The 72,089-nt window shown below is 43.2% G+C and overlaps 4 protein-coding genes and 1 pseudogene across 4 annotated transcripts; all 5 read left to right on the top strand.

The window, feature by feature from the left end:
• Window positions 1-982: 982 nt before the first annotated feature.
• LOC130877886 (olfactory receptor 2T29-like) lies at window positions 983-1,945 on the top strand. Its single transcript, XM_057775525.1, has one exon. The coding sequence runs from the start codon at window positions 983-985 to the stop codon at window positions 1,943-1,945; it is 963 nt and encodes a 320-aa protein (XP_057631508.1).
• A 21,630-nt stretch (window positions 1,946-23,575) lies between these two features.
• On the top strand, window positions 23,576-24,550 carry LOC130877004 (olfactory receptor 2T29-like; annotated as a pseudogene).
• Window positions 24,551-36,475: 11,925 nt separating this feature from the next.
• Window positions 36,476-37,438, top strand: LOC130877003 (olfactory receptor 2T27-like). The gene has a single exon (XM_057773925.1). It carries the CDS (start codon window positions 36,476-36,478, stop codon window positions 37,436-37,438), a length of 963 nt encoding a protein of 320 aa, XP_057629908.1.
• Window positions 37,439-50,135: 12,697 nt separating this feature from the next.
• Window positions 50,136-51,080, top strand: LOC130878609 (olfactory receptor 2T2-like). The gene has a single exon (XM_057776643.1). The coding sequence runs from the start codon at window positions 50,145-50,147 to the stop codon at window positions 51,078-51,080; it is 936 nt and encodes a 311-aa protein (XP_057632626.1). The 5' UTR covers window positions 50,136-50,144.
• Window positions 51,081-66,036: 14,956 nt separating this feature from the next.
• On the top strand, window positions 66,037-66,984 carry LOC130878265 (olfactory receptor 2Z1-like). The gene has a single exon (XM_057776131.1). It carries the CDS (start codon window positions 66,037-66,039, stop codon window positions 66,982-66,984), a length of 948 nt encoding a protein of 315 aa, XP_057632114.1.
• Window positions 66,985-72,089: the final 5,105 nt, after the last annotated feature.

Genomic DNA, 72,089 nt, shown 5'->3' with positions numbered 1-72,089 from the left:
CTATGGCCACACCCTGGCCTGGTAACCAGCAGTGACTGAGGCTGAGGCTTAAAGACAATAATGGAACTTGTAAGATGATGAACTTGGAGAAGCAGAGGTCAGAGAAAGGTGAGATTTCCCATCATCTCAGTCTAAGCAACGCTAGATGTTCTTTCTTTTTTAAAATAGTTTTTATTTGTATTTTATAAACATTAGTGTTCTGCCTATATGCAGTAAGTCTGTGTGAGAGTGTCAGATCCCCTGGAACAACAATTATAGACAGTTGTGAACTACTGTGTGGGTGCTGAGACTTGAACCCAGGTCCTCTGAAAGAATAGCTAGCTCTCTCAACCACTGAACCATCCCTCCAGCCCAGCAAGTATGTTCTTTGTATTGTTGTATCTATATTTTCATAGGACTATGTTTATATGAATGTATATTTAAATAACATTTACATATCACAACAAGCATGTAAGATTTACCAAAATCAATTTTAAATGGACTGTTGGAGTTTTTCAATTAAGATTTCTTATATTATTTTTAAAAACATATTCTTTAATGAATATGAAAGTGGAGACTGTATCTCATAATGTGTTAATATTAAAGCTAATCTAAAATTGTTCTTGAAAATAACCTTATTCATTAATATTCTTAATAATGTGTTTGCTTATTTTCATTTGACTATCATTGGTTTTTGTTTCTTTGTTTTGGTCAGTGATTCACTGTTTTTGTTACTAGTAAAACAAATTATCCTGCAAAATCAAGAACGTTTTGACAGAGGACACTAGTTTTCACCAGGAAAGACCATGACCATGAACTGCAGTAACTCTAGTCTGAGTTGTGATGGCTCTAACCACAGATGTGAATCCTTACTTCTTTAAATTGCTTATTATAGATAGATTATATACAATCACAGGGAATTTTCTCAGTCCAGTCTAGGCTGTGCACACATCAGCAGGCAGCAACTAACCCCAAATCATTCCTGGTTGCCAAAGAGATACCCATGAACATCATCACCTGGATGAACAACTACACTGGACAGTCAGATTTCACCCTGGTGGGATTCTTCAGTCAATCCAAACACCCGACTCTGCTTGCTGTGGTCATATTTGTGATTTTCCTGATGGCGCTGTCTGGCAATTCCCTCCTGATTCTTTTGGTACTCTCTGACACCCACCTCCACACACCCATGTACTTTCTCATCAGTCAGTTGTCCCTCATGGACATGATGTACATTTCTGTCACTGTGCCCAAGATGCTCATGGACCAGGTTCTGGGAAGTCACACGATCTCAGCTGCCGCTTGTGGGATGCAGATGTTCCTGTATCTGACACTAGGAGGTTCCGAATATTTCCTTCTGGCTGCGATGTCTTATGACCGCTATGTGGCCATCTGCCATCCACTCCGTTATCCTGTCCTCATGAACCGCAGGGTGTGTCTCCTCCTGATGTCTGCTTGCTGGTCCCTGGGATCCTTAGATGGCTTCATGCTTACCCCTGTCACCATGACTTTCCCATTCTGTGGATCCCGGGAGATCCATCACTTCTTCTGTGAGGTCCCCGCTGTGACAAAGCTCTCCTGCTCAGACACCTGGCTCTATGAGACCCTCATGTACCTGTGCTGTGTGCTCATGCTTCTCATCCCTGTGACAGTCATCTCAAGCTCCTACTCCTTCATCCTCCTCACAGTTCTCAGGATGAACTCGGCAGAGGGCAGGAAGAAGGCCCTCGCCACCTGCTCCTCCCACATGACCGTGGTCATCCTCTTCTATGGTGCTGCTGTCTATACCTACATGCTCCCTGCCTCCTTCCACACCCCAGAGAAGGACATGGTGGTGTCTGTGTTTTACACGATACTCACCCCTCTGTTGAACCCACTGATCTACAGTCTTAGGAATAAGAATGTCACAGAGGCTCTGAAGAAGTTGTTGGGTGTTAAACCCCTCTTTCAAGAAACAGTAAAGTAATTTGAAATGAATAGTTTCTTTCCTTTGTCTTCACACATCTGTTTTCCAGGTCTCATGCTGATGTTATCCTCACCCATCATGTCTCATTGCCCAGTCATCCCTTGGAAGAATTACTTCTCTATATGAAAATTTCCTCATTGATATCTTTCTTGTATATCCAAAATCTTTATTTGTATTCTATCAATATTACATTTTTTGAAGTTGATAATGACTGTTTAATTTAGTTGGGCAATAGTCTTACTAAAAATTATGCCATATTGAGAAATTAATGATCATGAGGTGTTCAACTGATAAAAGACAGAGTGAATTAGAAAAAAAAGGTGGCTAACAAAGTCAACAAGATGTAAATGGAGATACATTGCATTTTGAATTAATTTTGTGTGTTTTCTTGATAATTTATGTATGTTTGAAAATAAATAAAAGTAAAAAGCAAAATATAATGTTATCCTTTCATCTCCTTTTTTATGATGTAATAAAAATAATGTCTAAAGAAATTTAAATCTAGGTAGTACAAGTATTCAGGAGGGTTTTAAATGTTTGGCACAGCTCTGTATTTACACATAGATGCACTTATGTATTTCTCAAAACCAAACACAGCTCTCACTTGAAGAAAATGAGGTACAGCTTATTCTGGATCCTAATGTGAGTGATCATGGCCCAGAAACATGGACTCAGGTGGACATGTTCTAAAGTTTTATGGAAGGCTACAAAGCGCAAACAAGCCATAAGTCATCAGAGGTTAAAGTGGGAAAATCTCTGCCATGGTTCTCAGATGTTTTCAGGTGACGTGGAAAGTTTTTGGTTTGAGGGTGCAATAATTTTGATAAGTCAGTACATTGCATAAGGTTTCACATGATAGGCACAGACAGGATGCTGGCTCAGAGACTAAAGCTGGCAATGAATGACTCCTAAGGGCCCAATGACAGGCAGGATCATTTGACTTTGTGTCTTAAGGTTCTAACTCTCATTCAGAACTCCATGGGAGTTCTAACCAGTTGGCCCATCTTGCAGAATTTTTCTTGGTTGGTTGGTTGATTGTTTTCTAATTGTTTGTTTTTTTACTTTGTTGTTGTTGTTTGGGGAGGGGTTTTTAATATTTAACAGGCATATGGCTTTGTCCTCTGCGAACTTCAATGTTGTGTACAGCAGGTGCCACATTCCATGCAAAAAGAGTTCAAGTGCTATTTATGTCCCATGGTAGGAAGCTCATTCCTAGAATTCAGGACAATCAGGACGGCAGTCTTCAGGAGGGACAGGGAACTGGTGCTGCCATTCTGGTTTGGGACTGATTTGTTCCCATGCTCTGTACTGAACACAAAATTTACATGTGACACGTTCAGGAATGTTATCCCTGAAGTTAAATCTATCGAGAATGAAGTAAAGAATATAAAGGAACAAATGAGAGAAACAGGTTTCTTCATTGATAAAAACTAGAATCAATTTAAACCAGGCTACTTGTATGCTTCCTCTCTGCCCTTTAGTTATTTGTACTCTATGAATTGTTTTATTTGGTGATTAGAATATTTGAAATAATTTAATTGCAGAATAATAAATTAATCTGCTTTCATTTGGCCTGTCTGGTTTCATAGCTGCAATTTCATATTGAGTGGCTAGTTCTAACTTTAAGAAAGATTATTCTTCAGTTCCTAAACTTTGTAACTCTTATTTATAAGTCATATTTTGATTTGTTGTGTTTTGGCGGCATTACACCAGACTTTGGGGAAATAAATACAGTTCCACCTAGTAGAAAAATATCAGACAACAACATGGTATCATTTTGACATCTTTCCTAACAGAACTGTCCTTTCCCCATGTACCAAATATCAATGGGGATAAGGATGGGAAGAAGTCAAATTCATGAGAAGTGGGAAACCTAGAGATTACTGGAGACATTACTAAATCATTTATGTCACAATCATTTATGTCACCCACTGCGTGGACTCTCATCCACCAAGGCCCCTCTCCCGCAGAACCATTACATTGGTGCATGAGTCTCGGCAGACTCTCCTGGCAGTTCCTCCTGCCTGCTGGCAGTTTGAGGGCCACCAGAACCCTGTAATGTTCACCAACCTCTCTCATTTTTCCAACTAAAGGATTGCCAGAGCTCTTCTCTCAACACTGGCATACTCAGCAGTAGAAGCAGGCCCATACCCCATCTCTGGCAATGTTTCCATGACTATGGATTCCTCTATTAACGTGGTGTCTCACATTTTGTCTTTGCTCTAAAGACCCAGTACTGGGCAGCCACGGTGTCAGGCTTGAAGCCCTGGCCCCTGGCCTAGTGCTTAATGGACCACAAAAGCAGCCTGTGCCTCTCTTATCAGATCCTCCCTCCATCTCTGGGACTCTGGTGATTATGGACTTTGGATCTTCTCTTCCTCATTTTGCCCCCGCCCGCCCCCCCCCCCCGCACCAAAAACCACATGGCCACTTATCAGCACCCTTCATTCTGCCTGTGATCTGGCTGTTGAAAGTGTGTACTTCCGTCCTTTTTCCCTGTTCTCTTTACTTGTCTGTCTGCTTCTGGCCCCCTCCCCCTGTGATCTAGCCTTCCTGAGACTCCCTGTCTCCCTCCTACCACCACTGCCGCCCTCATCCCACCCACGGGGGAAGGGTCCCCCTTTCTACTCTGTTTCCCTTTTCCCAGCTCCCACCCATGAGGTGCCCACCACCTGTGCTGCGAATGCCTGACCACCCCACCCACAGTGATTCATATGTATGAAAGATATGTGTGAGTGGTGTGGCCACACGCGTCTGTTTCTGAACGTCCTGTCTGTGTGTGTGTCTTGTTAATTGGTACAACTGATCTAAAAAAAAAAAGCACTTGGTTTGTCACAGGCCTTCTTTGATTCTCTACTTCTTTTTTCTTTGCTTCAGCATCATGCTGTGTCTATGTATTCTCGCTCTTTAAATGTCCTGTCTGTTTGCTATAACATGCGATTCGGAGATGCAGAAGCCAGCTTCATCTTGCACAACACACACTGGTTCTCCCCTTCTTCTTATTTTACTCAAATCCTGTATAATACATATGTACGTGTGGGTATGCATGTGATTTATTTGGATTTAGTTCTCTAGGTGTGAATTAAGCTAGTTTTAACTGTGTCTATGCATGTCTACACACTTAAATTCAACTGTGCATATGTGTTCATATAATTATTGTCAAAATTGCTTTACACAGACCTAATGAGCTCTGTTCATTGTATCTCTTTCCAGACTAAGAAAACAAGTACCAAATATTTTAAACAGGTATGTACTTTTAGATAACGTTAAAAAATATATGGTTATATCTGTTATAATATACTATAAATGTAATTCAAGTCTGTTTTAAAATATATTCTATATACTAATAAAAATTTAATTTATTAAGATCTATTTCAGATTAACAAAAGCTAACTTAGAGACTTAGCCTACCCAGCCCTTCCTGTAAGCTGTTCTTCACTATTGTCCATGTTTAGTGTTAAGCTTCTATGGCAAAAGGGAACTTTTCCTTACTTCTTTGTCCTTTGCAAGCACAAATCTGACCTGCTAAGTTAAAAACCAGTTACAGCGAAGCTGGAAGACTCTGGGTAAAACATTCCCCCACAGCCTCTCAGCTTGGATCCAGCTCTCCAGGCAGATCCTGTACTACTGTCATTGTAGTCATAACTCAGATGTACCCAATAGACAGTCTTCAAGTGCTCAAAGAGTTAGAGAATACGGCGATTAAAATCTTTAATTAAAAAAGCTTCTTGCAATAGAGAGACAGGTCAGCTCCTGGTACCACCCCCGTTTCCTCCAAAGAAGACGATGGGCACAGAACAGCCTCCACCCAGAGCCTACTTCACAAGAGGCAATGCTAGCCCCGAACAACCCTACCTGTCATCTCCACTGCTACAAAGACCCTCTTCAGATCGTGGACGACAAGACACTGGGACTCAACTCCCTCGAGGTGCCTAGACAACAGGTAGGTTGGTCTTCCTACAAGTTCCTCATCCACAGGATGGATCTCCTGAAGCCTGACAGGCCTTGATCTAACAGCAGAAGACTGATGTTGCCCTCAGTGATCATGGAGGACCCTGGAGAGTGACTGCCATTTTTAAGCATTAACTCAGGTAAAATTTTTCTTCTCAAGATCTCCGATGGAGTTAGACGACTGTTAGCTTTCCTAGATTAACTGCAGGAACCAAGGCTTCAGCTGCCTTCTCAGTTCTCTGTGTAAAATCCGGGTCACGGGCCTCACTCTCCCAGAGTCAATACTGAGTCTAGACACAACTGACCTTGTCACCAGACTCAGAAAAGAGATAAACTCACAAAACAGATTTCAGTATAACTTCTTACCATTCCTTTGTTTAAGTAAAAGGTGATTTAAGATGCAAAGCTTAAGATGTGAGGATCTTGCATTGTACCTGTATTTACAGCTTATGGTCATTATCAGGAAAATGTAAGAAAAGAGGCCAGCATCAGGCCAGCCACTGCTGGAGGTTTTACATTCATTTGCACGTCTTAGTAGCTTCTCATTGAGGTGACGCTTGCACGGTCACCTGACGCCTGGTCAGGGGATAGACCAACTTGTCTAAATTTTGGTGTGAGCACCAATAGTATGGCTCTTGTCTGTTGCCTAATCTTGAATTTATTTCTGTGGTAAGTCCTAGCTGTTGAGTCTCCTAAGATGGGTCGAATTCAACTTGTCTTGAATCACAATTTCCCCTGCATATCACAATTTTCCTTTGTTATAAAGCCACTGATCTGTGCACAACCATAATTTTATGATGTTGTGGTTGTAAATATTAGAGTTGAGCCTTGTGTAATATTGGGTTGGAAGTGTCACCCCAGGCTGCCAAGCACTTGGACTCCAATTCCCAGCCTGCCAAGCACTGATCCCTACCACAGGGTATTTAGGCTTCTGCACCAGTAAAAGGAACACATGGTTTAAAGTTTGTGTGTGCTCTCACTCTGTCTTCCCCCTGCCATGCTCCCAGCCACCCAGGAGTGCTGTCTATTAAATGCGGGCATTTAATTTGACCTAATCTGGTTTAATTGGAGTTCTTTGCACTGGTGGGAAGGTCCGTCTTAAGATTTTTTTTAACACCTTGTACTCTACTTTTATTTAGCAATTACTTAGTTTGCCAGTAGCTGTTTGTTTATTTTTTTGAAGAAAATTGCTGATTATTTTGTCAGTGTTGTTTAAACTTGGGATGTCAGGATCCTCTTTGAGGGAACTCAGCCTAGCAGACTCATCCTTGCTCTGTTTTGTCTTGCATCAGTAATCTGCTACTATGTGATTTTGTTGCTGTGTGGTTTACTGTTGTATCATAGACATGGTGGTTCTGATGCAGTTACAGTTTCACTGTGGTAATAGTCAAGGACTCATAGAATTAAACAGGGCAAGGTGAGGGAGGGGAGTGTTTTTGCTCTTGGTGACTTGGATGTGAAACCTCTGCAGAGCATCCTGTGCACTGACATGGCTGGTCATTCTGTTGTATCATTGGGAGTGATGCCAGGAATTTTAATCAGCTTTTGTAAAGAGTATCCAGAAAAGTAGTAAAGTTATTTTCAGTGTGACATAGAAAACAATGTGAATATTTAAGCTCTGCGACCATAGTTAAAGGACCCGCCCAGCAGGTCCTATGTTACTCCAGGGTCTCGAAGAGGCACTATCTGAAAGACATGGTGGGAGAGAGAAACAGACGCCAAGCAGTATTCCTTGTCAAAGCTTCCTGTTTATTGAAGCAAGTGTGATGTCTTATATACTCCTCAGAGAGGAGCTCGGGCGGGGGGGGGGGGGACTGAGGAAGGGGGAAAGGGGGGAAGGAAAGGAGGGGCTCGGTAGCTAGGCAGCTAAGCGGGGCAGTTGCAAGGTCAGTGGCTAGAGCACCTGCTGTTAGTGATAAGCAGCAGACAAAGAAAACACTCTGAGGTGCCCCGTCTGGAGCTTGAATCTCCAAGGTCAACATACAATGTCTCAGTTAACTTTAGGTTTTTCTGTCTCAAGATTTCCAACTCAAGGCCCTGTGAGACGTGAGAATGGAGAAGCCTGAAATGGCTCCTGACAGTTAAACTTCACTAAGGATTTTTAGAAATGTGTTGGCTTTGTTTGTTTGTTTGTTTTTGTTTTGTTTTGTTTTTTAGGTATGGGAATAAAGGTAACTTTGTTGAATCTTACTGGTGCTAATGATGGACAGTTAAACAGATAGTGTGTGTGCTGTGGATCAGTACACTTAGTACTTCCAGAATTGACTTTGATATGTTATGTATTCACTTTTCACTCTGTAAATGCAATTCTTTACAATGACTATTTATTAAAAGGCAGTAAGTCATGATTTTTACAGGATCGTGTGAACTATCCCAAATCTGTAACCTCTGAATAAGATGCTAAACCCATAATGGGGGAAAATGTGTGAATCTTCTTAAGTTTCCTTTCCACTAAGGAAAACCCTCATAATTCATATTACCATGAATTTGCTTGAAACATCTTGTCTGTGTAACATACTTCGTCTGCATGGTCCCATTAGACTCTATCAAAGAAAAAAGACTCATGAATGGACATTCTATTGTGAGTCTTGTAAGTAACCATAAATAACCAAAATAGTATCAAACTTAGATGTGAATTGTCAGATGATACATTTTTGGTGAGTTTTTTAATACTTGAAAATATTAAAAAGATGTGAGGATCTAACAATGTAATAGGGTCTAAGAAGATGTTTTAAGGTGTGTAAATGCAAGTTATTAAAGTCTGAGGATAAAATGTTTAAGTGATGACAATGGCAAGTGATTTGAGATGTTTAAAAGATGAAAACATGTTCCAGATTTCTCTCTCTCATGCTATTATTATAGTAAGATTCCCAATGTCTTAACATTAATCAATAAAATTCTAATAAACTATTAATCTAGCTCTGGCAGAGTACTACCACTATCATTAAAGTCACAAGCTCAAGATTTTAAATTCCCTTTGGTTGTTTTCTAACTACAGACCAAAGATGCCTTTCTTTGTGCAAAGGCACGTCAGTTTTCTGGCAGGGGCATACTGCCATTTTTAATGTTTCTAAAACTTATGTTTTCACAAACTCTAAGAATTCTTGTAAGTTCCAGGAAGTCAACTTGGATTCACCTCAAACAGTTCAGATGTATCTCTCCCTCCCTAGCAGCCTAAGCCTCCCCATCTTTCCCTGGTCTTGACACCCCACCTCACCCCCTTCTTTCTCAATTATCAGGACCTAAGAGAATTTTTTTTCTTAAACTTAACCTTGTCCTCTGCTCTGCCAACATCTTGCCTGGTCCAAGAGGTGCCAGACGGTTCCACATAACCAGAAGAGCAGTGAAACAACCAGATATCCTAGGATGTGGCCAGCACCCAGCTTTCTCAGGTCCCCCAAAGACTGACATCCCAGATCAGTAGGAAATAGTCTCAAGAACTCAAAGTCCTCATTTTCCCAACCTGCCACAACTAACTCCTCACCTTTTTATTAAATAAAGAACGGAGGAATGTTAGCATCCAGATGAACCTAGTCCCACCCCTTGGGGACCTGATACCCTGAAGTACCCTGCCTCTTTAAAAAGGTGAATCTCCACCTACTTCTCTTCTTCCTCCTCCTCTTTTTCTCTGTCTCTCTCTCTCTGTCTCTCTATTTTTCTGATTTCAGCCCCTGATTTGTTAATTTCCCATTGTCTACTTCTTGTGGGTGAGTCTGTTTCTCTTTGTTTTAGGGCTTTCAGGAATGCTGTTAAGTCACTAGTGTGAAATTTTTCCACTTTCTTTAGGTAGGCACTCGGTGCTATGAACTTTACTCTTGGCACTGCTTTCATACTGTTCCATAGGTTTGGGTATGTTGTGCATTTATTTTTGTTGAATTCTAGGAAGGCTTTAATTTCTGTCTTTATTTCTTCTCTGACCCAGGAGTGATTCAGTTGAGCATTGTTCATTTTCCATGAGTTTGGAGGCTTTCTGCAATTAGTGTTGTTGCTGAATTTTAACTTTTTAAGCCATGGTAATCTGATAAAATACAGGAGGCTATTCCAATTTTTTGTATCTGTTGAGGTTTGCTTTGTGACTGAGTATGTGGTCAGTTTTAGAGAAGGTTCCATATACCTAAGAAGAAGGTATATTGTTTTGTGTTTGGATAAAATGTTCTATAGATGTCTGTTAATTCTATTTGAGTCATGACATCTGTTAGTTCTCTTATTTCTCTGTTAAATTTCTGTCTGGTTGACCTGTCCATTGGTGAGCGTCAAGTGTTGAAATCTCCTACTATTAGTGTGTGGGGTTTGATGTGTGGTTTAAGTTTTAGTAATGTTTCTTTTGCATACATGGGTGCTCTTCTATTAGGGGCATAGATGTTCAGGATTGAGACTGTATCTTGATGAGCATAAAGTGTCCTTCTGCATCTCTTCTGATTGATTTTAGTTTGAAATCAATTTTGTTAGATATTAGGAGAGCTATACCTGCTTGCTTCTGAGGTCCATTTGATTGGAAAACCTTTTCCCAACCCTTTAGTTTGAGGTAGTGTCTGTCTTTGAGGTTGAGGTGTGTTTCTTGTATTCAGGAGAAGACTGGATCCTGGTTTTATATCCATTGAGTCCATTGATATTAAGCAATATTAATGACCAATGATTGCTAATTCTGGGTATTTTTCAGTAGTAGTGTTTGTGTTTCCCTTCTTTAGGTTATGCTGGTGGGGGGGGGCTTATCTGGTGCCCGTGTTTTTGTGGGTGCAGTTAGCTTCCTTGGGTTTGGGTTTTCCTTCTAATACTTTATGTAAGGGTGGGTTTGTGGATACATATTGTTTAAATCTGTTTTTGTCATGGAATATTTTGTTTTATTCATCGATGGTGATTGAAAGCTTTGCTGGATATTGTAGTCTGGTCTTGCATCCATGGTCTTTTAGTGTCTGCAGCACATCTCTCCAGGACCTTCTGGCTTTCATGGTTTCCATTGAGAAGTTGGGTGTAATTCTGATAGGTTTACCTCATTGCCTTTTTTCCTTTGCAGCTCTTAATATTCTTTTTTTATTCTGTATGTTTTGTGTTTTGAATATTATATGGCAAGGGGATTTTTTCTGATTCAGTCTATTTGGTGTTCTGTGTGCTTCTTGTACCTTCATAGGGATATCCTTTTTTTTAGATTGGGAAAGTTTTCTTCTACGATTTTTTGAATATATTTTCTGTGCCTTTGAGCTGGAGTTCTTCTCCCTCTTTTATCCCCATTATTCTTAGGTTTGGTCTTTTCATGGTGTCTTGGACTTCCCTGATGTTTTGTGCTAAGATTTTGTTCTTAATCTGCTCTTGAAAATATCTACATGTGCTAACTTTGTGGACAAAAAGATGTCCCCAGCCCACATGTTATATAAAATTTAAAAATACCAGGCCAGACTGGTGCAACTGACCTTCTGGGTGTTGATGAACCCACTTGGAGTCTATTCCCATGTGGACAGAGGGATTAAATAGGCAGTACCTTTTACCCTGGTTTTTCAATGTTCTCTACATTCCATGGGGCTGTAGGACATCTTTAAAAATGTCCTGCAGACTCCCAAAGCTGCACAGGCTGTGGCCATTGCTCTTGGTTACCCCCTAGAACTTGATGGTAAGACCTTATTGCAGAAGACACCACATAGAGTGTTCACAGGTCATGGAGAAATTAAGTTAGTACTGACAGGAAGCGTCCCTCTGCTGGCTAGCTTCCACGGTTCCAGGAGCTGCCTTGTAGATGGCTGCTGACTCTTCTGCCCCCAAAGCCTACATGGCACTCATGGTACAAGGAAAGCCAGTTAAAAGGGAGGAAGGTGAGTATAACTTCGTTTCTCCATATCCTATAACCAGAATGTGTGGGGTATTAAGACTATCAATTTTGTCCAGGTAACTGTAATATAAATATCCACATTTTCCTTGAAGTCATTTGTACTTATAGATTGTTCAGTAATTCTCATGTCCCTATTTACAGTGAAACAAATGTTTAAACTGAATGCAGTCCTAAAGAACATGGCTTGTGATTGACAGTAGAGCACAGGAATGACATGATAGGAAGAGGACAAGATGGGAAATGAGGGATGGGACTCTAGGTCAGTCTGTTGGACACTAGTAAGGGGCAGTGTCTATGGCTAACAGCTGAACACCAAGGTTCAGAGTTCACACAGTGAAAACTAATGAAAGTTTGTATGAACACACAGACAGACATACACACACAAACATGAGAAAGAGAGAGAGACAGAGACAGAGACAAAGAGACAAGTGATAGAGACAGAGAGAGAAAACAAATTCTGAGAACTGCCCCAGGCTATGGCAATGCATTACCTGACTTATGTAACTCATGCTTGTTATTTATCTACAATGTTCAAATTTCAAATCATTGTTAATTCTGGTTACAATTACACTTTTACTCATCTCTTACTAATCTTGTGACTGACACTAGACAGTAATCTCCTGTCTTGTGATAGACAGAAAATTACAAAAAAAAAAAAAAAAAAAAAAAAAAAACCACACACGAGGAGGGGCTGGAGAACTCCACAGGAGTAGGACTGAGCCAACAGCCTGTGCCAGAGCAGGCCTGAGGCAGCAAACTCCACAGGAGCAGGTAGAGGGGAGCAACTGCTGAGGGAGTGGGCCAGAGTCAGAGGCCTTTGTGGATTCAGGAATGAGTCTGGGACCTACGAGGGTGTAGGCAGGAACCAGAGATCTCTGCAGGTCTAGGAGTGAGTCTGGGACCTCTGAGGGAGTAGACCTGAGCCAGGACCTCTGTGTGACCAACTCCAGGCCAGGGACTTATGCAGGAGCAGATCCAGACTGAGGACATTTACAGAAACAGTTCTGAGCAGGCAACCTAGGCCAGAGCAGGCCTGAGACAGTGAACTCCGTGGTAGCAGAGCAAACCCTGGGGACACTGAGAAACCTTCAGGAACACAGAGTGACCAACAGGGTGACTGGAACAGTGGCACTGACTGCACAATGGGAAGCAACCATCTGAGCCTTGGATTTACTAGTACTTGGAAAATTGATCACTAGAGTCACCCCAACTATACAAATTAGAGGCAAAGATGGGTAGGTAAGGTAAGAACACACACAACACAACAAAGAGCAACACAACACCTAGTAAAGCCTAAAGACCTTACAACAGCAAGACTTTAATAACTAAATATAGATGAAGAGAAGAAAATGACCTAAAAAAATAACTTCAGGAGAATGTTTGAGGGCCTTAAAGAAGAAATGAGAAATTCCCTCAATCAAATGGAGGAAAATACAAACAAAAATTGGAAGACATCAACAAATCCCTTAAAGAAAACCAAGAAAAAGCAAAGAAACATATGAAAGAATCTATTCAAGACCTGAAAACTGAAATAGAGACAATAAAGAAAACACAAGTCAAGGGAATTATAGAAACAGAAATCATGAGAAAACAATTGGGAACTGCAAATGCAAGCATAAACAGAAGAATATAAGAGATGGAAGAGAGAATCTCAAGTGCTGAAGATACAATAGAGGAAATAAACTCAACAGTCAAAGAAAACATTAAATCTAACAAAAACTTAACACAAAATATCCAGGAAATATGGGACACCGTGAAAAGACCAAACCTAAGAATAACAGGTATAGAGGAAGTTCAACTCAAAAACACAGAAAATATATTTAACAAAATCATAGAAGAAAACTTTCCCAACCTAAAGAAAGATATGCCTATGAAGATAAAAGAAACTTACAAAACACCAAATAGACTGGATCAAAAAAATAAGATCCCTCACCACATAATAATAAAAACACTAAACATATAGAATAAGAAAGTAATACTAAGAATTGCAAGGGAAAAAGGCAAATAACATATAAAGGTAGATCTATCAGAATTACTCTTGACTTCTTAATGGAGACAATGAAAACCAAAAAGCCATGGTCAAGCATTATGCAGACATTAAGAGACCACAGATGCCAGCCTAAACAACTACACCCAGGAAAACTTTGAATTAACATAGAAGGACAAAACAAAATATTTCAAGACAAAACCAGATTTAACCAATACCTAGCCACAAACCCAGCCCTTCAAAAAGTACTAGAAAAAACTCCAACCCAAGGAAGTTGGCCACATCAACAAAAACACTGACAATTGATGATCTCACAGCTGCAAATCACAAAGAAGGGAAAAACACACAAATTAACATCACCAAGAACAAAAACTAAATTAACAGGAGAGAGCAATCACTGGTCATTAATATTCTTTAATATAAATGGATTCAACTCACCTATAAAAAGACACAGGCTAACACACTGGATATGAAAACAGAATCTATCCTTCTGCTGCATGCAAGAAACACATCTCAACCTCAAAGATAGACATCACCTCAGAGTAAAGGATTGGGGAAAATATTCCAATCAAATGGACCTACGAAACAAGCTTGTGTAGCCATCCTAATATCTAACAAAATAGACTTAAAACCAGAATCAATCAAAAGAGACAAAGAAGGACATTTCATATTAGTCACAGGAAAAATTCATCAAGAGAAAATCTCAATACTGAATATCTATGCCCCAAATACAAGGGCACCCTCATATGTAAAAGAAACACTTCTAAATATTAAATCAACATTAAACCCCACACACAAATAGTGGGAGACTTCAACACTCCCCTCCCACCATTAGACAGGTCAGTCAAACAAAAAATGAACAGAGAAATAAGGGAACTAACAGATGTTATGACTCAAATAGACTTAACAGACATCTATAAAATATTCTGTCCAAACAGAAAAGAATATACCTTCTTCTCAGAACCTCATGAAACCTTCTCAAAAATTGACCAAATACTTGGTAACAAAACAAACCTCAACAGATACAAAAAATTGGAATAACCCCATGTATCTTATCAGATCACAATGGCTTAAAACTAGAATTAAACATCAACACTAATTCCAGAGAGCCCACAAACACATGGAAATTAAACAATGTTTACCTGAATCATCAATGGGTCAAGGGAGAAATTAAAGACTTTTAAATTCAATGAAAATGACCACACAATATACCCAGATTTATGGGACACAATGAAAGCAGAGTTTAGAAGAAAGTGCATAGCACTAGATACCTACATAAAAAGCTGGAGCCGGGCGGTGGTGGCGCACGCCTTTAATCCCAGCATTCAGGAGGCAGAGGCAGGTGGATCTCTGGGAGTTCAAGGTCTACAAGAGCCAGTTCCAGGACAGGCACCAAAGCTACAGAGAAACCCTGTCTCGAAAAACCAAAAAAAAAAAAAAAAAAAAAAAATCCCACATTAGTAAATTAACAAAACATTTGAAAACTTTAGAACAAAAGGAAGCAAACTCACCCAAGAGAACTAGATGGCAGGAAATAATCAAATTGAGAACTGAAATCAACAAAATAGAAACAAAGAAAAAAATAGAAAAAAATCAATGAGACAAAGAGTTGGTTTTTTATCCAAACCAACCAAAAGGCAAAGAGAGAATATCCAAATTAACAAAATCAGAAATGAAAAGGTGAACATACAACAGACATGGAAGAAATCCAGAGAATCATCAGGTCATATTTCAAAAAAACTTGTATTCAACAAAATTGGAAAACTTAAAGGAAATGGACAATTTTCTGAATAAATATCACTTACTAAAATTAAACCAAGACCAGGTAAGCAAATTAAATAGACCTATAACTGCTGAAGAAATAGAAAAATCATCAAAAGTCTCCCAACCAAAAAAAGCCCAGGACCAGATGGTTTCAGCTCAGAATTCTACAAGATTTTCAAGGAACTAACACCAATACTTCTCAAATTGTTCCACACAATAGAAACAGAAGGAACATTGCCAAACTCTTTTTATGAGGCTATAATTACCCTGATAACCAAACCACAAAAAGACATTACTAAGAAAGAGAATTACAGACCAATCTCACTCATGAACATTGATACAAAAATACTCAATAAAATACTGGCAAATTGAATCCAAGAACACATCAGAACCATCATCTACCATGATCAAATAGGCTTCATCCCAGAGATGCAGGGATGGTTCAATATATGAAAATCTGTTAATGTAATCCACCATATAAACAAACTGAAAAATGAAAACCACATGATCATCTCATTAGATGCCAAAAAAGTTTTTGACAAAATACAACACCCCTTTATGATAAAGGTCTTAGAGAGAGCAGGGATACAAGGAACATACCTAAACATAATAAAGGCAATATACAGTAAACCAACAGCCAACATCAAACTAAATGGAAAGAAACTCACAGCAATTCCACTGAAATCAGGAACAGGAAGGTTGCCCATTTTCTCCATACCTATTCAATATAGTTCTTGAGGTCCCAGCTAGAGCAATAAAACAACTGAAGGAGATCAAGGGAATACAAATCAGAAAGGAAGTCAAACTCTCACTATTTGCTGATGATATGACAGTTTACATAAGTGACCCCAAAAATTCTACTAAGGAACTTCTACAACTTATAAAAATTTTCAGTAATGTAGCCGAATACAAGATTAACTCAAAAAAAATCAGTATCCCTCCTTTACACTGAAGATAAATGTGCCAAGAAAGAAATCAGAGAAACATCACCCTTCACAATAGCCACAAATAGCATAAAATATCTCAGAGTAACTCTAACCAAACAACTGGAAGACTTGTATGACAGGAACTTTAAATCTTTGAAGAAATAAATTGAAGAGGACACCAGAAAGTGGAAAGATCTCCCCTGCTCTTAGGTGGGTAGAATTAACATAGTAAAAATGACAATCTTACCAAAAGCAATCTACACATTCAATGTAATGCCCATCAAAATCCTAGAAAAATTCTTCACAGACCTTGAAAGAACAGTACTCAACTGCATATGGAAAAAAAAAACTCAGGATAGTCAAAACAATCGTGTATAATAAAAGAACTTCTGGAGGCATCACAATCCCTGACCTCAAACTCTACTACAGAGCTACAGTACTGAAAATAGCCTGGTATTGGCATTAGAACAGACAGGAGGACCAATGGAACTGAATCAAAGACCCGAATATTAATCCACACTCCTTCGAAACCTGATTTTTGACAAAGAAGCAAAAAATATCCAATGGAAAATAAAAAGCATATTTAACAAATGGTGTGGACATAGCAGAATATCAACATGTAGAAGAATGAAAATAGATCCATATCTAACACCATCTACAAAAATCAAGTCCAAATGGATCAAAAACCTCAACATAAAGCCAGCCACACTGAACCTTATAGAATTGAAGTGGGAAGTTCACTTGAACTCACTGGCACATGAGACCACTTCCTAAATATAAACCCATTAGCACAGACACTAAGAAAAACAATTAACAAATGAGACCTCCTGAAAGTGAAAACCTTCTGTAAAGCAAAGGACATGGTCAACAAAACAAAATGGCAGCCTATAGAACGGAAACAATCTTCACCAACCCCACATCAGACAGATGTCTGATCTCCAAAATATACAAAGAACTCAAGAAATTGGTCATCAAAAGAACAAATAATTCAATAAAAAGAATGGAGTACAGATCTAAACAGAGAACTCTCAACAGGAATGTAAAATGGATGAAAGACATGTAAGGAAATGTTCAACATCCTTAGTCATCAGAGAAATGCAAATCAAAGCAACTCTGAGAGTCTGTCTTATACCTGTAAGAATGAACAAGATTGCCCCAACCCCGCCTGTTCCCTGCAAGCTTCTTGGAACCCTACTACACAGCTTGCTCCAATACTGAGGGGGACCTAAAAGACAACCATAGCAAGGATTGGACCAAGACGCCAAGACACTGTCGGCCTCATTTGAAGGAAAAGATAGGTGGGCACCAATGTAAGAATCATAAAAGGCAGCATGATAACACCAGAACCCAGTGGACATGCAACAGGAAGACTTGATCATCCTAACCCAGAAGATATAGAAGAAAACTACTTTAAATATAACTTTATGAAAATGATGGAGACCTTTAAAGAGGAAGTGAAAAACTTCCTTAAAGAAATGAAAGAGAGCACTCGGGAGCCTGGTCTACAAGAGCTAGTTCCAGGACAGGAACCAAAAACTACGGAGAAACCCTGTCTCAAAAATCCAAAAAAAAAAAAAAAAAAGAAAAGAAAAGAAAAGAAAGAAAGAAATGAAAGAGAAGACAAAAAGCTGGAAGAAATTAATAAATTCCTCAAAGAAAACCAAGAAAAGCAATCAAACAGGTGAAAGAAACAGGAAATTGGAAACAGACAAGATCACCTGACAAAATTTTGGAGTATGGAGATGGAGGTAGAAGGAAGGGGAGAAGAGGGGTTGAGGAGAACTTGAAGGAATGGGATAGTCAAGATGGGGGAAAGAAAGATATGAAAGCAAGGAAAGAGATATCCTGATTGAGGGAGCCATTATGGGGTTAGCAAGAAACCTGGCTCTAGAAAAATGCTCAGGAATCCACAAGGATGACCCCAGCTAAGACCCTAAGCAACAGAGGAGAGGGTACCTGATCTGGCCTTGTCCTGTAGTCAGACTGATGGTTATCTTAAATATCATCATAGAACCTTCATCCAACAAAAGATGGAAACAGAGTAAAGACCCACATTGGCTCACTGGACTGAGCTCCCAAGATCCAGTTGAGGAGTGGAAGGAGTGAGAGTATGAGCAAGGAAGTCAAGACCATGAGGGGGTTCATCCCACTGAGACAGTTTGCCTGAGGTAATGTAGCTCACCAACTCCAACTGGACTGGGAGTGAACAAGCATGTGAACACATTAGTCCCTTTGAATGTTGTTGACAATTGGGGCAGACTGAGGGGCCACTGATAGTAACACTGGGATTTGCATCTACTGCATTTTACTGGCTTCTTGGGATCCTATTCCCTTTGGATGTAAACCTTGACCAACCTAGATGTAGTAGGACTTTCTACAGGGTGAGATGCATTGCCCTCTCTTAAGATTGGAGGTTGTGGGGTGAGAGGGTGTGTGGAGGGAGTGTGAGGGGATTGGAAGGAGAGGAGGGAGTGGGAATTTGGCTTGGTATTTTTTAAAGGAAAAAAGAAAAACAAGAAAAAAAAACAAAACAAACAACAAAAAAAGAGTGGCCAAGATCAAAAACACTGATGACAATTTATGCTGGAGAGGTTGTGGGATAAAGGGAACATTCCTGCATTGCTGGTGGAAGTACAAGTTTGTACAACCCCCTTGGATATCAGTGTGGTCATTTCTCAGGAAATTAGGAAACAACCTTCCTCAAGACCCAGTAATTCCACTTTTGGATATATATCCAAAGGATGCCCAAACGTGCCACAAGGACATGTGCTCAACTATGTTCATAGCAGCATTACTTGTCATAGCTAGAACCTGAAAACAACCTAAATGCCCCTAAACCGAATAATGGATAAAGAAAATGTGGTACATTCACACAATGGAATACTACACAGCAGAAAAAAAAAATAATGCAGGTAAATGAATAGAGCTAGAAAGCATCATATTGAATGAGGTAACCCAGACCCAGAGAGACAATTATCATATGTACTCACTAATCAGTGGCTTTTAAACATAAAGCAAAGAAAGTCAGTTTACAAATCAGAATCCCAGAGAACCTAGACAACAATGAGGACCCTAAGAGAGACATACATGGATCTAATCTACATGAGACGTAGAAAAGGACAAGATCTCCTGAGTAAATTGGGAGCATTGGAACCATGGGAGAGAGTTGAAGGGGTGGGGAGAGGAAGGGAAGGGAGCAGAGAAAAAATGTTATTGCTCAATAAAATAGATAAATAAATAATTTTTTAAAAAGACACAAAGAGAAAAGCACGGCTGTGTAATGGAGATGTCTCTCAGCTTTTCTTTTTTTTTTTTAGATCTATTAATCACATCTTCAAAGTCTCCAAGGAACATTATTGAGAAAAACCTGCAATGCTGTCCCTTAATGAGCAGAGCCCAGCCAGGGATGACATCACTCCCCTGCGATTCTGTGTGCCCTTAACCAGTCACTGCCTCTTGGGCCATGTGGCCAAGGCTGCCAGCAGCACCTGGGTGAGTTGGAGCTGAGGGAGACCACAAGCACTCACTGCGCCCGACTCACATCTGAATCTTCTAGGAGCTCCTGACAATATTCCTTTGTGTTTCCCCTGTCTTTTTTCAATTTTCTGCAGAAAACAATATGCACTTTCTTCCAGAAACTTCAAGTACTATTTATTTAATGTAACAGACTTAGCATGTTTTATTTCCAGTTACTCAGAGGAACATGTATGCTGCCTTCTAACTAATCTTAGGGTGTTCACTAGCAGTCATGGGACTGCGAGCTTTCAGAGTGTCACAATGACACGAAGAATTACAAGCTCATCCCATGTTTTCTGTGGTTAAAGGGGCAGGGCATTGTCTAGACTGAACTGCAGACTACAGAGGGGAGTGGGTGTCTAAGAATACTGAGGCAGGGGCATGACTGGTGAGATGTGCATCTCTTGTTGGTTGTTTCATATTCGGTCCACACTCTGGAATCTGAGTTTCCCTGTGAAAACCAAGGAAATAAGGTAAGTACTCAGACTTCAGGGGAGATGTGCTGTAGGGCAGCTTCAGAACCGACTCTGATGCTGCTGGCTCCAGTATCCTGGAGTCACTCTACCAGTGCTGTGAGCAACCCCAGTGTGAGGCTGCATCAGGCTGTCCCCAGGAGATGCAAACTGGAGGGGCAGAACAGGACTTGAACAGGCTGCAATCACCATGTGTGCCCCAGGTACCGTGTTCCTAGTCCCCCTGGTGTCCTGGGTGTCTTGATGTCAGAAACCCCCATTTGACAGAGTACAGCACTGAGTTGACCAGCACAGCCCCTCAGCTGCTCATGACCTCCCTTCACCCCAGTGTTTAGGTTTCCATAGGTGGTGGCCGCTAACCTGGCCTCTGATCTTCCGCATCCACAAATAGAAACCATCAGTCTGGTGTCTCTACAGTGTTTTGGAATATTGAATGTGAGTTATTCTCCATCTGCAAAAGTAAGTTTGATATAAAGGAAATCTGTCTTTCTGTCTATCTTTGCATCTATTTGTCATCTATCTATGTTATCATTCCATCCATCTTCTGCAAGATGCCTTCAATTTGCCTGAAATTTTAAGCAAGGCATTGGGAATCTCCAGCTCTCTCAGCTTCATGAGGATCAGAGGCAGCCAGGGTTTTAAGCAGTCCAGTATCAGGATTAGCTTAGGGAAATCTCACAAAGGTGTAAACACCTCTGGAGTCGACAGATCTTTCTGAACTCCCCATGCCCTGTAACCACGACTAATTTAACATCAGGAAGGGGAGATAATTGTGTTTTGTTAATGAGAGCTACCAGAACTCAACATTTAAAGCTTCAGAAATCAAAAGGTTGAAAAGAACCTGGAGGGATGGCTCAGGTGTTAAGATCACTGTTGTTCCTGTGAAAAAATTCCCCGGTTCATCTCCCAGCATCCACATGGCAGCTCACAAACATCTGAAACCAGTTCTTGAGAATCTGACATCATCCTCTGACCTCTTTGGCAATATTGACACATGTAATGCACATATATACATACACACGCATTCATACATGCAGGCAAAAAGCCCACATACACACTAAAAATTAAAAACCTAATATTTTTTCACATTGAAAAATTCAATCTGTTTAGGACATTGGCTTTACCTGGCTTCAGAAATACTAGACATATTTTGTGCCTGATGTTTTGCAGTCATTTAAACATTTGACTTTATCATATTTTCATGCTGTCCAGCACAGACTGACAGGAGACTGCTTAAGTACCATCAAGTACAAAGTCTCCTTGACTTGTGTTCAGAGAACCAGGCTGTGAGCATTGAGGTAGTGACCGGGGAGCCTGGGTCAGAGCATCTCAGCATTGCTCAGTGTCTCTCGTCCACAAAGAGGATGGTTCTGCAAGCACAGCCTGGCCTGACCTGGTGAGCACAGTCACCTCTGAGGTCCTATAGAGTTAGAGCACGCGATGGGGCTTGTGAGGAGCTGAACTTGGAGAAGCTGAGAACTTAAACAGGTGAGTTTTTCTCCTGACTCTGCCAATTAGGGCTAAAGGTGTAAATATGTTATGTATTCTTGTGCAAAGTCCTAAGTTTATATGTGCTGGGTCTTAGCCCACCCGGATGAGGATGAACTGGGTCCCAGGAAAGGTAAATGCTCAGTTTGCCAGTTCCCCAGCCTGCTTGGACCCAGGAGACAGCCGGATGCAGTGGGGAGTTGAGTCAAGCAGGAACTCATTTATTTTTGCCCAGTAAACATCTTTTAAAACAAAAAACTGCAGGGTCATGGGAGGTGAAAAAGGAACCAGCCAATCATTTTAAAGGTCACCTTATCATGTGCTCAGGAACCCTGCTTTTACTCTATTATCAGGAGCTGTTCACCCGCTGACATCATCTTGCCTGGTTCTGGTGTCTAATCCGGTCTTGAGGTAAACAACTCAGAGTCTATCAGGCTGACTTTCGCACAGCGCCATCATGGCTGCCCATGTGCCCTACATATATGCATATTTAATATATTTAATGTTTTATACATTCATACCCAAGAAGCACACTTGTAAACATAGAAAATTTCATATCCAAACTTCTTTGGGTAGGCTTTATGCGCTATTCGTTTGAAGTTTACACCATATAATATTTTAAAAACCAAATTCTTAAATGTGTACACTATACTTAAACTGAAGATCAAAAGTAATGTTACCCATAGTACAATAATATAGCCCATCTCTAAGATGTTCTCCAGTATAGTTAGTTCTTAATACTGTGACTGTGTGTGTCTGCTCAACTCTTCCTTACTTTGGGATACTGAGAGAACTTTCCTTGTTTTGTTTTATTTTAACTTGGCCAAATCAGAAATCAAAGTTATCATCATCAACATCAGCACCACCACCATCATCAGTAGCATTATTTTAGGCAGCAGATGGAGGAACAATGGGTGAGTGATAGCTGGGCTGGGGAAGTATTTGGCTACTGAGTGGGCTCCTTGCCCCAAGCCTCTTAGGATTCTGAGCATTGGTCGTGTTTGTGTGCAGGTGAAGTTTCTTCAAGCTGCAGAGAAATTCTCAGAGGAGCCAGATCTTGGAGATCGAGGAGGTTCACCTGTTGAAATTTCCCCCCTTAAATTATACCCTTTAAAGGTGTTTTTATATGAAATACACTTCAGAGTTTTTAAGATTCCAATTGCATCCTTAACCCATGAGACAAGGCTCATTTTAAACTCAAAACTTTCAAAATAATTTTGATTTTACTTTTTTTGTTACTGAGTCACTACTAGTGTTAGCATGGGGCAGCATTATTCAAGTCTGTGGTACTGGACAGAATACGCTGTCAGGATTTAGGAAATTTCTTACCCTTAAACTTTGGAAGATTTTCTCTGAATATCCAAGATGTGAACCCTATGTTTTCAGCAAAAAAAAAAAAAAAAAACCTGAATGAACTATATGTAATATGCCATCCTCAAATCTCCAGGTAGGGACCTTCCCGTTAGCACAGTCAGGTGGATAGCACATCGCTGAGTGGGGTTTACAGTTGATCACAACCAGTTACAGATTGCTTTGTTCATTAATAGGTCAAACAGTGTGTGATTAATATAGTTTCTGTGTGATTATTCGGGTCTGGGCAGTCAGAAAATAAATGAGTAGTCTCTGCCTACAACTGTTTATTAGTTCATGAGGTCACATGATGACACTAACCCAAAAGCTTTCTTGGTTTCCTAGGAGACACCCATGAACATCATCTCCTAGATGAACAACTACACTGGACAGTCAGATTTCACCCTGGTGGGATTTTACAGTCAATTCAAACACCCAGTTCTACTTGCTGTGGTCATATTTGTGGTTTTCCTAATGACCTTGTCTGGCAATTCCCTCCTGATCCTTCTGATACTCTCTGACACCCGCCTCCACACACCCATGTACTTTTTCATCAGTCAGTTGTCCCTCATGGACATGACATACATTTCTGTCACTGTGCCCAAGATGCTCATGGACCAGGTCCTGGGAAGTCACACGATCTCAGCTGTTGCTTGTGGGATGCAGATGTTTCTATACCTGACATTAGGAGGTTCAGAATGTTTCCTTCTGGCTGCGATGTCTTATGACCGCTATGTGGCCATCTGCCATCCACTCCGTTATCCTGTCCTCATGAAACGCAGGGTGTGTCTCCTCTTGATGTCTGCTTGCTGGTCCCTGGGATCCTTAGATGGCTTCATTCTCACTCCTATCTCCATGACCTTCCCATTCTGTGGATCCAGGGAGATCCATCACTTCTTCTGTGAGGTCCCTGCTGTGATAAAACTCTTCTGCTCAGGTACCTGGCTCTATGAGACCCTCATGTACATTTGCTGTGTGCCCATGCTTCTCATCCCTGTGATAGTCATCTCAAGCTCCTACTCCTTCATTCTCCTCACAGTTCTCAGGATGAACTCGGCAGAGGGCAGGAAGAAGGCCCTCGCCACCTGCTCCTCCCACATGACCGTGGTCATCCTCTTCTATGGTGCTGCTGTCTATACCTACATGCTCCCTGCCTCCTTCCACACCCCAGAGAAGGACATGATGGTGTCTGTGTTTTACACGATACTCACCCCTCTGTTGAACCCACTGATCTACAGTCTTAGGAATAAGAATGTCACAGAGGCTCTGAAGAAATTATTGGGTATGAAACCCCTCTTTCATGACAGTAAAATAAGTAATTTAAAATGAATAGCTGCTTTCTTTTCCTTTATACATCTGCTCTTCCAGGACTCTTATGTTATTTATGTGATGCTCACAGACTTGACAATATGATGCTCTCATCAGGTACTTTTATTTTGTAGTAATGTTGACTTGGTGCCTTTTACTTTGTTGAAATGTTTCATCAGGAAGAGATGCTGACTCATTGAATTAGGTTTCCTATGTATAATGACACAATTGTATGAGTTTCATTCTTTTCTTTTTTATGTCTATAGAACAAACTGATATATATATATATTATATATATATAATAGCCAATATTCTGTTAGAAGGTATCATACATGTTTATCTTAGGGCAGTTTTATGGTTTTTGCTATGTGATTCCTTGCTGTATGTATCAGATATTACCAGCCTCTAGTGCAGGCTTGGCAAGTGTTCCCCTTCTGTAGCATTTGGAACACTGGAGAATTGTTATGACTTTTGTAACACTTGCTAGATTTCAGTAATGACACTATTTTCCTGTGCTTTAAAACAAAGATTTTATTTTTAGGTCATATGTGTGTCTGTGTGTATTTGTTTGTGTGTATATGAATGTGTGGTTTTGCTCCAGTGGGTTTCTGTGTTTGTGTGTATAAATATATGTGTCTGCTTGTTTCTGTGTGTTTGTGCTTGTGAGTGTTTGGACAAAAGCATCACCCCAGCTCCCTAACACCCTTTATACTAAGAGTCTAGAATATTATAGTCGGGGCCTCATCCCAGCCCTTGGCACCCATCTTTGGAATACTGGGCAGGAGCTCCATTTCAAGACCCCTCCCCTGGGTGTTGCCTTGGTCCAAACTCCACCACAGAGAAAGCCAGCCAAGTGATGACCCTTGCCAGGAAGGGTCAAGAAAGTCCACCAAACGGTAACTCCTCACCAGGAAAGGTCAAGATCACTCCCACAGGCTACTTAAACTGTACTCCAGAGAATGAACACGTGGTCTCTGGGTTTTGCTTGGTCTCCCCTTTTCTCTCTTTTCCCCTCTCCATACTTTCCCAGTGCCCCCCTGGGAGCATTGCATTAAACATGGGCATCTTTTATTTGGTCTAATTTGGTCTGATTGGAATTATTTGTGTCAGCACAGAGACTCGTCTAAAAAATATTCCTAACAGTGAGTGGGTCTCTCTGTGTGTATATATTTGCATGTCTGTGATGTGTGTCTGTATATGAGTGTGTGTATGTATGTGTTTCTGTGGGGATGTGTGTGTATGAGTGTGTACTCTGTGGGTATATGTGGGAGGTATAATTGTGTGTGTGGTTATATGCGTGGGGAGTATAATTGTGGGGGGTGTATGTGGGGAGGTATAATTGTGTGTGTGGGTATATGTGTGTGTCTGGGGTACAATTGTGTATGGGGGTATATGTGTGTGTCTGGGTTGTAATTGTGTGTGTATTTGCATGTGAGTGCAGTGTCAACAGTGGCCAGCAGAGGTCATCAGAGCCTCTGGAGCTTGATTTACAGGTGGTTGTGGGTTGGCCAACATGAGTGCTGGAAACTGAAATAATTGGTGAGATGGGTTTAATCCAGGCATCATAATGGGATCTGATCTTTTCCCATTCAGTGGCTCCCTGTGCTCCATTTGGAGAATGCAGTCCACTGTCACACATGGTGATACCATGAACAGGAGCACAAGTTTGCACCACCTCCTGCTTCCTAATTGTCGTGCCCATTCTTCCTGTTCTTTTTTCTTACTGTATTCTTTTGTGGTTATATGATTTTTCTCTGTTATTATTATTTAAATCTCCTTATTTTGGTTTTCAGTTTGTGTACAAGTTTTTACTTTGTGGTTATCATGTAACTAAGAAATAATCTTATAGTAAAACAATTATTTTAAAGACATAATAATTTTGGTGACAAAAACAAAAGAATAAAATTCAAGATGTCAAATTTTACCACTACATTTTAAATTTTGATACTACAATTTTTATCTTTTTACCTTTATTATGTGTTGAAAAATTTTGTAATTGTAACCTTTAAAGTACATTTATTGGAGGGGAGCACCACCTTTTTTTCCTCATTGTTTGCTGCTATCAGTGTGAGAAATGAGAACTCAGACCATAATGACAAGTAGTGGGGATTAAATAAATTCCTGGGTGTGTATAATGACTGAGATGGAGTCCAGAAGAAAGAGAAACCTGATCCTAACAGAAAAGATAACAAGATTAAGTGAGTCATCAAAAACCTCCTGTCAAAGGAGGCAGCTTCACAGATGAATAGGTATTTAGTGAGTACATATGTTTTAAATCATGTCCCCAACCATAAAATCATGTCATTGCTTCTTCATAACTGTAGTTTTGCTGTTGTTATGAATTGTAATGCAAATATCTGTGTTTTGGGGACAGTTTTATTTGACCTCTGTGACAGAGCCCTTGAACCTCCAAAGGGGGCACAACCCACAGGTTGAGAACCACTGATCTATATTTTCTACAAGAAAGATTTCAGTTTGCAGTCCAGGGCTGGAACCCGATGTGAGAAACTAGGATTCCCTTGAAGTGTCATCACAGCAAACCTGTGATGGACACCAGACCCCCAATATAGTGTGGATCACAGAAAGAGAGCTCAGATGCACACACAGGAGTTCAGCAAGCATTGCAGAGAGAGACACAGTTCTCAGAGGGTGGAAGGAAGACCAAGGGGATGCAGAATGGGGAAAGGAATGCAGGATGAGATGCTTTTGAGACCCACTAAGTGAAGGTCAGTATGGCCACTCTTGGGAGGTGGTTGAGAGTCATAATTACTTTGAGCTGGGTTCTTGAAATCAGTGATGAACTCCTTGAAGACATTAGAATATGAGACAGCATCCTGAGCAGAACACTGATAGCACAGGCATTAAGGTCAACCAACATTTTATAAATGGGACCTTATGAAACTGAAAAGTTTCTGTAAGGCAAAGAAAAAAAAACCACCATCAATAGGACAAAAGGGCAACATACAGAATGGGAAAATTGGGCTAAAATCCAAAATACATAAAGAACTCAAGAAACTAGACACCAACAACAAATAATCCATTTAAAAAGTGGAATGATCTAAACAGATTTCTCAAAAGTGGAATCTCAAATGAGTGAGAAACACTTAAAGAAATGTTCAGCTTCCTTAGCCATAGGGAAATGCAAATCAAAACTACTTTGAAGAGTCCATCTTATACCTGTCAGAATTGCTAAGATCATTAACACAAGTGATAGCTAATGCTGGCAGGAATGTGGAGCAAGGGGAACTCTCCTCCATTGCTGGTGGGAGTGCAAACATGTACAGCTACTATGTAAATCAATACAGTGGCTTCCAAAATCTTGGGAGCCAATCTACCTCAAGGCCCAGCTATAATACTATTGGGCATATACCCATAGACAATCCATCCTATGAGGACACTTGTTCAACTATATTCATAGTGACTTTATTCATAATTGCCAAAACCTGGAAACATACTAGATGTCCCTAATCCAAACAATGTGTGAAGCAAATATGATACATTTACACAATGAAGTATCATTTAGCAGTTTAAAAAAAAATGGCATCATGAAATTTGCAGGCAAATGGATGGAACTAAAAAAAAAATAATAATCCTGAGTGAGGTAACCCAGACCTGGAAAACCAAACATGGTATATGTTAGGAATATTTTCTAACAGAGCCTCACACCGGGGCAAAGAATTCCAATCAGACCAGACAGAACCAAGTTAAATGCCCGTATTTAGTAGATGGTGGTCCTGGGTGGCTGAGAGCATGGTAGGGGGAAGACAGGGGAACACACACGCAAACCCAAAACCATGTGCTCCTCTATCTGGTGGGACCCTAAATACCCTGTGGGAGTGGTCCTGACCCTCCCCAGGTAGGGGTCAGTGCTTAGCAGGCTGGGAGCTGGAGTCCAAGCACTTCGCAGGCTGGGGTGGCACTTCCAACTCAATATTGTAGTATGCACTCACTTATAAGTCGATAGTTGCTTTTAAGCAATTGATAACCGTGCTATAGTCCACAGAATACAGAAAAGCTAACTGAAAAGAGAGGCCCTAGGGGGAGACAAATGGATCTCCCTGGGACAGGGTAATTGAATAGACTTTGTGTTTGGACTAGGGACAGGTGAAAATGGGAAAGGAGAATCAGGTTGGGGGTGGTGGAGGGATAGAGCACTGGGAGAGATGACTGGAACTGGAGGGCATTTGAGGGGAGGACGGTGTGGAAACCAGTGCAGTAGAAACCCCCAGGATTCTATGAGGCTGATCCTAGGGACGACTCCTAGTATTGGAGGAATCAGAACCTTAACTGGCCGTCTTCTGTAACCAGGTAACTTCCAGTGGTGGGACTAAGACACCAGTACAGCCACAAAATCTTCAAACTACAATTTATCCTGCTGGCAAGAAGTACTGGGGTAATGAGGCTCAGAACCTGTGGGAGTGACCAACAATGACTGATCTAATTTGAGGCCCACACTACGAGAGGGAGCCCATACTCCAGACCGCCTGGACGATCAGGAACCTGAGGTTGAATAACCCAAAGATTTATAATGGTTACAAAAAAAATCAATAAGCTGTTTCCTATTGAAATTCTGCTGTGTTCATAGATTTATGCCTTTGCTGATCACTATCAGAAAGGCTTCCTTCATGTGGTGGTTTGAAAGAAAATGGCCACAAGGTGTATTCTACTATTAGGAGGTGTGGCCTTGTTGGAGTAGGTGTGGCCATGTTGGAGTAGGTGTGGTCTTGTTGGAGAATGCTTGTCACTGTGGGGGCAGTCTTTGAGGTCTCTTTTCTCAAGCTTCAGTCAGTGTGGCAGTCAGTTGACTTGTTCTGATTTCAGCCCCCGATTTGTGTATTTCCCATTGTCTACTTCTCCTGAGTGAGTCTGTTTCTTTTTGTTCTAGAGCTTTGAGGAGTGCTGTTAAGTTGCTAGTATGAAATTCTCCACTTTCTTTAGGTAGGCACTCGGTGCTATGAACTTTACTCTTGGCACTGCTTTCGTACTGTTCCATAGGTTTGGCTATGTTGTGCATTTATTTTCATTGAATTCTAGGAAGGCTTTAATTTCTGTCTTTATTTCTTCTTTGACCCAGGAGTGATTCAATTGAGCATTGGTCATTTTCCATGAGTTTGGAGGCTTTCTGCAATTAGTGTTGTTGCTGAATTTTAACTTTTTAAGCCATGGTAATCTGATAAAATACAGGAGGCTATTCCAATTTTTTGTATCTGTTGAGGTTTGCTTTGTGACTGAGTATGTGGTCAGTTTTAGAGAAGGTTCCATATACCTAAGAAGAAGGTATATTCTTTTGTGTTTGGATAAAATGTTCTATAGATGTCTGTTAATTCTATTTGAGTCATGACATCTGTTAGCTCTCTTATTTCTCTGTTAAATTTCTGTCTGGTTGACCTGTCCATTGGTGAGCGTCAAGTGTTGAAATCTCCTACTATTAGTGTGTGGGGTTTGATGTGTGGTTTAAGTTTTAGCAATGTTTCTTTTGCATACATGGGTGCTCTTGTATTAGGGGCATAGATGTTCAGGATTGAGACTGTATCTTGATGAACTGTTCCTGTTATGAGCATAAAGTGTCCTTCTGCATCTCTTCTGATTGATTTTAGTTTGAAATCAATTTTGTTAGATATTAGGAGAGCTACACCTGCTTGTTTCTTAGGTCCATTTGATTGGAAAACCTTTTCCAAACCCTTTAGTCTGAGGTAGTGTCTGTCTTTGAGGTTGAGGTGTGTTTCTTATATGCAGCAGAAAGATGGATCCTGTTTTTGTATCCATTCTGTTAGCCTGTGTCTTTTTATAGATGAATTGAATCTGTATTATTAAAAGATATTAATGACCAATGATTGTTAATTCCTTTTATTTTTAGGTGGTAGTATTTTGTGTTTCCCTTCTTTGGGGTTTGTTAGTGTGAGTTTATCTGTTGCCTGTGTTTTTGTGGGTGCAGGTAGCTTCCTTGGGTTGTAGTTTTCCTTCTAGTAGATTCTGTAATGCTGGGGTTTTTTTTTCCTGTTGGGAGACTTTTAATGACTGCTTCTATTACCTTAGGGGTTATAGGTATATTATATTGTTTATCTCATCTTTATTTAACTTTGGTAAGTGGTATCTATAAGAAAATTATCCATCTATTAGATTTTCCAATTTTGTGGAGTACAGGTTTTCAAAGCATGACCAAATGATTCTTAGGTTTCCTCAGTATCTATCGTTATGTGTCCTTTTCATCTATGATTTTGTTGACTTGGCTATTCTCTATCTACCTTTTAGGTAGTTTAGATAAGAGTTTCTGCAGGACATCTGTCCAGGCCCTTCTGGGTTTTAGACTATTGAGAAGTCAACTGTAATTCTAATAGATCTGTCTATGTATGTTGTTTTGTCTTTTCCCCTTGAAGACTCTAACATTCTTTCTTGGTTTTGATTGTTATGTGGCAAGGAGATTTTCTTTTCTGAGCCAGTCTATTAGGTGACTGTAAGCTTCTTGTGACTTTATGAGAATCATCTCTTTTTGCTGTTGCTGCTGCTATTGTTATTTGAGAGAGGGTTTCACTGTATAACAGCCTTGGCTGTCCTAGAACTCACTCTGTAGACTAAGTCAGCCTCAAACTGGTATAGGCCCGCCTGTCTCTGACTCCTGAATGCTGGAATTAAACATAGGTGCCACTACCGCCCAATGGGACTCTCCTCCTTTAGGTTAGGACATTTTTCTTCTGTGATTTTGTTGAAAATATGTTCTGGGTCTTTGAACTAGGATTCTTCTCCTTCTTTTATTCCTATTATCCCTAGGTTTGCTCATTTCATAGTGTTCCAGACTTCCTGGATGTTTTCTGTCAAGAATTTAAATTGCGGGCCGGGCGGTGGTGGCACACGCCTTTAATCGCAGCACTCGGGAGGCAGAGGCAAGCGGATCTCTGTGAGTTCGAGACCAGCCTGGTCTACAAGAGCTAGTTCCAGGATAGGCTCTAAAACCACAGAGAAACCCTGTCTCGAAAAACAAAAAAAAAAAAAAAAAAAAAAAAAAAGAATTTAAATTGCTTCAACATTTTCTTTGTCCGATGTAACTATTTCTTCTATAATATCTTTAATGCCCAAGAGTCTGTCTTCCATTGCTTGTATTCTGTTGGTGATACTTGTATCTGTGGTTCTTATTCACTTACCTAGGTTTTAATTTCCAGAATTCCCTCCATTTGGGTTTTCTTTACTGTATTTCCATTTGCAGATCTCAGGCAGTTTTATTAATTTCCTTCAACTGTTCGTTGTTTGCTTGCTTTCCCTTGACTTTCTTGGCTTTCTTTAAGGAACTTACTAATTTGCTCCAATTTTTTGTTTGCCTTCTTGATTTCTTTAAGGGACTTTTTCCACTACTTTTGTAAGGACTTATGTCATCTTTATGAAGTTAGTTTTAAAGTCTTTTTCTTGTGCTTAAGCTGTGTTGGAATAGTCAGGGCTTACTGTAGTAGAATAGCTGGGCTCTGGTACTGACATATTGCTTGGTTGGCATTGATTTCATTCTTACACTGATGGCTAGACACCTGGGATTGGTGTGATTATCTATCTAGGTGCCAATTTCTGAGTTTTTCTATGTTGGACGGGTGTATTGTTTCTTGTTTCTGTTTCCTCACTGAGAGAGTGAGGGAGGTCCTCGGGAAGGTGGCATAAACATTGCAGCTCAGATGGAATTATCAAAAGGCAGGTACACATTTTTCCCTTTAGAGTTCAGACTACCCTGTGAACAGCTCAGGTTATCAGAACTCTGTTTTAGGTTTTCTCCCTTTTGACAACATTTCTAGTTCTCCTCAGTCCATCTAGAAGCCCAGCCCATCCTCAGTAAGACAGGGTCGCTGTCACAGGAGACCCTGAAGAATCTTTAATTGTCATAGTCTCTTTCTGCCATCCCTGCCACACTGCTTCCTTCCCATCTCCACGGAGACACAAAATGCAGCTGTTATTTCATCAAATAGCACAGAATACTGGACAGTGAGGTTTTCTCCAGAGGTTTCTAGGTCTACAGTTAATTGAAGTCTGGGGACAGACTCCCATGAGACTCCCTGAAGGGTTCTTCAGTCCCCTGGTACACAGAAGAGTCAGCAGCTCTTGATCTGGACAGAACACAGCAGGGAGCCACTACACTGCTCTCAAGCCTGACCCTGGTGTGGATCAGAAATGTGTGAGTCTGTTCTCATGGGCAACCAGGTCAGAGGTCAGGCTTCTCAAAACAAGAGCTAATTGGATGCTAAGTGTTGTGGGGCACAGGTGAGAAGGGCAATTTGGGCTACCTGAGGCTCACCCTGCAGCACAAAACAGGAGAATAAAGTCTGGGAGGAAGAGCACTAGCTACCGACAAAGCTCTGGCTCCCCACGAAGGAAGCTGAATCTGGTTGGTGACCTGTGCTTGAACCATTGATCCAGGGTAGAAACATTGCAAAGAAAGAACAGGTTAAGTTTGGATCTGAGAAAAAGACAGGATGTTCTCCACGTTGAAGTCATGATCAAATGGAATGCGCTTCCTCAACAGGTGAAAGAGGTAGGAAGCAAAACATCAAAATGAGGCCCCATTGCTATAGATGAGTGAGTGATTGACTATAGGCGATCAACGCCTGTCCTGACCCAGTGAGGATTTTGGATCCTCTGATCATTCAGCGAATAGCTAAGGAATGACTGTGCTGCCTCTCTGCTTTGTTCAGTGACTCCAGGTTTCCCACAGGCTGGAGAAAGTTAGTGGGGACAGCAAGGACCAAGGACCCTGCCAGCTTGTCTGTGTTCATTGCTGTTATTACAGTTGACTCTGATAGAAATGGGGGAAGAGAACATCGCCCTCTAGTGGTCCACTCTGGGGATTTTTGCACTTTGGGCTGGGAGAAGCACTACTTGAATATTGCTCTTCGCCTTGTGAGGCAGAGGAATGACAAGCAGAGGGAAGTGCACAGGGCTGCAGCTGGCGTGTAAAAACAGTTCACAAAGAGAAAGATGCAACCCTTCCTACCAGGGCACAGGCCCATCACGCTTCTGACCCTACTCGCAGCTCTGGCTCACTTCCTCCCTTAGAAGTATACTCTTTCTTAACAAACTAAATGTCTCCTTGACTGCAGCATCCCATGGGTCCCTGTCCAATATTGTGTTCCAAAACACAAGAACCTGGAAATCCAGACTGGTGCCCAGTGTTCCCGAATTCCCTGACAGTAGCTGGGCAATCTAAAAGCAGAGTTTATGGACAGTGTGTGGAGCAGGGAATTCTTAAAAATTGTACTCTGAGAGGCAGAGACAGGCGGATCTTTGTGAGTTCGAGGCCAGCCTGGTCTACAAGAGCTAGTTCCAGGACAGGCTCCATAGCTACAGAGAAACCCTGTCTCGAAAAACCAAAAAAAAAAAAAAAAAAAAAAAATTGTACTCTGATTTTTCCCCACTGTTCCTCCAAAGGGAAACAGGCACAACTTTTCTGGCCCCCCCTCCTCCTCCTTCTCCTCCTCCTCCTCTTCTTCTTCTCCTTCTTCTCCTTCTTCTCCTCTCCTCCTGCTCCTCCTCCTCCTTCTCTCTCTCTCTTTCTCTCTCTCCCTTTCTCTCTCTCTCATCCCCTCTCCTGCTTTTCCCATTCCCTTCCCTTCCCCCAATAAAACTCTTCACTTTAAAAAAAGCCCCCCACACTTACTGCAGGATCTGCCTTTTGCCATTTTCACAGAAGCCTTGGGCAGGGTTTCTTCTTTGACTGCCCACCACTCAGACAGAACTCATTCTACAGTTAAATCTGAATATGTGGTGTGGTTGACAAAAAAAAAAAAAAAAAAAAAAAAAAAAAAAAAAAAAAAAAAGTGCTTTCAAGAAAGAATCCAAAGGATGTGGTCTCTTATACAAGAAAGACCCCGGGGTCACACTTCCTTCTCTTTCGTTTCTAGGTGAACCAAGGCCGTCAGTGTGAACCTCGTATAGACTGAAACATGAGTGCTGATGGGAAAAAATGTGAAATGTGGTGATGGTTTCTTTAATTTATTCTTTGTACATCATTTAGTCACAGTCCCTTATCTAACTACATAGTTCATTACCAAACCATCATTTTCATATGCTAAAGTAAGTTTGTAGACGTCACACCAACAGTTTGGGTTTATTAAGTTTTTTTTTTTTTAAAAAAATAAAGCAACCTTAAAGTACCAATAAGACATGCTGTGCTATTTTTCTTACCTCAGAAAAAGAAGGCATAGCAACCTAAGGGTGGATGGGAAGAAATAAAGTATATTTTTGATAATGAACCCAAACTTACTATGTTTGTTGTTTGAAAAGAAAAATCACGGGCTGGGCGTTTTCACAGCAGACAAAGGAGATCGGCTTGGTGGGAGGACAGAATACGGGACATTAGTTGTAGACAGGAATTTGTCTCACTGTTTGAGAGGGAAGGTTAGGTGTTACCTTTGCTCACAGTGCGGTACTTCTACAAATATCTGACCTTAGAAACCGATTAAATGAGTTTACCCCAGACCTGTAATATATCTTAAGAATGAGTTTATCACATTCTCTAGATGAAGAACAAGACTAGGAAAATGTACAAAGTGCTATAACCACTGTCTCTTAGGTTGTTGATGTAGAAATGAATCATTTTCAATTGATGGCTCTAGTAAGTAAATCAGGACAAACAGCTAATGTATTTGGGCAGACAACTAGAATCTCCTAAGTATAGCTGTAAAGGGGCTTTCAGGGAAGCTCGGGAGATGTTCTGGAGTGAAGGTCGGTGGAAAAGAATACTCAGGAAAGGAGTTTTACTGCTGGAGAGATAGCTCAGAAGTTTAGGACACTGGTTGCTCTAGCAGAGGGCTGGGTTCCCAGAACTCACATGGCCATTCGCAATCATCTTTAGGTCTAGTTCGGGGGATCTGATGCCCTCTTCTGGCCTCCTTGGTCCTGCACACAAGAGGGGTAGGGACTCACATGAAGGCAAAACACCCATATACATAAAATAATATAATTTTAAAGAGAAAGAAATTTGTAAGATTCAAGAATTCCAAGAGACTGGTGTTCATTTAAAACATCAAAGAGAAACAGTAAGGGCTACAGAAACCCTACCTCAAAAAATTTGATATGATAAATAATAATAATAAATCAAAGATGAAAGAAGAAATAATTGTGTTAGAGATTATCATCAAGGGGACTAATTATTAATTTGTTCTAGTCAGAATAACTGTAGGCTATGATCTTGCTAAGTCCCAGGGAAAATTTCAATGGGGTGAAATTTTAATATGCCTCTGTTACTGGACAAAAGGAGAAACATCTTGGTCATTGGAGTGGATTCTTAGAGGTACAACCTCAGACAAAACCAGGAGCATAAAAGAAGAGAAGCAAGTATTTGAGAAGGGAACAGAGAAAGGATAACACACCCTGAAAGGGACAAAGAAGAAAAACAACTAAGAACAAGTGTCTTTGTGTTGTGGGGATGGCGATAGCTTTTATTGGACTGGGCATAAAAACTGATCTCCTCTGGGTACTGGGCATCATTTGAGTGACACCCTCCCACTGCCCACACCAAACACAGAAGAAGAGCTTAGCTACAGTATATTACCCTTGGTAACTTTGTAGTCAGTAAAACAGCTGCTGTGTGTGGCTTGAAACTCAGAATGCGGGTTTGGGATATGAAAGAACTGATTGTATCTCTTACCCAACCTTTAGCTTAGGGTCAGCTAACAGCTGTCTGTAGTCTACACTTGAATCCCAGGCTGTTCTTTAGTGGTTTGTTCTGAACTGACCATAGTGACCTGCAACTTGGGATTTTCTATCATCACCCCTGATACCCATCTCCTTCCCGATGCCCTCTTCCTGTACCTCACCCCAACGCCTCTCTTGTGAAAAATCCCCCTTTCAGAGTTTCAACCCCAGGGTGATAGAGCTGAGGCAATGGCCAAGAGAATAAAATTATTCCAGCCAAATGCTTTCTCTTTTAACATTGTAGATTTTCATCTGCTACAAGAAACTCTGAATGAAAATATGGATCTGAAGAATAAAACTACAGCTGATTTCATCCTGCTGGGGCTCTTTCCCGGCTGCAGGTACCCAAACCTCCTCATCTTCCTCATTCTCTCCATCTATGCCCTGGCCTCTGCTGGGAATTCCATTCTAATACTGCTCATCTGGCTGGACCCCCGCCTCCACACCCCCATGTACTTCCTGCTCAGTCAGCTGTCTCTCATTGACCTGGCTTACATCTCCACCACAGTGCCCAAGGCAGCCACCAACTACTTCACTGGGAAGCAGGACATCTCCTTCTTGGCCTGTGCTGCTCAGATGTTTTCCTTCCTCACCCTCGGCCTTGCTGAGTGCATCTTACTGACACTAATGGCCTATGACCGCTATGTGGCTGTCTGTCACCCTCTGCGATACACCATTCTCATGAGTCCCAAGGTCTGTCTGAAGATGGCCGCCTCCACCTGGATTGGAGCGGCTGGTGCAGCCCTCCTTCATACCGTCTACCCCATGAATTTTCCTCTCTGTGGCTCCAGGAAGATCAATCATTACTTCTGTGAAATGCCCGCCATTCTGAGAATGTCTTGTGTGGACACATCAGTCTACGAGATGGTGAAGTTTGTGTCAACCATTATCTTTCTCCTGGCCCCATTCACTATGATCCTGACCTCCTATACCCTCATCTTCCTCACCGTCCACAGGATGAACTCTCCCAAGGGGAGGAATAAAGCCCTGGCCACCTGCTCCTCCCACCTGACTGTAGTGAGTCTCTATTTTGGTCAGGCCATGTTCATCTACATGACTCCCACCTCTTCCCACACACCTGACCAAGACCAGGTAGGAGCTGTGCTGGGCACCATAGTGACCCCCATGCTCAATCCTCTCATCTACAGCCTGAGAAACAAAGAAGTGGTAGGAGCCCTACGGAAGTGCACGGGCAGGTGCTGGGACCGTGACAACGCCAGGTCTCACCGGCGAATGTCTTAGCCCGCAACTTCAAAGTGAATTTAAGTGAGCTTGAATCCAAATCGAAAATAGAAAGTTATGAAAAGGGAACATCTAAGACTCACAGAAACTGGGATTTGTTGGAATGTTGTTGTTCTTAGTCCCATAGTGGTGACTTCAGTTGAGTAAAGCCTTATAAGAGTTACATACTTGTAAGATTACATGGATTTTGAAAATAACATCTGTGCAAAGATAAAAGTTTCTTAATTTCTTGAGTTACAAGTCAAGAACCTATTTGTTACTCTATCATTCCCACTTTGATTAACATTGCTAAATATCATCAATGTCAATGATTCCTTTTTATATTTTCACTCTAACTTAATCCCTTGAAATGATTTATGCAATTAAGTTCTTCTTTGTTCTAACTAAATGCATTACTGACTACATTTAGCAGAAACAGATGTGAACCATTTTTCCTTACTACATTTTTAGCCCTTTTCATGAGTCATTAGAACAGCACAAAATAATGAGTGAGTTCACTTCCAATTACTGATGATATTCAGTGTGCTTTCTGAAGATGATAGGTGGAATTTTTATGAAATCATGCTGTCTTTAAGTGAAACGAGCAATAATAAAGTCCCATTTTATAGAACAGAGACTGTGCATTAAACAGACCTCCATCTTCTTACTCTCAACAGCCCAATCACAGACTCTTAAAAAAAATGCGGCAAAATAAAAGGTAGACAACATTTAGCCACAAACGCAAAAATAAAGAAAATCAATATGAGAAATTGTAACAAATTGTTGGGTTGAAAATTATAGCAAAACTTAAAGGGGACCAGTGACCCTCCTAAAGTGTTCCCTCTCTTCTTGTAAACTTAGACCATTCCTGGGCATGTGTCATGGTTGAGGCTGATTTACATCACAAAAAATATACATTGACAAACCTTCACCTTCTGGAGAACGATCACGAGGAAACAGGGGATTTACTGCATAGGGATTTTAATTCTCATTATATTTTTTGAAATGACTTTAAAGGTATGAAGTTAAAACTGTGAGCTGGGAAATCTTCACTTTAGAAACCCGGTATGCATGGATATAAACCTACCCTGAGACTCCCTTCTGATATTGCTGTAAACTGTGTCTCAGTTATTCCCGCACCTCCATGCTGGTCCAGAGAGATAGTTTATGTTGGGGTTAGACCCCGACAGCTGTTTTACAACCAAGTCTTACTCAACATCAGAGTGACTTTGCTTCTCTACACTTGGTTGCAGGATTTACAAGACCTTTAAAAACAGCCAAATTGCTCGTCATTTCAGATACTATACGTTCTGTGAAAACACCTCTGAGTGTCTTTCATAGAACCACACTTTGACAAATTTCTCTGTTTTCTATGTATTTTCTGTTCCCTCAGATAATTTCATCTTTAGTACCTTGAAGTTCCTCACAGAGTTTTTCCAACTCTACTGGGGTATTCCTGGAAAAATATTTGCATATGTTTAGCGCATAAATGCAGTGTTGAGATAAAAACACTTTGTGTCATGACTGCAGCTACCAAGTATGTAACAGCCGTTACCTCCCCCAGTGACTTTTGTGGTTCGATTACTTAAGAACATACTCTCTCAGAAAGTTTTCTGTGTGACTATTATTCTCCTAACATTACATGGTCTGTTTTCCCTTTCCACCTAATCATGCTTCATGTCCATGTGCAGTCATCTGATACCAAATACTAGGTGTTATGTGTAGAAACTGATAGTGGATCCAAATGGCTTCTCTTCTTTAAAGAGACTCAACCATCCCCCCTTTTCAATAAATCTATCTCTGAATGACAATCTCTATCACACAAGTCCAGATGATAATCTACCCACCCAGAAGCTGTTACAGGCTTTGTTATACCATCCAACCAGTGTGTAAATAGTTACAGTAAATTTATGTAAAAGCCAGAAAAGCCAACATGCCTTTCAACCATTGTACACTTAAACAAACTGATCTGTGATGATAAAACAGAAGAAAATTAATGAGCAGCAAGAAAATGTTTAATGTATTTTGCTGAGTGGAAGAAGCAAGCCTCAAAAGACTGCATGAACCAGACCTCTGGGGAAAAGAACATCTGGGTACCACAGACCAATAATTTCCATTGAGAGGCCCAGCGCCCCATAGATTCAGTGTGTCTGTAGCCCTAGCACAACCCTGAAGCAACCCGACTCCAGTTTCAGCACCAGGGAAAGAAACACCCTGAAAATGGGACCAGAGCCAGGGGAAGAGATGCTTTGTCCCCAAACCTAGAACCAGAGAAATGCCCCCTCCACCCAGACCCTGAAACTAGGACCAAAATAGCGACCCAAGTCCCTAGGTCCGGGGCATACAAAAGATATTTGTCTTTGTTCCAAGATTAGGGTTTAAAAGGTAGAAAGAACCAGAAAAAGAAACACAGTTTGGTCCCAGAAAAGAAGCCATTTAGGCCCCTGACTTGAAACCAGTCAACCCCTGAGCCAGGAAAACAGACCAGAGCTACTCAGGCAGGTACTGGCTGGCAGGTGAGAATTCCCCTCAGCCCCAGAAAACCCTTTTACATCATCATTGGAAGGCAGCCATTCCCAAGCCTGGAAGTCTGGAATTCCCCCTCACACCACTAGGGGGCAACCAATCATAAGCACTGAGGCTTGGAATTCACTGAGCATCTGCCAAAAATAATAATAATAATAATAATAAATAAATTAATTAATTAATTAATTTTTTCACTGTTCTGGATCTCTCCTGCAGTGTTCCTGTTGCTGCTGCCTCTGTTGCTGCTGCTGTCATTGCTGCCACCTCAGACAAATGGAGGAACCCGAGTTAACTGGCAAATAAGGACTCTGTTTTTGCACTGGAGTCGGTCTTGTGGTAGTGATTCGAGTTCCAGAATTTGGGTGAATTATCCGAGAGCTTGTGAAGGTAGTGGGAGAAGAGAGTGTTTGCCCACACAGGGAGTGAGGGCATCATGATGATAAACACAGGTGTTGTGTTAGCCACTCTCTAGAAGGTCTGCAGATGTTGTAACCTTTCCCAAAAAACTCCCGCAACAACACAGGTGTTCAGGACACGCAGAGCTTCCACCGTCGGCCACAGAAATGCACAGCTGACTTACACACCTCTCTCACACACTCCGGTCTGGGATGGACGGGGGATAACCACTTTCCTTCTAAGTATAAGTCACACCTTAGGATGTTCTCCACATTTTATAGTGATTTTGTCCTCTTTCTCAACAAAGTTTGCAGAACTGCCCGGTCTAAGGAGTCAGCATCTGGATTCTTTTGTCTCATTCACAGAAAGGTGGAATTCAAGGTGAGAAAATAAGAGAAACAAGAGAGCCAAAGAAAGGAAAGCAAGGCTTTGCAGGTCAGTCAGGAGATAAACCTTTGCCCTCGGTAACCACAAGGGAAAGAGAGAAGTGGGATGAGTGACAAATGGCCACTCCCGTACACAAACACATTCACCCCTATTCCCATACAGAAACACATTCACTCCACTCCCATACACAAACACATTCACCCCACTCCCATACACAAACACATTCACCCCTATTCCCATACACAAACACATTCACCCCTATTCCCATACAGAAACACATTCACCCCACTCCCATACACAAACACATTCACCCCACTCCCATACAGAAACACATTCACCCCACTCCCATACACAAACACATTCACCCCACTCCCATACACAAACACATTCACTCCACTCCCATACACAAACACATTCACCCTTATTCCCATACAGAAACACATTCACTCCACTCCCATACACAAACACATTCACCCCACTCCCATACAGAAACACATTCACCCCACTCCCATACACAAACACATTCACCCCACTCCCATACACAAACACATTCACCCCACTCCCATACACAAACACATTCACCCTTATTCCCATACAGAAACACATTCACCCCACTCCCATACAGAAACACATTCACCCCACTCCCATACACAAACACATTCACCCCACTCCCATACACAAACACATTCACTCCACTCCCATACACAAACACATTCACCCCTATTCCCATACAGAAACACATTCACCCCTATTCCCATACACAAACACATTCACCCCACTCCCATACACAAACACATTCACCCCTATTCCCATACACAAACACATTCACCCCTATTCCCATACATAAACACATTCACCCCTATTCCCATACACAAACACATTCACCCCTATTCCCATACACAAACACATTCACCCCACTCCCATACACAAACACATTCACCCCTATTCCCATACACAAACACATTCACCCCACTCCCATACACAAACACATTCACCCCTATTCCCATACAAAAACACATTCACCCCACTCCCGTACACAAACACATTCACCCCACTCCCACACACAAACATTCACCCCATACACTGAAACTGGTGGTCAGCTAATTACAGCAGGTGCCACTTTTTAAAGGGGTGAAAACAGGAGACGTGGGCATGTTGGCACATACCTGCAACCCCCAAATCAGGAGGTAGAGGCAAGAAGAACAGAAATCTCAGGGCATTCTTGGACTTTGGACTTCCTGTTTAAAGTCCCCCGGGGCTACATGGGGGAGACACTGTTTCAAAAATAATAAAAAGACCACAGGCACATCAAGCAGTAGTAAAACTGTTCACAGCATTTAAAAAATATAATTTGTTGTTTTATGTGCACATTTGCCTGTGTGAGGGTGTTGGATACCTGGAACTGAAGTTACAGACAGTTGTGAGCTGCCATGTGGGTGCTGGGAATTGAACCCAGGTCTTCTGTGTTCAATTAACTGCTGAGCCATGTCTCCAGCCCAGCATCCACAGTGTTTCAAAATGTGTGTTTTATTTAGAAGACTGTCATTGGAAGGATGCTTCATTATATTCAAATACTGCAAGTGAAGGGGGCACATCAGAGCATCTGAGGAAGAACCTGAGGCAGAGCCATAGACAGAGAAAATCAGCAGCAAACATTTGTGGCTTCTGCAGGATGAGGTGTGTTTAGGAATGGATTACCTGTGGGAGCCCACGGTGACTCTATTTCCATCTTGATGCAAGGTCACAGAGATCAAGCTCCTCAAGACCAAATAACAGGATGTCTGACTAAGGACGTGGTTACTAGATGTTTTGAGAATTAAGGAGCTGATTTACTCTTGTTTGTTCCTTGAACCATGGTAAGGAAGTCTTTTGCCCTCCACTTTTTGCTTTGGGTATAATGGTGTTATGAATTCGAGGTTTCTACAGTATTCACGGAGGACCCTCCTGACTCTATCATCTGTCTTTTGTCTCTTTCTTTTCTCAATCCTCACTCCCCTTTTGAGGCACGCTCAACAGGTCAGCTGGTCCCTATAATTATCCCAGCAACATCAAGAATACAGTCACTACCTTTAATTTCCACTTTGTGAACAAACAGGGCAGCCAGACTGAACCTAGGGTGATCAACGCAGCTGGGCTGAACTTAGGAATATCAGGCCAGTCCTACTGAACCAAGGGTGATCAGGGCAGCCTGGCTGAACGTAGGGTGAGCAGGGCAACTGGTCTGAACCTGGGGGGAGTAGGGCAGCCAGAAAGTCGCTTGCATGAGATAGCCCAGGAAAGACAGTGAGTGGGAGGGTGATTGCTGCACAGGAAGGTTGCTAACGACACATGCATTTACAGGAGAAGCAATTTACCAACCTTCACCTATTACCTCAGCCTAGGAGTCAACAGCCCAGATGCCAGCATACAGCAATATAGACCAGACAGTCATGAGTCGTAAATACTAAACCACTGCAATCTACGGGGCAGATTTTTCAGATTGTTTGGTAAGGTGTGGGACACTCTGGTATAATCCTCCACATCTCTGTGCTCTGTGTGCTATCTCTGGGGTCACGGGCTCTAGTGCTCCTCCCTTCCCAAAACACTTCATTTGCATAGACGTGGCCTCCTCTGTCTCTTGCAACTTGTGCTGCTCTGCAGAGGTCTCACTTCATTCAGTACTGTCTCTGAATGTTGATACAGGCTAGGAATGTTTCCACCATAACAATTCCCTTTACACGTCTGCCAGTTATCTATGCGTCCTATATAGTCAAATCCATTAACTTAACTCTCCATTTACCGCAATCCCCTCTTTACCTAGACCTCCTGCAAAGATACTGTGTGAAATTCCCTTGAGTCTTAGAACTCCATGTGCAAAGCAGATATGCAAAGAAAGCTCTGCTGTCTTCGGAGGGCCTCTCTGTCTTATGTAGACATTCCTATAGCTAAGCATATATTTCTTCCTGATTTGCAAAGATCTGGTGAGAACGTGGGCCACTCAGAGCTTGAACCAGTGAGAGCAGTTCCAAGTCTCATTGATAACACCCAGAGATGCAATGGGGAAAACACACAGAAAATGAATCTTGGGTTAAGCACTACACCCCAGATGGAAGGCCAGGACACCTTTTCAAGAGAAGACGTCTCACTAAAATGGTCAAAGCATAAGTGTTGTTCTTCCAGTGCTGGCACAGATCTCAACGTAGAGTCAAGGGAAAACTGTGTTTCTTCCAAATGTTAACAATTTCACAGAAACTGATCACAGCGTTGTTTAAGTAGGTGAAATAGCAAAAGATTCAAAAGAATGCTAAGACCCTAGACCTAGAAGATACCAAACACTCCATCAAAGAACACTTAGAAATTTAAAAAAATATAAATCCTCAAGTAATAAGAATATAAAACCAGTGTGAGTTTCTTGAGAAAGAGACCAGGAAAACAATTCTATTGTCAAAAACATTACTGAGTCATAAACTTGTAAACAGAGACTGCACGTTGGTTTCCAGACTCGAATAATCACACAAAAGCTATATTAATTACAATACTGCTTGGCCAATGGCTTAGGCAAGGCAAATTCCTACCTACCTCTTTTTTTTTTTTTTTTTTTTTTTTTGGATTTTTCGAGACAGGGTTTCTCCGTAGCTTTTTGGTTCCTGTCCTGGAACTAGCTCTTGTAGACCAGGCTGGCCTCGAACTCACAGAGATCCGCCTGCCTCTGCCTCCTGAGTGCTGGGATTAAAGGCGTGCGCCACCACCGCCTGGCCTACCTACCTCTTATATATTAAATTAACCCATTTCTATTACTCTGCATATCACCACGAGGCTGTGGCCTACCAGGAAGGTTCTGGTGTCTTTCTCCTTTGACAGCTACATGGGAACTCTTTGACTCCGCCAACTCTCTCTATATATCTCTGTTCAGATTTCCCATCTGGCTTTACTCTGCTAAGCCATTTGCCGAAACTGCTTCTTTATTAACCCATGGTAATAAAATATATACATAGCATACAGAGGGGAATCCCACCCACAACATAAGCTCAACCAACAAAGTTGAGGACCTCTCTAAAGGAAGCCACAAAACACTAAAGAAAATAACCATAGAGAATGTTAAAAGATGGAAAGACCACCTATACTGAGAGATTGGTAAGATTAAAATCGTAAACATGGCCATTTTTCCAAAAGAATACCATAGGTTCAATGCAATCCCCATCAAAATTCAAAGACACTATTCACAGGGGGAAAAATTCTAAAATGAATATGGAAACACAAAAAAAGGTCCTTTATAGCTAAAGAAATCCTGAACAGAAGGATTGCAATATTCTAATTAAGGTCATATCATCACAGAACCATGATAAGAGCAATGGCATGATCGTAACACAAATGCAGACACTTAGACCAATTAAAGAAAACAGATCCCTCCAACTATAGCCATCTGGTTCTTCACAAGGTGCCAAACACACACACTGGAGCAAAGCAACCTTCAACAAAGGCTCTTAGGAAAACTGGATATTCAGACCCAAGAGAATGGCACTAGATCCCTATCTCTCATGTACAAAATCCAGCTCGGAGTGTATAGAAGACCTTAGTGTGAGACCTGGAACCCTTAAAATACTATAGAAAAGCAGAGAAACACCACAAGATCTGATATGGGCATTGACCTTCTCCTGTAGCCAAGGAAACCATAGCAAGAGCTGACAGATGAGATTGCACCAAAATGAAAAGCTGCTGCAAAGACAAAGAACAAGACAAAGACCACCCTGCCTGCAAAATAGAAGAGAGTATCTACCAAGCATTCATCTGATGGACAGCTTAGACCCAGAATATGCAAAGATCTTAAAAATTAAATATAAAAGAGCAAATGATATAATCTGCAAACAAGCTTAGTAGATTCTTTTTTAAGTGAATGGGGATTTATCTTGGCTCAAAGTTCAAGGGCACAATCTATCACAGTGGAGCAGTGAAGGCAGCAGGCATTTGAAGCAATGAGTCCTATTACATCCACAATCAGCAGGCAGAGAGGGTTGAATGCATCAACAGGGATTTTCAGGAGAGAAAGCACAAATAGCCAATACATACATTAATCGGTATTCAACGCCTTGACCATCAGAGTGTGGGGATCTTACAAAATAGGTGCAGCCTGCACCCTCTCAGGAGAGGAGGGGGAACTAGTGCTGTGTATACATAAGCACAGAGTCTTAAGCAGACTTACCTCCAAAATATGAGAGGATGGGTACCCTAGACTGTGCCCCTCCCTTGAGGAACATATGTGAAGAACGCTGAGGAAGACGAACATAGAAGAAACCATGATAGAACCAAGGTGATTGTCATAAATGCAGCTGCCCTTCCCAAAGACCTTCGGGAAGAGTCTGTGTGAGAGATCTTCAACATCCCTAGCACATCATGGGAGAAATGATAAATTCCTTTGAGTTGCCAGTTGGCAGACTTGTGGTATAGAATGTAGGAATTGTAGATGCTACTGTGTCCCCGCCCAGGACTCTAACGGCCATTGGTAAGTGTTGAGAGCCAGGCCAACCCAAGCTTTCTCAGAAACCCTGATGAAAGGACAAGGTAACTTAGTTCTGGCCCAGACGCAGACTTGACAGGGAACAGGGAGGCTTGGGGGAAGAAGTAGGGTTTGGTGGAAGTGAGAGATGAAATGGCAAGAGATAGGGGAGAACATAATCAAAGCATATTTTACAAAATATATGAGACTGTGAAAGAATTCAATTCAAAGCATCGCAGAATTCAAATGTGGGAAATTCAGAAGTAACCCTTAGTCAACTTCTACATTTGATTGTACCTGTGTTTATCTGGGAGAATATCTCTCCAGTGGACATTCCTGAGCTCTATGACCTCAGATGCCCCATGAGACCTAAGCATCACCCTCTAAAGTTCCTCCCACTTGATCAGACAACAATTCTGGAATCCTGAAGAAACTCAAGCAGCTATCAGAGAACACAACTAATTGACGTCTTGAGACAGGATTCCCAGAGGACAAAGGTGATGCGGGCTCCCAGAAGTGTTTGTGTAAGGGAGGCATCCATTTCATCAGGCAGCTCCTGTCTGAGATGCAGTCTTGCAATTAGTCCTCGTTTCCTGGGGTGTCATGGTTTAATTGCTGTGCACTGTGCATGGACAAGTTGTCTTCTACTCTGTGAGTCTGAAGCCAACCAGTCATCTGAGTGGATTTTCCAGAGAAGCAAGACTCCGTTCAAATAGGCCACATTTTCTGCAGTCATCGCTCACTGGGCATGCCCAGCTTCATAATCTGGTCTTCGCTGAGGTGAGGTGAGGCTCAGTCCCATGGAAGACTTTTTAAGGGGTAGTTATTTGTGCTCTATAGTAATTAATAAGATTTTTTTATCCCCAAAGCCTCAGATCTACAGATTTGAGTAGGAACAGTGGTTTTGCCTGGAGTAGGAGATGGGGAGGAGGGAGCAGAGAATAAAGGCCACCCAATGATGTGTTTTCTGACCCCAATTCCAGCCAGATGCCCCATTCCTGACGTGGTTCTTAGTCAAGATTGAGGAGGTATGAGCAGTGTTATGGTGGTGACCATTTTAAAGGTACTGGGGCTGAAAGTGTGCCCCGACTGCCTGGATCAAATCCAGGGACTGTTCTTGTGCTGGTCTTGGGCAAGCGAAGTGGTTTATGTTTATGAGCTACCACCAAACAACCTCACAGTGTGCCGTGAGAGTGACTGGTAAAGCAATTACCACAGGGCTACTTCCTGCTCAGTGTGGCAAGCCATGATTACTGCTTCAACCATAATCAGCTTTCTATAGGCTGACATTTCTTCTCTTCCAGAAATGTGTTTGAATTTCATAATTATCTATATTATCTTTTTATAACCCTAATTTTTATCTAATTGTTCTGTAAGTTTAGCCTGGCTCTAGAAGAAATCTAGACAGAACTCAGCCTGCAGCATCCAAGTGTGTTAAGGCAGCCATTAAGAAGAAGACAGTAGACCCTGACTGTGTGTTGGTACTGACTTAGGACCTGATCAGCCAGTGTTGAGACCACGCGTGCTGATGATCTGAAAAGGTAGAACAATGTTTCTATAGGGGATAGCCCCTTTTAACCAGTAGTATCAAATAGATGTTTACATGGGTAAATGCTTAAAATAGCATCTCTGGGGCTCCCAGACTTGTCTCAACAGGTTCATTCCCCTCCCCCTGTACACTTCCCTTCCTCCTAACTTGCCCTTTCTTGGAATTAGGTGGTTATGTGATGGCACTGAGATACAGACCAATAAAGTCAGGCTTCTCCTAAGCAGACATATCAACAACCAGAAACGTGTCATCTGGGTGGAACAGGCAGAACAAAGGTCTTGCTGATGAAGAGGCCAGGCCTCATTCACTCGGTGGCCTACTCACCTCAAAGCCCATCACCACATGCAAATCCCTCCTTCAAATTAAAACTAATTTTTATTGTCTTAAAAAACCTCCCATATAGAGTGAATTCTAGTCTTTCGGGGGGGACAAGGATACGTAGTTCAGTTGTGACAAATGCCTCTCTCTGGTTGGGGATGGGGACTGTGCGAGTGAGAACACCTCAAGGGTGTATGAACATCTGCAAATCTTCCAAATCCCCTTCCCTCATCAGCATCTAATGTGCTTTAGAGACCAAAGAGATCGCTAGCATTGTCTCATCTGACCTCTGGAGAGGGAGGATGTCTCATCCAGTCCCTAAGGAAGAAAGAAGCAGAGCCAGAGTGAGGGTCTGCTGTGAAAGCATTGCCCAGGAGGGGGCTGGGAGCACGCTACAACCGAAGCAGTCGGGGACACTGAACAGAGTACCGAAGGACCCCAAAAGCCAGCTTCCTGAATCTCTCATCTCATTGTCCCCAGTTTTAGACAGGGATCAAGAATCAAGATTGAGTTTCATTTCAGGTTAGTTCTAGGACATCCCATAATTACACTTAGGGTGGTAGAGAACAAGCTCACATTCAGTCAGATGGTGCTCTATTCAGGTGGGTAGGTGAGTACCTGCATCATAAGGGTGACATTACCCAGAGCCATCAGCTGTATGTGTTACGCATCCACCTGAAAATTCTAAAACATGCCTCCATCGAGCACATCCCACCTAACAAAGTGATTCCACCAGAAGCAAATTAATAAGATTATTAGCAGAGGCTGAGGCAAATAGTGAGTCAGGATTTCTGTTTGGGATGCTGGAGATTAACCCAGGACCTTGAACATGTAAGACTATCACTGCGATATACTCCAGCTCCTGGGTCATCTTAGTAAAGAGTCTACATTTTGATGTGCTGACCAGACCAGCTGTCAACATATTGACATGTAAGTGATCACTGAGCTACCAGACTGCAAGATTCAAATGGAACCTGTTTCTAGAAAAATTTGTTCCATTTTGTGTGATTACATTTGACTAAGAATATCAGAAAAAGTAAGCATGGAGCAGTAACTTCTCAGTGATATTTGTCTTTACTTCAAAGAAAGTATCTCTGAAATGCAAAAGCTCTTATAGAAAAAAAACAGTTCACGCCTGCTGCTGTAAGTAGCTCTGCACGAGGCAGATGACCAGAGATAACAATCATCCTCTCAGTTTGAATGCATTAAAAGGAACCCCAGCATCCTTCAGACCACCACATGGTCCTTAAAGTCAGTGATTTGGAAGGGGACAGAGTATCCCTAACTCCCAAATCATGGTTCCTCTGGAGTCATCTACTATGTGTCAGTCCGTATATGCATGTCTTTTCTGCACCATGATATTCCATGCCAGCTGCCCATCTCTTGCTCCTGCGAAAGGTTTCCAATACAAGGCTACATACATGGCAAACCATTCAAATCTCAAGAACTTTAAAAAGTATTTACAAATTGCCAAATATAGCATGATTAATTGTGCTCTTGTTCTTACAACTTGAACACTTAATCATAGGAATATGGTAATTCCTCACCAGGCATTTTTTTGCCAAAGAATCCAGTGTGTGTGTGTGTGTGTGTGTGTGTGTGTGTGTGTGTGTTATGCCTATGGCTATATGTACAAGCTTACAGATGGCTCCGGAGGCCAGAGAGGGTATCAGAACCTCTGGATGGGGAGTTCTAAGCAGGTGTGAACTAGCTGCTAGATGTTGATAAGCTGAGGACCTTTGGAAAAGCAGCAAACACTCTTAACTTCTGAACCATCTCTTCTGCTCTGTGGTCCGTTGTTTTTGGCACCCCTCTGGTCTGCCCATACTTGTACCATCTTACATCAGTGCTATGTCATATACAACATATTTAAGTAGCCCTGTCCTCAGTCTGAAGACCTCACCTTTCATACCCAAATGTATTTTCACAAGGGTGGGTTTTATTATAACAAAAAAGCTGGTCCCAGCTGTCAACTTTGTTTTTCTTTGATTTGATAATGATATTCAAAGGATGTAATTCTGATCACACTTTCTAATATTTTCTCTGCACTGCCTAGCTCAACATTGGACGTCCAGAACATGAACAGAGGGAATGGGACCTCAACAGACTTCATACTTCTGGGACTTTTCCCAGAGCTGCACTATCTGGGCATCCTCATCACTTTCATTCTCCTGATCTATGTCATTGCATTCACTGGGAATGCTGTCCTGGTCCTCTTGATCTGGGCAGACTCTCGGCTCCACACCCCAATGTACATCCTTCTCAGCCATCTCTCTTTTATTGACTTGGCCTTAATTTCCACTACTGTCCCAAAGATGGTCATCAACTTCTTCTCCAGAAAGAAAAGCATCTCCAAAGTCGCCTGTGGGACCCAGATTTTCTTTTTCTTTGCCCTTGGGGGTAGTGAGTGTCTCCTTTTGACCCTCATGGCTTATGACCGCTATGTGGCTGTCTGCAATCCCTTGAGATATTCAATTATCATGAACTCTAGAGTTTGTCTGTGGATGGCCCTAGCGTCCTGGGGTGGAGGCGCTCTGAATTCTCTCATCAACACCATCTACACCATGCACTTCCCATTCTGTGGCTCCAGGGAAATTCATCACTTCTTCTGTGAGATGCCTGCTGTCCTGAAGCTCTCTTGTGAGGACACGTCCTTGTACGAGACAGTGGTGTCCGTCATTTGCATCGTGTTTGTTCTTCTCCCCTTGGGGCTCATCATGTCCTCCTACCTGCTCATCTTCCTCACTGTGCTCCGAATGAATTCTCCAGAGGGCAGGAAGAAAGCGCTGGCCACATGCTCCTCTCACCTGGCGGTAGTCAGCCTCTACTACGGGCCAGCCATGATCATCTACATGACCCCCAGCTCTTTCCACACTTCAAAACAGGATGAAATACTCTCCATGATTAACACCATCTTCACCCCCATGCTCAACCCTCTCATCTACAGCCTGAGGAACAAGGAGGTGCTTGCTGCTCTGAGGAAAGTAGTCAGTCGACGAGTCATTCTGAAGTAGAAGCCAGGTATGGTGGTACACCCCTCAATCCTAACACTTGGGGCAGAGGCAGGCAGGTCTCTGCGAGTTCCAGGGTACCCTGGTCTACATAGCAAGTCCTTATGCCCACAAATATGTGTAGCTCTCGTCCCTCATCAAAGAAGCTCCTCTGTGGCAAATAGAGACCATTAACAGAAAGCCACAAGTGTTCAAAATGCAGAGAACCATCTATAACACAGGTCCCACACCCAAGGCTCAGGGAACATTGCTCTGGATTTTTAAGAATGATCCCACCCCATTCATAGTCTCTACAACACCATCTATGGTCAATTCATTAATAAATGTCTAATAAGAATGTTCTCTGAAACCAATCTTGCCACATCCTCAGTGCTATCATGGGAACAACCTATTTTTATGTAACAGAAAAGTAATGTGGAAATGCCTCTGGGGGTGAAGAACGGTGCACTATGGGAAAGCCACGATGCAGATGGAAGCTGGGAGCCAACAATGTTGGGGTGCAGTGCTGTGCTGTCCCTCAAGGAGGACTGGATCCTCCTAAAATGGTCACTCACAGTGGATGGTGAGTGACCACAGCTGCTCAGGTGCATTGATTTAAATAAAATAAGTATGAAAAGTGTTGAGCTCCGAGCTCTACACCATGTGGCCCTAAACAAAGAAGCATTCAGTGGACCAGCTCTGTTTTCATATGATGACTGGACATTATCACATTAATCTCTGGTCCTCAGAGTGTAATGAAAGCTAATATGATCTATTATTTTAAGATCCCCACGAGAAGTAGTCCTAAGTTCTTCCTCCTCAATTTTGTCTCTCTCCCACCAGTGTTCTCCACAAACGAATGGTTAACAAGTATTACCGACCTAACACCAGAGGTGACAAATGGCCTCATTTCTCAGCCTGGTCCTGGGCTAGCCTCACGTGGGAGGCTGGTTTGGCCTAGTCTAGCCTCATGTCCGAGTGTGAGATGCTCTCTAATGAAGGAGAGACATGTTCTTTTCAAAGGCAGCATCTTCCCAGTGTCAGCCACACACCGGTGTGCAGTACTCACAGTATTCTGAAGAGGCCAAGGGGAAGAAGGACTCAGGAGAAGCGGCTGCCACTCTGAATTCAATGAATATGCACTACCAGTGAGGAACAACCACAGCGCTCAGATGACAACCACAGAGGAAGGATGAGAGCCCACCCAGACCTACAGAGCCACTGCAGGGCCTTATAATGGAGGTGCACAGCCTGAAGCCACTGACCTGCCCGGATCACGCCTCACTCATGACTAGCACACTCACCACAGCAGAAGAATCGAGGTAAAGGGACTATTTGCTGCCCTTCCAGGGCAGGAACTGTGCCTGCTGAAACCCTCAACAAGGTCTCTCAAACAGGAGGAAGAGACCAGGGACAAGAGGAGTTAGACATCTCCAGAGGACTGATTCACAGAGTGCCTTGGTGTGTGCAGAAGGTTAAAGTCTTGAGGAGAACCACACCAAGTCCAGGGCTGAACAACCTAACCCAATGGCCAAGGTCTGCAGGAGGTCTGCAAGACATGCTGCTTAGCACTAGGACCTGAGAAGCTGTCCCCAGCTGTGTTGATGACTTTTCTCTTGCTGTGACCGAGTCCCTGACAAGATGCAACTTTACAAAGGAAGGGTTTGCTTAGCTCCCCATCTGAGGGCACAGTGTGTCACAGTAGGGAAGTCCAGTGCCTATGGGACACTGCTTGTTCATATCCAGGCGGGTGGGAAAAGAAAGAAAGAAGCACTGGGTGCTTACACAGCTTTCTCTCTTTTCATTCTTGTTCAGTCCAGGGCCCAGCCCATGGAATGATGCCCAGTGTCAGGGTCCTCTCTGAAAATACACACACACACACACCATATCCCTCAATAATGTCCTTTACAATTCTTGACTCAATCAAGTTGACAATGACAATTAACCATCACAGATGCCATATTTGAAAAGTTACAGGTTACTGAGTGTTGGAACCGGTTGCCAAGCTTAACAGTTTGAGTTCAATTCCTGGGACCTACATGATAGAAGGCTAGAAATGACTCCCACGAAGTGTCCCCTGACCTCCAAATATGCCAACACATAGACACACAGACACATGCAAACACACACAGAGACACATGCAATAAGTAAATGAATGCTTTAAAGACCCATTAAAGAGCACAACTCCTCAGTTAAAGAGAAAGAAAGGGATTTTTTTTTTACTTAGAATGTATTATAACACAATCTAGTGAATGCAGAAAATGATTATTGCAGATTTCAAGTTCATTAACAGTAAGTTTAAAATATTCTCTTCATTGAATGTGGCATTTGGATTGACAGGTATGCTAATTATCTTGATTAAAGAATTTTACATTGTTATATTCTAAAACAGTGGCATAATTTTTAACTACGCAAGCATGGAAACTGTGTTTTATCAATTTTTAATTAAAATTTTAAATAAAAAAAATTATATATGCCAAATGCACTCATTTTTTTTAAGTTGTCAGGGAGTACCAATAGAAAGAAAGAAGTAAGAGTGTCACTCAGTGCCTGTGAGGTACAACACTCTACTGAGGAGGTGATGGCCAGAAATGAAGCTATCCAGAGCTGCAGGTGGGGCTATGTGAGGGCTGAGGTGGGAAGGCGGCGGTGGGAGGCTGAGATGGGAGGACCGAAGTGGGAACGCTGAGGTATGAGAGCTGAGTTAAAAAAGCTGAGGGCTGAGGTATGAGGCTGAGGTGTCAGGTATGGGATGGGAAGGCTTGCTGTCTGTGCAAGATCACTTGATTACCCATCCACAGGGAAGAGTCAACACATTGGAAGTTGTCTAATTGTGAAAAGTCTTCAGGAGGCCCAGAAATTTTCCGGAGTGTTCCCCAGACTCCTGATAGTTCTGAGTCCCTAAGAGCTCCTCTAGAGAGTCCTTAGGAACCATTTCTGTAGGGGTGGGTTTGATAGATCTGTCAAGATCAGCACTAAACGAGGCAGCCAGAGTCTGGCACAGCAGCTGCTTGGGAGAACTTCAAATCCCCCTCAGTGGTGTCAGTAAAACACTTTCATGGATGAAAGCGAAACATCACATGTTTTCTGTCATTTGTGGTTCCTAGAATGTGTCACTGCTTGTCAGAGCTGCCCACCAGGAACCACTCTGCACCACAATCAGGAAGTGTCAGGAGAGAGATGGGGTCCTCCGGAGGAGGTGGCTCTTTACCCTGCTGGGATTTGGTCCTCCCCACCCTTAATTCAAACCTAGAGAACAACTTCATGCCAATAAACAAAAATAATTGTCTCCAGTGTTGCCAGTCAACATAAGGGAGTACCAAAGCTAGTTACAGTTTCTCAGTTCCTTAGGGATAACATAAAACAAACACACTTGGGGCTGGAGAGATGGCTCAGAGATTAAGAGCACTGACTGCTCTTCCAGAGGTCCTGAGTTCAGTCCCAGCAACTACATAATGGCTCACACCCATTTGCAATGAGATCTGGTGCCCCAGAACACTGTATACATAGTAAATAAATAAATAAATCTTTAAAAAAAAAAACTTTCTGGTAAATTGTAGCTGTAGTTAAGTCAGACCAAACACCCTGATATTTTGAATTTCACTAACAGCTGACTGAGTTTAAATAGACAGTTTACTATCACTCTGTGTATTATCATGTAATATCACTGTATAATATATTATATGCATATGTTACGGTAATTATATTGAGATAAAGGGTAAAAGAACACTAATTGTTTGCCATCTCAGAGTCCAAATTTCCCCAATTTTTCATATGTAGAAAACACAGCTTTTACCACTGTAATTATAGAACGATTCAACATTATGTATTACACATTAATCATTTCCATCATTCTATCATCTCACTACATATTACACACATGGTCATTTTTAAGCATTAATAGCAATCAGTGGGGCAGACCCAAGGACATACCTACTTCTCCATAGCTCCACAGTGTTGGCTTTTTCCTTCTTGTACTGTTATATTCTAAGCTACCTGGAAGCTATGCACAAATGGCTTTGTTCCCATCATTCATAACCACTTTAGCATAAGTTCACAGAAATGAAACTGTAGGATCAGCGGGTTTTCTAAATGTTTTGCTAATCTTTATTGCTACAAAATTTGAATGTGTACATTAAACTTGAGTATGTACAATTTGGAATTTCAGATTCGGTGGAAACTAAACCTGAAGGTAACTCTACTGTAAACTTATTTGAATGATCAGGACTCAGCACATTCAGCTCTCTATAGTCTACTAAAGGGGTGGGTTTGATAGATCTGTCAAGATCAGCACTAAATGAGGCAGCCAGAGTCTGGCACAGCAGCTGCTTGGGAGAACTTTAAATCCCCCTCAGTGGTGTCAATAAAACATTTTCATGGATGAAAGAGAAACATCATATGTTTTCTGTCATTTGTGGTTCCTAGAATTCATACAGATATATAAAATCATGGATATATATATATATATATATATATATATATATATATGACACAAAAGTGAATTGAAACTGTCTAGGGGACTAGTGGGAAAGGGAAAGGGTGAAAGGGAGAAGGAATTGCTCCATGGACAATGCGTGTTGTGTGGTAGTGTGCTTACACAACCCAGCGCTATGTACACTCAGTACATACCATCATGTTTATTAAAAACACTTATGTCTATTGCAGATTCCAGGAAAGGGGCCCTCCTTCCTTCCTTCCTTCCTTCCTTCCTTCCTTCCTTCCTTCCTTCCTTCCTTCCTTCCTTCCTTTCTTTCTTTCTTTCTTCCTTGCTTTTTTCTCCATGTAGCCCTGGCTGCCCTGACTCTCTCTCTGTAGACCAGAGAGATCTGCCTGCCTCTACCTGCCAAGGACTACAATTAAAGGGTGCACCACCAAAAATTAAAAGTAAATAAATAAACAAACTCTTTCACAGATGGGACGGATGGGACGCTGCACTCACAAAGCCTTAAGGCACTCTAGATTTGACATTTTAAAGCCAATCCCTAAAGCAAGCTATGGAGCATGCTAGTCCTTGGTTTAAATCCTGGCTCAGCTCCTTGTCCCCAAGAAAGTCATGGAATGTCCCTGCTGCCTTGAAGGCCACAGATGTGATGATTCGTATTACATGGTACTGGCATGAGGATGTAAGTCCTACACACCTGATATAACAACTGTATGATGAGCAGTGGCTACTTACGTTGCTATGCTGCATGATAATAAGTGAGCTATGCAGAGGTTTAAAACACTAACTTGGTGTGAGTATGTATACATGTATATGTATGTGTGTGTGCATGTGTGTGTATGCTTGCATACATGTTTGTACATGCATGTGAAAGCCAAAAATCAACTTAAGATATCATCCCTCATATTCTGTCCACCTTGTTTTTTGAAACAGTCTCTCATTGACCTGGTCAGGAGCTCCCTGTCCCCACCACTCCAGTGCTAGAATTAAGCACACACCAACAAGCTCAGCTTTTAAATATAAGTTCTAGAGACCGAGCTCAGTTCTCATGCTTGCAAGAGTAGCATTTTACCAAGAGAGTCATCTCCATAGTGCTAAAATATTACATGGATGAAAAAAATTCAACACATAGGAAAAATGCCAGAATGACCACAGTTCCTGTAACAATATTTAGTTGCTTGCCTGTGGAAAGCCATTGCAGTAGGGCTAATGCAGGACAGTAGACGCAGGTCTAGAAACCAGGTGATGCTCAAGCGGGATGAGCCCAGCTTTTAGCAATGGTGCAAATAATTAGGTACCGACAGCTGCCACCACCTACCCAACCACAATATGCAATGGAATGGCTGAAAACAAAAACCACAGGAACTGTAATTTAAGAGGCTAGAAGTGATCCCATCTCTATCAGTTAGACATGTTTGAACCCAGATGACCACAACGCGCATAAAACATAAGAACTTAGAGTCTAATGAGGAGGGGAGTTGATCAAAGGTGGCAGAAGACAGACTTACAGACTTGCAAAGACAACATTTAAAATGTGTGAGTGTTCAATGACAGGAGACAAGCATTGACTGCTCCAGTCCTGGTCTATAAAGGACCAAGCCGAGGACACAAGGTAAGTGAAAGTGAGCCAAGCTTAGCAATCAGCCATTCTTTCTACCAGCTCAGTGGAACTGATGTACATCACAGAGAACTCTGCCATGGTAGCTTCGACTCCACCTATGCAGAGAACTGGGTCACATGACCTAGTGGCACACTCTATCAGCTGCTTCTGGACTAGAATGGCTTTAGGGCATTGGTTCTCAACCTGGGGGTCAAATGACCCTTTCACAGAGGTCGCCTAAGACCATGGGAAAGAACAAATATTTACATTATGATTCATAACAGGAACAAAATTACAGTTATGAAGTAGCAATGAAAATAATATTATAGTTGAGGGGTCAGCACAACATGAGGGACTGTGGTAGAGGGTGACAGCTTCAGGAAGGTTGAGAACCACTGCTTGAGGGTAACCCACGCTTCCCTACTGCAGTCCAACCTCACTAGCGCTTCTTAGGCATTAAAGAGCAAACAAAGTGTGAGAACACATTGATAAAAGTACTGGCCTAGAGTGCGCGAGGCCCTGGTTCCAACTCTCGGCACCTCATAAAATTGGCGTTAGTGGTAAATGCCTGTAATCCAAGCAGTGGGGGAGGTAGAGGCAAGAGGACCTGGAGTTTGAAGTCATCTTTGGCTATATAAAGAATTTCAAGGTCAGTCTAGACAATGTGAGACTCAGCAGTGGGAGGAGGGATAATGAGGAAGAACAAACTTCAATCGTGCTGTGGGTATCTAGGCACCTGGGATGGCCTAACTCCCAAGGATAAGCCTAGGACTAGTGCAGGACACACTGGCCATGTGGAAGCCCAGGAAGGGACTGGGTTCTGTGGTGGCCTATGCCCACATCCCAGATCTCTTGTTGAGCATGTCTGGGCACTGAACTAGTTAACTGTGTTCATGTTTAAAAACAATAGTTGATCTCCCCTTCATCGTGTCATTGTGTAAGTGATGTAAGGTAGCAAATGTCTAACACAAAATAAGAGGGAAAAATTACCCATTCTAATTTCTTTCAAGTTGAGAAACAAACACATTGAAACAATAAGACTTTTTCAAAACATTTTAACTAAAGCTGGGTGCAGTGGTGCACACCTTTAATCCCAGCACTCAGAGGCAGAGGCAGGTGGATCTCTGTGAGTACAAGGCCAGCCTGGTCTACAAAACAGACTCCAAGTCATCTAGGGCTATACAAAGAAACCCTGTCTCAGCCGGGCGGTGGTGGCGCACGCCTTTAATCCCAGCACTCGGGAGGCAGAGGTAGGCGGATCTCTGTGAGTTCGAGACCAGCCTGGTCTACAAGAGCTAGTTCCAGGACAGGCTCCAAAACCACAGAGAAACCCTGTCTCGAAAAACCAAAAAAAAAAAAGAAAGAAAGAAACCCTGTCTCAAATAGCCAAAATATGTACATAAATACAGACATACATACATACATTTTATAACTGAAATCAACTTTATTTGATATAAGAAAAGGAAGGGAGAATGAGGGAGGGGAGAGACGGGGGGAGGGAGGACTTGTATATCTCTAATTGCTCACTGGCGAGCAGTATCCCCCAGACACCAAGGTTGCTTTCTGTTGATTTGTTTGCATGCAACCAAGATTGTCAAGCATTTTATGAATATATATGTGATTTAGAACAATAGTCTGAGGGCCCTGGTGCCCCTGAACATCCTTCACTATAGCTGAGTGTGTGTGTGTGTGTGTGTGTGTGTGTGTGTGTGTGTGTTCCACTTCTCTGGAAACGAAGACCCAAGCTCTTTGTTCCAGCTCCTCAAGGTCTAGCTTGTGTTTCCTTTGTAGAATCACTGGGTTTCCTGCTCAGAAAACATCAAGGAGTACCCGGGATCCAATAGCGAAACAATCTCTGGCTTTCAGATTCGGAGGACTCCTCCAGCCTCGGATCTGTGCACAGGTGAGGAAAACCTCATCCTCTTCGCTGACTGAGGGAGGAGAAAGAACCCAGCTCTTCCTTCACCTGCTATCTTAAAGACAAATGTCCCTCTCTGCTGGGGTGTCCTGTGTCCTGAGAGCCCAACTGTCTCTATTCATTAGCCCTGGGCTGCTCTCTTCGGGTATTGAGTTAAGCACAAAAAACCTGAGAGCTATGAGCCTGGCTCATTCATCGTCCTGTGTGTGTCTCTCCACATATATTACATTTCCGTGTGGATTTCCACTTAGGTTTAGCTTGATCAGTGCCTGTAAGTTATATGTCATGGGATTAAGCAAGATCTACTAACTGGTGTTTTTTAAATAATTATCAGATAGCCTGTCATTCACTGATTTTTGGAGATGTGAGGTTTTGGAGAGCAAATATCAGAACAAGAACTAGGTTTTCTGACTATCAGAATGATAGCTGACTTTTCGGTCAGAATGTGCTAGACTCCATCACCTTGCCATCTCAGAGCTCTGACTTTGTATAGCTGTGAAAGATTCTGAGTCTTTTACAGAGGCAGAGAGGAGAAGTAGAAGACGGGAAAGGAATGATAGTTCAGTCATCTGCATCCAGAGAGTATGGACCTGAGAAACCCCAGGGTCACAGTGAACTGTGGAGCACAGAAGAAGCAACCTCTTCTCCCCTAGACCTGCTCCAGCCAGTAACAAAATGACTCAGAAATTAGTGACTCTCATCATGGCCTTAACAGAATGCAGAACAGTGAGGCAGGAGCCAACTGTGGATGTTCTGTCTGTAGGCCAGGCATTGTTGTAGTCGGGGACCCTGTAGCAGCTGTTGCTTTCTGGTTCAGGCTGATCTTGTACTCAGAGAAGCCTAGCAAACCCCTGTGTTCTGCAGGCTGACACACTGCCTGTTTACTCATCTGCCCAGTTAGCGGTTTGTGCCAAGCTCCCCACTTGCTGACTATGTTTGTATCCCCAGAAGCCTGGGCTGTAGGTGTTTGGATGCTGGGGTGATGGGAATTGACATCATTAAAAAAGTTTCTCCTAGACTCGGGAGATAGTTCAGTCAGTAAAATATTTGTCTTGCAAGGTTGAGACCCTGAGTTTGATCTCCAGAAGCCACATAAAAAGCCAGGCACAGTGATATATCCCAATACTGAGGAAGAAGAGTTAGAAGGACTCCTGGGTAGATAGCAGCCAGCCTAGCCTACTCCATGAGCTCCAGGGCAGTGAGAGACCCTGCCTCAAAAAAAAACAAGTTAGATAGTGTCTGAGGAGTGACACCCAAGGCTATCCTCTGAGCTCCACACACGTGTGCATGTGTGCCTGCACACACACCTTACACATGACTTGCACACACAGCTCTTCCAGCTGGCTTCACCTTTCTTTCTCTGATAATCTGTAGTGCCCACACCCATCAACACTAGCCCTCAACACACTAATGCAGCTCCCACCCAGCAAAGGGGATAGAAACACCTTCACATAACCTTAGGACAGGTCAAGCTTGCCACAAACAAGGGCAGAGCAGGAGTGGGCGTTCTCAGCCTCAGAGCTGTGGGTGTGCTGAGCTGGCCGATTATTTGTGTTGAGAACCCGTTCTGTGCATGGGAACTGTTGACTGTCACACCCGGCTTCTCCCCACTTGATGTCAGCAGCGCCTCACCTCTTCCGCATGGCCATGAAGTAGGTCTTCAGACATGGACTAAGGTCCCCTGAGGGCCAAGCAAGTCCTAGTTGTGAACATCTGGCTAGAGCAGTGGTTCTTATGAGCCTCAAACAGTGCTTACTTAGATGGGTGTTGAGATCGACCTCTGAGATAAACCTAGTTAATCACTTGTCAGATCCAAGCTGGAGGCTGAGAGTTTTTACAGCAAACACATGGTGCATGGTGCTTATCCGGAGCCTGTGCCCTGGTCTACCCCTGTGCCTGCTGGCATCACTCCTGTCTAGGAAATCCCTAACTCGGTAGATTTGTCTGTGCTCAGAATTTTTTAAGCCTTTCAAAGAGCAAGCTATGCCTGCAGACCAGTTAAATGGCTGGGTTTTAGGAGTGATGCACAGGTCTCAGGAGTTGTGGAGCTGTGAACATCTTCTCACCATGAAGACTGACAGACTTCCGAGTCCCACTTCACCTCTGACTTACAGACTTGGGACAAGGCAGTTGACAGCCCCTCAGTAAGCTTGTCACTTGAGTCCAGCTTGCCCAGGAACATGACAAGCACTGCTCAGGACTGCCGAATTGAAGTCCTGAGAGCGGGGAGATCAGGACAGTTCAGTCATGGAAGCTTTTCAGTGGTGGCATTCTGGGGTGTGTGGGTGTGCCAGCAATAGCCACCAGCTTACTGTCCTTGCAGCAAAGGTCAGTAGCCTATACTGTGCAGAGAAGGGGCTCTGAGGGGCATGAGAATTCCTAAGGAGTACCCTGTGTGAAGAGAGTAAATTTCACAGTCAGCTTTCATGGCTCTCCATGCAGACTTCCTAAGGGAGCTGCTTCGGTCTCCGAGCCTCAGCCTGCAGCTGCCCTGGGAGAAGATGGAAGAAGGAGAGAAGCTGGTGACAGAGGAAGGCTCCTGATGGACAGCACAGACTGGGACAGTGTGAGGTAAGGTGGTGGGGACAATTCTCTTCTCTCAAGGTCTCAGCACGGGCATATCTCTGACAGTCAGCAGGCTTTTCTAACACTGTCTTCCTCTAACGTCAAATACCTGACATTATGAAAATCAGGGATATACCTTTTGAGTATGGGGGTGGGGCGTGAATGTCAGTCCGACCATGGGATGGAATAATAAGACATAAAAGACATGGAATCAGCCCAGAGAAACCAGAGGAGTCAAAACAACCAAATTAGCCTTGGGCTAATACAGCCTATAACAGCAAACATAAGGATCACACCTGTAAAGCCCTTTTTCATTCTAGCCCCTTGCCAGTGCCTGTTGTCTGCTCATTCTGATCTCCACATGCTGGAAGAGATAAGAGCAGAAAGCTCATCTCTTCTGGAACAGCATGAAGGAAAAAGAATCCCTTTGAGAAATTGTTCTAGCACACACATACACACACACACACACAGAGAGAGAGAGAGAGAGAGAGAGAGAGAGAGAGAGAGAGAGAGAGATGAGCTCGTACACACAGGCAGGCACCTGCTGCACACATTAAAATGCACATGTGTACACAAACTCTCAAAACCCGCCAAGAGAAGAAAACTCATGTTGGCACAAAGAAGGAAGCATTGCTGGGTCAGGCAAGAGTGCCCAGCTCCTGGCCAGGGCATGGAGGTGATAGAGCCCGGTGAGCAAATGTGCTTTCCTGTCTACTCCACACATCTTCCTACAGCCCCACCCCAGCCCACCATTGACCTTGAAACACCACAATCCAAATTCTATGGAGGAATACAAGGGACAGGAAGGCATAGTCCTTCACCTTAGATAGTCTACAGCCTGTGTGGGGCTATCCCCACCACACTACATTCTGTTTCAAGAGTCAAACCGTGAAACCGACACACGGGAGGGGCTACAGGCATTTTGCAGAGTGGTTCTGGTGAAAATTAAATTGCTTGTGTGAAAGGAGTGTCCACCATGCCTGTTCTGGAAAGGGCATATCCTCTTCGTAGGGTGCCTTGTTCCACACTCACAATAACTGGGAAGTGAGTCCTAGGACCCAACTTACAAAGAAGTATGTGTAAGCTACGCAAGTGGCTGCCAGCCAGTGTTCAGAGGGATTGGTCTTCCTCTGGACACTCGCAGGTGTTCACCACTTAATGCTCTTATCTTCTGAGACAGAACCTGGAGCTAGCTGAGTAACCTGCCCGAGTTAAACAGCTGGGAATCAACGGAGCTTGGTCCGGAACCCACACAACTTGCCAACAGCTTAACCACAATGCTTTAAACTGGATAGAACCTGAAAAGGACATCCAGTTAAATCAGAATAAAGATATTACAGTGTGTGAGCTCCTAAGCTTTTAAATTTGTCTCAGTGGAGAGGAGGGAAGGGCAAAGATCTCCTGCAGGGATTCTCCGGGGATGGTTACAGCTGCTGGAGCCCTTCCGTGCTGTCCTTAGAGCCTTTGGGCTGTGGGGATGAGGTAGGATTGCTACTGACATCTAGCGGGTACTGCGAGGTACGGCACTAAGTGTTCTGCATTACACAGGGCATCACTGACTTGCCAAGGTCTACCCAGATGCGAATGCCCATGGTGCCGGGCTGAGAAAGTCCACTGCGGCATAGCTGTGAAGATTCAGCTGTAGCTGAAAGGTCAGGTTTGTGGACCATGTTTCATATGCTCACCAGTAAGACGAAGATAGTAGACCAGGTTCCTTCCAGATATAAAACCTGAGATGTCTCAGACATAAAGCAAGCCGTGCCTACAAAATGCCAAAACTTCTAGTTCCCTTTAGGGGAGTGTCTTAAATGCATTTGAAATTTCATTTTTATTTTAGTACAAGGTTAACAGATCAGGGGCCAAAGTGGTTTAATATTCACAGTTCCCAAGAGGAGGGAACATGCCATGCTACACAGGGCCACACCAGAAAGCACTATATGATTGATCAGGGGTCAGAGGGAGGAAACAGAAAGTATAGACAAACTCATCCTAGCTTTTGTTGTTGTTGTTGTTGTTGTTGTTTTTGGTTTGAGGCAAATTCTTGTGTATCCCAGGCAGGCATCAAATTCACTATAGACAAAGGTAACCTGGAACTTCTGGTCCTCCTGTCTCTACTTCCCAGTTGCTGGTATTGCAAGTATGTATTACGCTATGTTTGCTTTGTACAGTGCAGAAGAGCAAACCCAGGGTTTGTGCACGCTGAGCAAGCACTCTACCAACTGCACTACGACCCAGTTGACTTTTCCTCAGTTTTGTGTGTTTGTTCTCTAAGAATGAATGGGCAAGGTAGGTGGGCAGCGGTATAGGCATGGTTCAAATGATTTGGGCTGGCCCTGGGTACAGGCATCATTGGTAATTGCCAAGAATCTTGTCCTAGGATTGTCTAAGATAAGAAGACAGGTGCCCCAGACTGTCACCCTTGATACTAAAACATTATGGGCTGTAGACTCTAGAATGGATGGTTTGCATATAAAAGGCATGCTGGCAGACAAATTGTTAGGATTTAACCCTGAGAGGCATCATTCATTTTGACTTCGTGCTGTCTGCAGTGGTTGTTTCTAACCGTGTTCTTCTGTTCTCTCTTTACTCCTGAGACAGGCTTTAGAACAGACTCTGGGGTCCTGGGATCGTCAAGCTCAGAACTTGTTTGAACCAGATCTGACATCTTGAGCGCCTAGCATGGCTAGCTTGAGAATGGTGAGGTTGAAGCTGTAGACAAGGCCCCTTAGTAGGGCTCTAGGAACCAATCAAAGCACCATGGAGAGCTGCTTCCTGCTCCTACTCCTGCTGTCTTACTATGGGACCTTCTAGTCCTGGCTTCACCATCAGTAGGTACAATGCTGAGATTTAGACTGGAGTCTAGTTAATGAATCTCAACCCAGATCACCCATCACAGCAGTCTGTGTCAAGGATGGTACTATATATACCTCAGTGGGTAGAGTGCTTGCCTAGTACGCAAGAAGCCTGGGTTCCATCCCTTGCATCTCATAAACCAAATATCAGGGCACACGCAGAATTTCACCTGGGATGTGAAGGCAAGACAATCAGAAAAGCTCAAAGTCATCATCGGCTATAGTTTGAGGCCAATCTAGTTGCATGACAACTTGTTTCAAAACAATAAATAAATTAATTAATTAAATTTAAAAAACCAGCAAGCAGTCAGTCTTGGAGACTTAGGGACAAGAAACAATAACTCAGTTTGCTCAGCCCTGGTAGCGATTCTCACAGGAGTGTTGAACTTGGGCTCTCATCTGTCACATTCGTCATCTTCCCTGCCATGTCCCAGAGACTCATCTGCCAACAGCAGTGGTCTCTTGCATGCACAGCATCTTCACGGAACTCTGGGTGGTTCCTTTTATTTTCCTTCATTAATTCCACTTAAGTCATTTGCTGTCAGAACCCAGCAGGGTAGGAACCAAGGTATTCCGTGGGATACAGGATGCTGGGTATAAACAGAGGAATTCACCTGAAGGGAAGCTGGCCTATAGCCTCACCCTAGCATCTGAAGTTGTCCTGATCTTCTTCCTTCCCTGACCTCCACAAACTGCCTCTGGGCGACTTGTTTCCCATCGGAACTTCCCTGAACTATTCTTTGAGACTGGAGCTCACCTCAGCCTGAGGGCAGAGGACCAGGAATCTCTGGTGTCCCCGAGAGAAATTCTTACAGCTGCTTTTCCTATTCCCTATAAGGCATTCACGTGTTTATATTTAGAGAGCCCAGTGGGCAGGAGAATGATGCAGGGGCTCTGATTACTGAGTCAAGACTCATTTATGAAACTGCTGAAGATCAGGAAATAATATGAAGATGGCCACATATTGTCAAAACCCACAGAAAGCCATCACTGCCCAGGGCACAAAAACCCAAATGTGAGTTTCCTGGTGGCCAGGACCACAAGCAAGGCATAGGGCTGGGCAGTTTTGACAGATGACAAAATGTCCCTTTTCGGCTGCACCCACAGCTCTCGCTTGTAAGAAAACCAAATCACACAAATCCTCACATCAACAAGAACCGTATAATTCACACATGTGTGGACCTAGCCTTTAGGTCAACCATAAGTTTGTAAAATATTTTTCTGTTTAGAACTGAAAATATCAACAACTATGTGTATCTCATAAATGGAAGGGGTGTTGTGATGTGCTGGGATTTTCCTAGCATCCTTGTTTTCTCTGCGGGATGGGAAGTTTAACTGTTAGTCTCTAGTCTTTCTTCGTACACAGCACACGTTTGGAGTGGTGTGCTTCCCTCTAACACTGCTTTCCCTAATATCAGTTCCCTATGAAACAATGACCCTACAAATACTGGCAAGTACATTTAGGACAAAGTATATCTGCTGCCACTCTGGATCCCTGGGTGGTCCCTGAGCTCTCAGGGTGTTCTCTTCTCACCTCAACCCCTCTCCCTGTCTCTAACGCTGGTGACCTAGCTCTTTGTCCCCACAGGGCAGTTCAGCAGGAGATGGGCCCCAAGCACTGGAACTATTCTACCACTGGTTTTGTCCTCACGAGCCTCTTTAACAACAGCCAGACACACCTGTTTCTGTTCAGCATGGTGGTGTTTGTCTACATCCTTGCCATGGCGGGTAACACAGCCATGGTCCTTCTGATTTGGATGGATACCCGACTCCACACGCCCATGTACTTCCTCCTCAGTCAGCTGTCCTTTCTGGACGTCTTCTTCACATCAGTCACTGTCCCCAAGATGATAGTGGGCTTCCTCTTCGGTTGGACAAGCATCTCCTTTGGGGGCTGTGGGGCGCAGATGTTTTTCTTTATGTTCCTGGGGGCTGCAGAATGCCTCCTGCTGGCCCTCATGGCTTATGACCGCTACGTGGCCATCTGCAACCCTCTGCGCTACCCGGTGCTCATGAGCCGCCGGGTGTGCCTGCTCATGGTTGTGTCCTCCTGGCTGGGAGGATCCCTCAACGCCTCCACCCAGACTTCTCTGACCCTTCAGTTCCCTTACTGTGGCTCTCGGAAGATCTCCCACTTCTTCTGTGAGGTGCCCTCGCTGCTGATGCTAGCCTGTGCAGACACAGAAGCCTACGAACAGGTACTCTTTGTGACAGGCGTGGTGGTCCTCCTGGTGCCCATCACCTTCATCACCACCTCCTATGCCCTCATCCTGGCTGCTGTCCTCCGTATGCGGTCTGTGGAGGGGCGTCAGAAGGCCCTTGCCACGTGCTCCTCCCACCTGACGGTCGTCAATCTCTTCTATGGGCCCCTTGTCTATACCTACATGCTACCTGCTTCCTATCACTCGCCAGGCCAAGATGATGTAGTATCTGTCTTTTACACCGTCCTCACACCCATGCTCAACCCTGTCATCTACAGCCTCAGGAACAAGGAAGTGACAGCAGCAATGAGAAAGGCAATGGGAAGGTGTGGAGTCATAAGGAATGCATGAGACCCGAGAGGGGCCCGGGAGGCAAGTACCTCTGCTCTTGGCATCATCATGAGCACTGAATGCCAAGGCAGGGAGACTTATCTATTTGAGAAGGGCCTCCAAGTCTGCAACTTCAGGATCCTCTTCTGGGACTCCTCAGTGGGCCAAGAAGTCAACTCCCAAACTCATATGCAGAGAAGTAAAAGGGGAAGCCATTGCTCCCTCCAGCTGCTGCTTTCTCCAGAGACTTGTCTACAGTGGCTCCCCTCCACCTCTGCAAACCCCAGGCTTCTTTGTGGACCACAGTAGGAACCCATCTTCTCTGTATCACTGAGCTTCTGAGAACTTCCCCTCCAGCCCCAGTAAAAGACAAAGACCCACAAATCCCCTCGTCCCCAGCTATTTCCGCAGCCTTCTCTATTGACACCCTGTCTTCAAGCATGCTGTCCTGGCTGAACACCCTCAGCACGGTCCCTCAGTGCAGTCCTTGGCAGCCAGATGGCACCTGGCATTTCAGATAGCACCTCCCTCCATCTCTTGCTTGGAAACATCAAAGCATCAGATACACCTGCACCCCTTATCTCAGTCACAGTGGCTTTCAGGCCTCATCCAACCACCCACCATCTTCCCCTCCCCCTATTTGTGGATTTGAGGTTTCCTCCCCCCAATTAGATTGCACGGGCCCAGAAGGCAAAGGATTTGCTTCTTTGATGCCACATCATCAGCTTCTAGGAGGGAGCCTGGGACACGTGATCAATAATAAATACTGGATCAACAGAAAACTGAAAAAAAAAAAACTTTTTCTTGCCTGGCCTCAGCAGCCCTGCTCCTGTTTCCACCTTCTTGGAAAAATTGTTCCTGCTATGACTCCATGTCCCTGAATCTTCTCCTTCTGGCCTAGTCTTTTCCTATTAAATGATGAAGGTCTTTAAAGCCTGGGGCCCAAACCCTTCTCTTTCCAACATCCCGCCCCCATCTAAGGCCATGGCTTCAGTCATCACTGGCTCCAAAGTTAACCTTACATATGTACAGGTCAGCCAGACTTCCCCTCCCTCTCCCTCAACACATATCTGCTACCTCAGCACGCCCACAAAATATTTCAGAGGCGTTTCAAATTCATCCTTCCATGAAGCCCCGTGAAGTCCAGCTACTTGCCCTAAGCTCTCCCAACCTCCTCTCCACTCACTCTCCTGTTAGCAGAACTCTACCAGGGAAGCTGCTTCTCCACTGTGATCGGTCAACCCCTGGACATCCTACAGTTTCTGGTAGTTTTAATGACTCCCCCTTTGTTTTGGCTAAATAACGTCCCATTGTATATATATGACACCTTTTCTTTATCCATTCTTCCATTGATGGTTGTTTCTAGAAGCTACACGGGTTTTCCACAGATGAAGGGAAAGCAAGGCTTCAACGATGGGGTTGGTGGGTGAGCAAGAATTGCAGTACCTTTAGGATCTGTCATTCAGTTGGCACACACTAACTCCACACTCACGGCCAAGGCACAGTGCTAGGGTCTGGCGGTCACGTGCCTACACAAAACACCTCCCCTTCCCAAAATGTTAGTGTCAGACAAGGTGACGGTAGAAAATGCCCAGAAATGAGAAATTGCTGCTCTCCAAATATCACCCACTGGAGGGTGTTGGGGTGAGGAATGGTTGTCAGTTTATTAGGTATTTCTCATCAGAGGGTCTTCGAGACAGTAGGGTAGGCAACCAGCCACAAGAAACAGAGTAGTGTGGGGTGGGAAAAACATAAGCCTCAGTTATCCACGCCCCTCGTTTCTCTGAACTGCTGAAATCCCCTGCAAAGATTTCTCTGGTCACATGGGAGCTTGAAGCACTAAATCTCATTGGCCAAGGCTCTGAGAAGGCGGGAAAAGTTTAAGATACAACCTGGGGGGGGGGGGGGGCAGGGGCTGCACCACACGCATGCATAATACAGTTTGACTGTCTTAAGGAAGAGCGGCACTTTGGTTCCCAGCACCTGGTACTGGTTCTTGGTTTTACCCTGGCAACCCAACCTTCTCAGTTCATCCAGGGAACATGGGCACTTTTTAAACAGCCCCTGCTACTTAAAGCCCGGGTTCCAGTTGTAAGGGGCTTCGGACTGGGAGGCAATGCTGCCCACATGGAGGAAGAGGTGAACTGGGGTGGCCCTGCCATGTTGGTTTGCGTGAATTCCACCTGATCATGCTCTCTCCACAGAGACGGGCCATGCACCCTGCCGCCCCGAGCAGGCTTCTCTTGGCCTGTAGCCTCGCTTTTATGCCCTTCTCTACAGGTGAGGGTGAGATGGAGCCACCGTGTACCCCCCAGCCCACTCCAGCCTGCATTTCTATATCCGCCTCATCCTCCCCCTGAGTTCTCTTCTGCATCCCTATCCCAAGCCAGCTTATATTCCCACATCTCCACCTCCTTCACTGTTCCCAACAGCCGTGTCCTCACGACCCCAACGCGTTGCACTTCGGCGCCACCATCTCTTGCACTGCGCTCTGCCTGGCACCTGCAGTGAACTAGCACACGTGGTTTTTGCCTGCCGATCGGGTGCTCTCGATCCTTTCGACATGCTATGGACAGTCTTGAATGTCCCCTCCTGACTAGCTGGCTTGGGGGTAACAGCTAAACCTATCTGCATCCTGTGTCCCTTCTAGAGAGTTAGGGACGGGATTGTGAGGCATGCATCGCTGAAGAATTAAAGTTGCAGTTTTTGTTTACTTTTTGCATTGACCGTGATCTCACCACAAGCCTTTACAATTATCCACTCGCAGGTCCAGCAAAGTTTAGTGTATACGCAGCCACAGCCACACATGGAGTGGATCAGAGCCTGTTCTGTGTCCTCCTGGGAAGGGATGAGCCGACTCTGTTCATTCACCCAAAATTGGGTACCAATGACAAACCAAGGGAATGATTCCACTAGTTCGGTGAATCCGTGAGTTTTGAGGGGGTTATTCACAGGCGCATGGAAGGGGGGTCACCAGTGATGCTAGCTGCATCAGCAATAAGCCCGCCCCCAGCATGGGACAACTGAGGAATGCTGCATCCCAAGAGCTCCCTGCAGGACCCCCTGATAGCTACACCAGACTCCTCCTCCCAGCCTTGTGGATCTTGTAACTCTCTGAGTTTCCTGAGTCTAGTGAGCCTCTCCCTCCCTTCCTGGAGAAATGCTTTAGGAACCGAGACACCGCTCAGTAGCAAATCTGCAGTTATGAAGTAGCAATGAAATAAATGCTTGGTTGTGGGTTCCTAAGACCATCAGAAATGCGTGTTTTCCCGATGGTCGAGGCCCACAGGTTGAGAACCACTGCTTTAGAGAAAACAGCCACAGGAGGGGCTGAAGCCAGGTCAATGTCTTTATGGTTTCTGAGCACTCGGAACTAAGGCATGATTATAAACCGGTGTAAGACATGCGAATGAACAGGTCTCTGCTCACTCGCCCTGGGCCTGGCTTAGATGTGAGGTAGAAGCGGAAGACTGCATCTGTGACAAGGAAAGGTTGGGTGGTTGACTTGTGAGGTCTGTGCTATGCCATGTGGGAGTGGCTGGGACCCAGAGATGCGCATGGGGAGAGACTACAGTGTCTGGGTTTCTGAAGAAAGGAAGACCAAATGCACGTCTTTGGTGTTGAACACATCATGGAGATGCCACCCAGCAGTGGGCACAGTGGACTCCCTGAGCTGAGCACAGTGCTGACATGTGGCAGAGAGCAGTTAGCTGCTCTTGGGTTCACTGGAGGAAGAGCCTGACAGAAAAGCCTCTGGATAATGGAGTCTCTCCAGGTCCCCTCTTCTGACCATTAGGATAGCCAGGGAACCTGAGGCCGGATGGACAACTGCCAGAAATCCAGATGGATTGCTCTGAATCAACCCTGGCTGTGCCACTACCACTGTCTCTCGTTTTGATTCCTGCTTGTTACTTTAATCACCCACACCCCACCCTAGGTGATCCTGCTTATCAGTTGTCTTAAGAAGTAGCTGAAGTGTGGGAAGTCCCTAACTGCTGTGGAAACTCAGAGGCTCTGGCTGCACTGCCTAGATTTTGTCAGCACAAATGGAATCACCTGGGAAGAGGTAACCTCCACTGAGGACTTGCCTCTATCAGACTGGCCTGTGGGCAAGCCTGTGCGGTGTTTTCTTGATTACCGGTTAATACGAGAGGACCTGGCTCACTGTGGGTGGTGTCACTTCTAGGCAGGTGGTCCTGGGGGGTATAAAATGCAGGCTGGGTCAGCCAGGGGAGCAAGAGGACCTCTATGGGTCCTGACTGTCCTCAATAACAGACTGTAAGCTAGGATTAAACCCTTTCTCCCCATTTTTTTTTGGGGGGGGTCTGGTGTTCTGTCAGCAGAATAAACGCTGACATTGGTCCACAGCTCCATGTGAGGCCGTCACACTGAGCAGATGATAGTGCTTTTTCTCAGGACTTTCAAAATTTATGAATAAATGTCAGTCTGTGATCCAAAAAAATTCAACTCATGGGCTAAATCCTCTTCAACCTTTTCAGTCTGGCAAAGGAAAAAAAAGGCTGTGATTGATTTTGTCTTGACATATACTAATTTGTTTCTCCCAGTGCTGCCACTGCAAACATCAACTGAATTTCAAGCTTAAAAGACTCAGTCGGCATGGTGGGACATGTATTTAGTCACAGCACTCAAGAGGCAGAGCTGGGTGGATCTCTGTGAGTTCAAAGCCAGCCTAGTCCTCATGAGTTCCAGGGCAGCCAGTGCTATGTAAAGAGATCCTGTCTTGGAAAAAAGTGAGTGATTTTTTTAATCTCACATAATCTTGATAAATAATATGAGAATTTTTATTGAAGATGAAACTTTCCATAAGACAATAATAATGTTTTCACACATTTTTCTAAAAATTGTGTGTGAGAGTGCAGTGCCCTAGGGGGCCACAAGAGGGCGTGGAATCCCTGCAGTCGGAGTTAGAGGTGAGTATGAGCCAAATTTGTGTCCTCGGCAAGAATGGCTGAGCCGCCTCTCCAGTACAGTGCTTCACCTAACACGGTTGCTTACAAGAGGTGTCTGGTGAACACAGGAGTCGGTGGAGCCAACTGGATCCATCAGCTTTGAAATGGATTCCCTTCTGAGTCAGTCAAATCAGTGACACCGCCAGGATAACAGAG

Source organism: Chionomys nivalis, chromosome 7 (assembly GCF_950005125.1).
Source record: "Chionomys nivalis chromosome 7, mChiNiv1.1, whole genome shotgun sequence".
Classification (NCBI taxonomy): domain Eukaryota; kingdom Metazoa; phylum Chordata; class Mammalia; order Rodentia; family Cricetidae; genus Chionomys; species Chionomys nivalis.
Note: the sequence above shows the minus strand (reverse complement) of the source record. Positions and strands in the feature narration are given on the sequence as shown.

Coding starts and splice junctions, on each gene's coding strand:
- LOC130877886 (XM_057775525.1), top strand. CDS start 983: ATGAACATCATCACCTGGATGAACAACTACACTGGACAGTCAGATTTC.
- LOC130877003 (XM_057773925.1), top strand. CDS start 36,476: ATGGATCTGAAGAATAAAACTACAGCTGATTTCATCCTGCTGGGGCTC.
- LOC130878609 (XM_057776643.1), top strand. CDS start 50,145: ATGAACAGAGGGAATGGGACCTCAACAGACTTCATACTTCTGGGACTT.
- LOC130878265 (XM_057776131.1), top strand. CDS start 66,037: ATGGGCCCCAAGCACTGGAACTATTCTACCACTGGTTTTGTCCTCACG.